Below are 72,089 nucleotides of genomic sequence, written 5' to 3'. Positions count from 1 at the left end.
GCGGTGGTGGTGGTGGTGGGGGCGGTTAAGTGGTGAGAAACCCTGCTACCTATGTGCTGATGACATGTCTCCGTAATACAAACCCCGTTCAGCCCCTCTGTTTTATTACTGCCGCTCCATGCCAACTTATCTGATGACATCACCGCGTAATGCAACTCTGCAGCTTGTTTTTGCCGGGTATAACAATTGAATTCTCATGTGATGCAATTCAGGGCAATGAGTTTAATACTATTGAAAAAATAAAGTAATTACAAGAACCCCCCCCCCTCTCAAACAAAAAATAAATAAATAATGTCAGCTGTATACTACTTTCGGGAATAAAAGTAGATTTAAATTCTCTTCAAAGCAAAGCAAAGTCAGCTGAGATTTATTTATTTCACCTTTTTTGCAAGAAACTTGCTTTGGTTTTTACTGTATGGGGATGTTCAGTTTAACAGGTTGCTGTGATTTAAAGCATATGAAAACATTTGCATTAGCAATTCTATTGAGTTTAATAAATGTGATTTGCTCTTCAGAATCAAACTGCTATAAGAAAAATGATCATGAGTTCAGCAGCCATATACAGCTCAATTTCATCTTGAGTGGGCCGGTTCAGTAAAATAGTGCAACAATAACTTTTGTTGACATTTAAAAAAAAGAAATTATCCTATATTTGTTGCAAGAAGATTGTGTTTACGAACTTAACCTGACAGCATGGCTTTGAGGCTAGTTTGATAGCAATTATGCTTTCATAAAAGCATCACTAAGCTCGGGTCTCAGTGTTGTGTTTGCTGAATTAGTTATGAAAAAAAATGGATTTCTTTGAATTTTTTTCCAATTTCGTTGGTGATTTGTCTGTTTAAATGGAGTCTCTTGCAGGCTGGTTTTGGCCCACAAGTCTTATGTTTGACACCCCTGATTAAAGACATTTAGAGGAAAATATGTAAGGTTAAAAATCACATTTCCTGCTTGTGTTGTTAAAAACCTGGTAAAGCTGAGGCTGCGTTCTGGCAATTTCAGTTTAAATAATCCTTTCAATATTATTATATATTATTATGTGCATCCCACATGCACAAGTCCGACTGGTAATGATTTAAAATACACTAATCTCATGATAAACCCTCATCTGTATACCATTCTATAAAAACCAATAATATTATACATATAAGGTTAAAAAAATATATATTATTATCATTGTGCTATGCAAATCTCAAAAAGGCTCTTTTTCTCACATTTGGATTTCATAAAACTGCTCAATTCTGTGTTAGGAGTTTCTAGTTCCGTGGATTACGGCAATCCAAAGACTTGCGGCTTAATCTGTAGCGGTGTAAGGCATTAGTTAGTCCGAACATGCAGCACATAACTTCTTTTCCTAGTGTGATACTGCTGTCTCACTTCCCAGCTCTTAGGTTTTGTCTATTTTAGTACTTTAGATGTATGTGTGATGTATGTGTTGACAGATTAACTGTGCTTTCTGTTATTTATGTTTTTCGTGCATGACCCTGCATCCAGTTAGGGCCCCACATTCCTGTGGTCTTTCTGTGTGTCACATGGTGCATGTTAAAGTAAAGGTTGAAGGAGATAATATTTTAACCGGCACAGTCTCGACACCACAAAATGAAGTGGCCGTGCTATGTCTTAAATTTGGCCTCGGGGCAGTAAGTGAACCAGCTAAATGTATCTGACTTTCATGGTGAAAATTGCACCGCAGAAGCCATTTATAGTGACAGAGTGGCGATGATTTATGTTTTCTTTGGAAGCCTCAGGAAATGGACTCTAATGTCATCTATTTACAGGTGAATTACCTTTTTTTCGCCACGCTTGAGCATTCAATTCAATGCAGGATGTAAAAAGCCTCTGCGATGTGAAGGATACCTAATGTTGGATTTGTTCTCCCTGGAGACAAAGTTGGGACAATTACACAAGGACAATATTGTTGACAATCAGTAATTACAACATAAAGTATTGAACTCCAAGGGAGTGTTTGCCAGCGAGGCAATTTGGTCCCGCAGAACATGAAAATGAATGATTCAATTAATGACTTCCTAAATTTACAACTTGACTGGAATTTCAGAGACCATTTACCCTCCAAGTATTTTATGCAGATGTTTCATGTTGGGTTTTTTTCCCAGCTCGACAAAATATGCACGATGACAAGTGGGGCAAATGTGTTTTCCAGCATTATCATTATAGATTAGATAGATAAGATTTACCACCCTCTTACAGACCTCATTGGCTTTAACATAATTGTGCCTTCCTGCCAGCATGATATAACTGTATGTGAGTTGACAGCCGTGACCACACTATATTAATGCATTTCCCATAAGACTCAACTGGGACATAGATTTATCCATAATCAAAGTATACCTTGTACCAGAATTTGTTTTTCAGGACAGAAAAAAAAATGGTGAGGATGATCAGATAATGAGCACATTTTTACATCAACCCATTCATTTTCTATACTGTTTTAGTGGTTTAGTGGTGATGGTGTTGAGGGTGAAGGTTGGGTGGGGGTGGGGGGTGGGAAATCCCTGCTAAATATAGGCAAATACAGGATACATCCTGTCCATACATGTCACCAGTCCATTACATGATAAGTACAGTTGGACCTACAGACACCCTCAATTGAAATTTGAAATCCTCACCAGCAGCATTTCAGAAGAAAGGTTTGTTGATTCAGTTCATTATATCTGCAAACTATCAAATATTTTGGGCTGTCAACGCATTCAAATAATCTTTATTTAGTTGTACTAATTCACAACAAAAGGCAATTCTTCCCACTTTCCTCTCATGTTGAAGTCTATATCGTGTTTATAATTTATGCTGAGCACAATAACACGCAACCAGTTCCTGGAAAAAGTCCACACATGCACAGGGAGAACATGCAAACTCTGCCCAGAAAAGCCCAGTGTTCAGACTCCAACCGTGACAACCTCTGTATGAAGTAAAAGTGCCACCCACCACCACAATATGATGCACTGCAATAACTAATGCAGCTCATTTCAGCTTTGTTGAGATAACAGGCTTTGATTTGAGGTGCTCATATATTGCTTTAGAGTTTGATTTAATGCCCGGCGCTGCGTAAAAAGCTCACTGAGGTAATTAGCCAATATGAGTCAATACACGGACTGGAATCTTAAATATTACCAATAATTTTAGTAAATAAAGGTCACTGGAATTAATCATCCTCATATTAATTATTGGAAAATAGCCAAGTCAGTGATGAAATGAAAGCCATTCATTGCACTTGAAAGCAGGATAGATGCAGCGGGATTGATTAATTTACTTCTTAAACTGTCAAAGCAGAGGACCCAGTGATGGGGAGAGCCATTTCAAATATTCAAAGGGGGCGAATGCTCTTGTGAAGCATCTATTAATCATGGAGATTTTGGCCGGGCAGATGAATTGTGGTGTCGGCTCTCCACGCATGCTGCCACAGAATCATTAGCTACAACATTCGCTCAGGCCAGAACAGACATGGAGGCTAATCAGCAGCTGTAATGGACACACTTCATAATTGTCAGTCTTTGGCAGTATGGTAAAGAGACCTAAGCCTCAGAGACTGGGAGCATGCTACGAAACGCAGCTTTGATCGTATGAGCTAAGAAAGCAATGTGCCTATAGACTCATTATTTTACCTCAAGACTTGTGTCTAAAGAATATAGAGGATTTCGAACATTTAATACCAAAGTATATTCAACGTACAAATGTCGTCCTATTCTTACAGTTATTGAAGCGAAGTGAGTTCTCTATAATTAAGGCAACTTTATAGGCACTGTTCCCAGGCGAGTGTATGTACGAGTACCTGTGTTAGATGTTTCATCTTTATTAGCCAGAGCATAGTAAGCCTAGCTCTTCATGCACTAATCCCCAGCTAAAGAAACAGCTTTCAAGGAATTAACATCAAAAGTAAAGCTTTGCGTGCCGGCGGGGGAGCTTTCAACAGAGCCTGCCTCAACTATCTCCTAAGTATTTTCAGAGCCTCGGGGATGAAGTGGAAGTTAAGTTTAACTTGCTCTGTGTTCTTCTGCAAGTCTTTGACCTTGTTCTCAGGTCTCTTAATAATCCCTGATACGTTTGAATCCGTACAGCGTTCGCAGCGTTTCTATGAGGCGCTGCCAGAGGCAGGGGATATTTATCAAATAGGACCCCATTGCCCATTCTTTTTCTTAACCAGGATTTCTGTGATCAGCTGGTTAGGGTACAAGCAGTTGAGGTTTGTGATTAGCATCTAAACTACATACAGTATTTGGTATCGATGCATGTATTGAGCCAATACAGTCCGGGTTAATCCGTAGGAAATGGACTTACCAAAGCAAATGGTTCGGGACATTCAATAAATAAAAATGATGGTCACCGTATTTTGTGTTTTTATTTGCTTATTGATCTTGCACAATCTATACAGACAAATATTGACTCGGATAAGTCACAGACCTATAATCCATTCATTTCAGTTACATTGCATGAACCACAGCTCTTTTTATGTTACTTCATCTCTTCAGATTTACAGATGAATTACACCAACAGGTGTATAGAGGTTATTTAATTTTTTTATTTATTTGAATCTCTATAAATCTAAGATGGCAAAGCAAAGGCACACTTCACATATCTGCCTCCTATAGCATCTTTGGAGAGATAGGTCTTTGGCCAGTAATGATTGTTTTTACAATACTTGCTCTTGCTTATGTTCCCATAACTCATTTATTCTTTCATAGACTGTGACAGCTTGGATTGAGCTAAGGGACAATGATAGCTGATTCATCGTGTCTTTCCAAAGTACAGTTGGAGAAAATGACATTGGCAGCTTTACTTTGTAGCTCAAAGCAATAACAAAACAGTGCATCTCCCATCTTGTGAGGTCCGCAGCGAATTCTCTGTGGGACAATAAATCGCTTGTCTACCTGATGTTAACATCCCATCAGGCAATCATCGGGCAATCTTCTTCCTCCTCTCTAAATCTGTTCATATGGCTTCCTTGAAAGAAGTGCTGAGGGATTTATTTTGTCACACGTCATAGAAGCTGTGGGAATGAAACAGACTGGACTGAGGGTCACTTCACAATGCCTCCTTTACACACTTCCAAGTATTTGGACCGGGAGTCAGAATTCTTTGATAACATTTAAAACCAATGATGTAAAAAGAAACCTTTTCTGATGGACACAATCATGTGTATTTTTTTTTTTACTGCTCATATCTCCCACAAAGTACAATAATGCGTTGCAAGACAAACTGATATGGACCCATTTATGTCATACATGCCATTGTCCTTTTATATCCCCAGTTACATGCACATGGTTGTTTTAAAGAAACAACACAGTTTTATAGAGGTTGCAGTTTGCCAGGGAAGATAAATTGTAATGGTGATACAATCTGATAAAGCTGGACACAGAACACAATATACATTTATTTTCGAAGCAGGGCTGCCATTTCTCTCATCCACAAGTAATATTATTATTAATTTTTTTTTGGAATGACAGAGTACCTTACCTGTTTAATGTTAAAATGTTGTTGAGAATGGTTGTTGGGCTCTCGAGGCAATTAGAAGCAGTCAAAGGCTCCTTCTTGGTTCATTCCAATTACCACAGAGATCCAGATCACATGAAGTGGAGGCAGTTAAAAATCTGTGCAAATTAGGTCAGTATCATGAGGGTAAACTAGGGGCAGCTTCAAGAAACACACGTTCATTTTTCAGTATGGTTGTGTGACATGCTAGCGCAAACTGGATTTTTTAATGGTGTTCAGCAAATGAAAGAATATTTTTTTTAAACTGTTTCAACTCGTATATACAGCTTTTGAGTATAAAGTTGAGTTGAGTAGAAAGCTAATACTAAGAACAATCTTTCATGCATGTATTCATACTATGTCATGACTTAAAGCTACAGCAGTGTTTCTGTTATCCTGAGCTCTGAAGCATTTTAATGTATATTAAATATATATCAATATACTTATTATAATAATAATAATAATAGCATTGTCATTTCACATAATTAAACTGGCTTTATATTCAGTCATAAAAATTCCTATTTTAATAAAGTAAATTAGTTTGACACTCCACTGATTCTGTTTTTATTCTGATTTTGACTCAATATTATAATATAATATATACAAATACGACAAAAAAGACCCCCAACATTCCACCCCTAGTAGATAGACCACCCCTTTTGGTTAATTTACATAACCTGTGGTGTTACATATAGAATGGTTTGAGCTTTTGGCCCAAAAGAAAATATTTCTTGAGGGTTTCTGTGCTGTAGGTCCTGCAGCTCGTAGGAGAGTTTGAGTCTTAGATTGCAGTTCATACCCAACATTTGCTCGAATTTCTGGAGAGTGGACTTAAGGTCAACATGGCTTTTGTTTTTCTTGGGTAAACAACAAATTCTGCCCTGAATGAAGGCACAATATGCCTTCATGTGAGATTGATTAGCAAAACCTGTGAACTGTGCCATTACGAGTCAATAACAATTGTTGGATGAGTTGCTTCTGGGTTTTTTGTTATTTTTTTGTAATTGCAGGAGCTATTGTAAAACCAAAATCATAGATTGTTCCCTGCAATTATGTTCTGTCATGTGTTTTGGTTCTATGCTGTACAATAGAAAACAATATTGCTGGATTATAGAGATTTGTGTTTTTATTACTATTCTTTTCAGTTCCAACCAGTAAGTTTTGTACCCATACTTCAGTTGAAACTGATGATTATCTGCAGGACTGGATATCAAAATTCTCTGTATCTTAAATCCCGCCAAGTCATGGCAGGAAGAAAAAAAAGGAGCATTAGCAACAAGGCCCTGAGCTGCAAACTGTTTCTATTACAGATGCAGTGGATAAGTGCAAATGTCGATGATGACTGACAGCGATTTTAAGGTTCAAGAGCTGAAATGTAGAAAACTATATTCTGATCTTAGTTAATATTTTCCTTGACTCTGTTGAGGGGCTGATGGGACTCAGAAAAAGAAGCCATTCTGGGTTGATGTGCTTGGGGTTGACAAGAGGAGCATCAATATCCTTGGTAACTTCAAAACAAATATCACAAGCTCTGTTTTGAAGGTAAAAAGCATACCCAAACTGAAAATCTCTGTTCGACTGCTGGTTCAATGATCATCCCAGTGCCACTAATTGCGACACCACTATAAAGCCTCCCTTGATGATTGTTGGAGTCCTACAAAGCAGATGAAAAGTAGTTATATCAGTGCTGCATTGCAACAAAAACACGTTATTTTTCTGTGAGCCATTTTGTGAGTGGAGAGGAGGCAAATATGTTTTTGAGTTCAGCTTTTTGATAAGTTGCTGTGTGGTATAGGAGAGAAGGGCATGGACTTGGCTGTTATTGACTTCTGTGTGGTTTCATCAATATATTGTTTCTCACAAAAGATAACAGGGGCACTGCCGTTGTGAAATGTCTTCTTCCTATGATCATCATTATTTTTGTAACCACTGTTTGGCTTCCATCTTGCCTGAGGACATATTGGAGGCTGACTTTTTCTTTCCTTCATGGAACAGCTTGTCAATACTGTACAATATAAAATATATTACTTCCCAAGTCGAAGCTTTGAGTCAGACATGGCTATACATTGCAAAGCAGTTGGATTTAGTGATTTAAAGAGTGTGTGCCGTTTCATATACACACAGTATGTGAGGGTCTTCCCACTCTATTAAGAAAAAGTTAACATTTCTTTAGGTCAGTGTCAGTTTGTATTTTACAGCATGGGGGTACAAAGAAACGCTCCTTATCAGTCAAGACATACAGTCCTCCAACAGCTGGGTACTGGCACCACATCCTCATTTTGAAGCTCAGGGTTCCTGTTTTTTTTCTTTCTTTTTTTTTTTCTGGTGTTTTCGTGCGAGTAGCCTGTGTTCACTGCATTGTGAGAAGCAGATGGAAGTGTATCCTTGCTTTCACAGGTTGGAGTACTCCTGGGGATGCTAAAAGAGGCAGAGCATGCACACACACAACACATGCATTATGTGGAAGGAATTAGAAAAAAAGCACCAGTGCTGATAATTAGTACAAGATGGATACAAACCTAAAGTGTCAGTTTTAGGGACAAATGACTATAAATTCAACAATCTCCCTAAGCCTTTTTCCCATATTCTTTACTGCAATATACTGCTATACTGCGCCGATGTGCCATTATTTCCTTCAGTACTGAATTGTGCCATTAAATGTAAACTGCTAATGCAGCATAGTTGCAAATGAATGTAATACATAGAGTACTCGGTTGTAATGATGTGACAGAATGATTGTGCTATAAAATATACATTTCAACATCATTTATAGTTCTTTGAATTTATGCTGAGTAGGGATTACATAAATATCCCAAGTATACATTTGTCAGCCTAACCTCCATTCTCTTATTGCTTTCTAGTTTTCAGAAGTGTCTGAGTGTTATGCATCTGAAGCTATTCTCTCTTCAACACTAGAGTTATAAACAAAACTACATGCAGTGTCTCACATTAAAGCTATTCCGCCACCAGTGCAAGATTTTCTGCAAAACTGAATATTTTAGCCACTTCTTTTTTTCCCCTCTCGTCATTCATAACAAGGCCATATTTTCACCAACTTGCTTGTGCTGCCTATTTGTTGGGAAATTCAGGTAGAACAATGCAATCTGTTGTCACGCTTATTGCTCGATTTGAGGCAGTTGAAATAGCAAAAACCCCTTACAGACACAGTAGGCTGTATTTCCCATGCAAAACTCTCAAGGGGGAATCATTCCTAAATGCTCTGCAAAAAAAAGGAGAGTAGTACTACTTAAATGATTAGGCTTCAATTTGATTCTGTAGCAAAGATAAAACTGTTGATAGGATAATAAATGGTCCCAGTGAAAGGATTTAAACTGATATTTTACAGTGGTTACTGCACCTGAGAAAGTGATATATGAATGTATATGAGAAGACCAATTCTCTGAGGGTTGCCTGACCAAATCATTTGTCAGAATCATAACACACGAGACATCATACCGTTTCAGCACTATTTCAACAAAAGTCAGAATAACTAACAAATTGAGCCTTGGATGAAAAGAAACACTTGATGCCCCAACAACTGCACGCAGTACAAAAAGGCACATACTATCTCATGAACTATTGTTGATGTTTCTTGAACGTGGCAAAGAAGTTACACAAGATTCTTTACCACTTCTTTACCTTCTTTACCACTTCAGGTGCAGGAGTCAAACCCAGCTCAATATGGGCAAAGGCCCATCAGACTGTGAACAGGTCATCATGGCAACAGTCACACCCAATGACATTTTTGGGAGTTTTCCGAGTCAACCATGAGTCTTTTTTTTTTATTTTTTATTTAAGGTAGTGCAGATAAACAATACAAAACAGTAAGCAATTCCCTAGATGTGTGATGATGAACAATGCATTCTATATACAAAAGTAATACAAACAAGTGCTATCTCATACTATTTACATAGTGTGTGCGTGCGTGCGTGTGTGTGTGGGTATGTGTGCTTGTATATGAAACACTAAGTGTGACTTGGTTATGTTTATGGAGGAAACAGAGGAGAAAGGAAATAGTTTGGTAGCATAGAAAGGAACAAAAAAAAAAAGAATTGTAAAATCATTAAAAAATATATTAGACATTTCTCTCCAAGAGTAGGAATATTATTGGGTGAGAGGGAGAGGAGAATATGAGAAAGTGTAGGTGTGTGAATGCGTATTTACATTTGTATATGTGTGTATGTATAAATTGTCTGATAAACATTGCTAACCATGAGTCTATAAGGCAAATTGTTAGGCAGTGTAGGGCAAATGGAGTACCTGAAGGAAATTTAGGCATACAATGAATAACATGCACACTCTTCAAGTCACTGGTTATCCACCACTGGTTAAACTACTTGTACTCAGTAAACAGTTACTCATACTTTAGTAACTGGTGGCCTCTGTAGCGTGATCTTTCACCTGGGCGTCTCCATTCAGTCCTTCATTCACAAACAATGCTGCATTTGTCGCAGCCAAATATAATCCTACCTGCCCGAAGAACTGCAGAGCTGTTATAATGTTACTGACTGCAGAATTTTTCACCCGGTACAATATCGTCTGCAGCCCAGAGTATTGGCATGGATCGAAAGTTGCTGAAGAAGCCTCCAAGCAGCATAGCTTGTGGTGATTATCCACCCTGAAAAAAAAAAAGAAAAAACACTTTTCCTGTTCTCACGACTAACTCAGAATAGCTAAACTGTGATTCTTTAAGGCACCAAGCTTTACACATGAAATTCTAATGTTAAGGACATGATAGTTTCAGTCATTCGACCAGGAAGCATAAATAGGATTGAGTTAATTTTTTGAGAGAAAAGTGTGTCCAGCGTAGCAGCTTCAAAATAAAAAAAAGACAAATATGTGTAGCGATATCAGAATACAAACACACAGACTTCTTTAGTAAAGCCACAACACACCTTCACATACACACCAGCAGTCTTAACAATAAGCCATCAATGCAGTTCAGGTCTCTTTGAAAATCATTCCACCGCCACTATACATTATATAACAAAGAAATCAAAACTTTAAAAAGCAACCACTTGGAACAGTGTATCAAGTAGCTCACAGCTTAAATGAATTATGCTACTGAGGTAATTTCAGAGTTTGCATAGTATAGCTTTGTAGATGAAAATATACCAGCTGTAGTCCCTGCGCACTCAATGAAGTCTGAGTCAGTACATCATAAAGAATACATTTATGTTTGGGAGACTTTTTGCAATAGTGTTGAGAATATAACATTATTAGGCAATGCATCATCTTCTATTGCATTATCATTAACTACAGCTGGGCAGCTTCACAACTATTGCAGTTTACTGAAGGAGGAGCGCCTCAATATTCAAGACCTAACCCATTACCCCCTGACAAACATGAAAGCTGCAATTAACAATAACATTTTCTAATACTTAGAGTACCTGTTGTGTGTTGGTAGCCTAAATAAAAACTCTACATTTTGGTGGATTTTTTTCTGCTGTTTACATCTCCTCTGAAACCAAGTAGCGTCCAGATAATGGAGGATGTTTGTGCATCTAACTGATGTAATTTCAGCTGACGTTAATGATTGAATCACTCATCAGACTGACCCACACAGCACTGACAGCTCAGCTAATGGGTCACAGCAAAACTACAATAATATAGCTTTGTGCATATTAATAGGCCAGGCATAATTGCCAGAAACAATAAAAAGTTGGACAATAATATTTTCCCCAACTAACTACTTACTTCTGATTGACACTAATTATTAGAGTAACTGCACAACTTTAAGAAGAAGTACCTTGCAACTGTAATTAATAACTCACTCTCAGTAATTTGCACAATAATAAGAATTGTACACAGTGTAATCATCATGTCACTAGATTTATTCCGAGGCAGAAATCTAATTTTTACTAGTTATTTTTTCTTGCTAATATAATTTTGAGATTTTTAAGGAGCAGTTTCATGTGTAAGTTTATGGAAGGTGTGTTGTCTGAATTGTGTGTTGTCAAATGCCTGTATGATAATCCGTTTTCAACAAGTTTATCATTAGATGCAATACTATGAAACACCAAAAGCAATAACTTAAAATAGCTTTTAGCAAAAGGAGATTGTGTGAATCCAATGTGTTATAGCTGTATCTAAGTAAAAAATCAGAAAAGCTCGCCCTCTTATAAAGTCATTAGACATAATGTGTGATCTACTGCTCTTGCCATACCTGCTATTAGATTAATAAGTTAGTTTCTTTGTAAATAAACAGATCAATTGTTTGTTTTTGTTTTACCGATGCATCTTCTCATTTGTCCTTATCCGCAGTCCAGAGATGTTTCAGACAATTAAAGGCATGTTTTCAACAAAATGTTTTATCCAGCAAAGTCTCTAACTAAATATACTCTTGGAACAAAGCCTGGTAATCCATAACAGATGCTCCATTGGAGTTGTATCCCATTTAGTACATGAGTCATTGGGCTTTATTAAACCCAATCTAGGCCGAAAACCATGCTGTGTGATTGACAAGCATATTGCTGTGAACCTCTGGCCTCTGTTGTTGTCTAGAGGCACAGCGAGGCCCTTTGTTTATGCTGTGGTTTGTGTTGACCATAATTGTAGAGGGATGAGGGTAGATGCTGGCTGAGTCTGGCTTCAGATCCTTTGATTATGGATTTTGTTTTCAGGAATCAAATGAGCCCTCCCCAGATTTTTTTTTTTTTTTTCATAGATACTTGTTGGATCCTAATCTACAAATGTGTTTGAATAAATTCTGTGTGCTGAATGCCTTTCTCAGTTTTCTTCGGAATTTACTAAAGAGTGAGAAGAGATAACTTTCCCTTGCACATTCTGCTTAAACAGGTTGAGACCATACATTTATTCGATAGTAATCTTGTACCACTCGTTTGAGCAACCGCGAGATGATCGCCAGGGAGGAAAAACTGTTTTTACGTGATGAAACCTCAGAGGGAACGAGGCTCAGGGTGGGCAGCCATCTGCCTCGATCGGTTGGGGTGAGAAGAGAGCAGAAAGAGAAAAAGAACAGCATAGAGAAACAACAAACAGTAAACACTGAGCTGGTTGGTGGGGCCAGTAAAGACAGATCACAGACCGGCTCCAGAGCCGCAGATACCTGCAGAAAGGTACAGGGGAAGGGAGGATAGTGAGGAAATAACACGTAGTACCATAGAGAAAAGACCCAGAGGTAATGGAATTCAATTGTGGCACAAAAAAGGCAAAAGGAAGAGATGTACTAGAGCATCACGGGAGGTCCCTCAGCACTCTAGACCCAGATCAGCTTAACTAAAGGGATGGTTCATACTCCCCTGAGGCAGTGCCAACTATAACCTCTGTTAAAAAACAAAGTTTTGATCCTAATTTTGAAGGGAATGAATCTACCTCTAAAACCCAAACTAGGAGTTAATTCCACGGGAAAAGAAACTGAAAACCTAAGAGTCTCTCCCTTTATGCATTTTAAAGTTTAAGACAAGTAAGACAGAATTCTGACTGAGGGTTTCTGCAGGGACGTTGTTCTACTTTGAAGTCTTTAAGTTACAATAGATATTGGCCATTAAGGGCTTTGTATGTAAGGAGAAATATTTAATTCTACACCATAGTTTACAGGAAACAAAACAATAGAAGTTAATGTAAGTGGAATTTGATCTGTTACTAGTTCGAGTCTGAGTTACTAGTTCTAAGCAATTTGAATCAGCTTTTAAGAGAGTTCCTGAGACACAGTGATGCCATCAACTTAGAAAATCAAGAAGTAACAGACGCATAGGCTTCTGTTTTTTTTTTTTTTTTTTTTTTAATCATATAAAGACTGAAGGATCTGACTGTATTGGGAAGTTAAAAGAATTAAGTTGCTGAAACATTCAATGTTCCTTACCACAGAGAAATCCCCCCCCCCCCCCCCCCAAAAAAAAAAAAAAGAATTTGGTGTGTCTGAATCTAACTGTGCAAATTAAAAACACTAATGACCTTGTTTCTTTAAGACATGCTTGGAGTTTGATGGAATTGTTTAATTTGGTTGCAAAGACAAATACAACTGGGTGTCATCTACATAGAAATGTGAATTTATGTAGTGTTTCTTTGTAATGGCTCCTCAGGGAAGCATGAACAAAGTGGAAATCAGTTGTTGCACCCAATGGAGCTTTACGACTTTTCGTGCATTGAAAAAGTCACTGTTAACACACTGAAATCTATCTTATACTGTAAATTATTTAAATCAACACTGTGCCATTCTTTAAAACCAAACGGCATATTCTCGTTTCAACAATTTTTTAACCCTCATCAAAAATATTTGTAATCTAAAAGTCACAGTATGATTAAAGAACATTTCACAATTTTAAACAATTTCCAACGGTAATATGTGTCCCCATGCTTGGAATTACACCCCTAGAAGTAAAGAAAGTCTGCCCTCTCTCTACTTGGCTTTTTAAATTTTTTTTAAAGTGTGTGCTCCAATGAGCGAATCAGTAATCAGACCCTATGTAGTGCCATTGAGGGTTTAGCCAATCCCAATCAAGCTTCGCCCTCCCTTTGACCCTTCCACAGTTTTTCTCTGGCACATGGCACCATGAGAGGATGTACTTCCTCATTTTCCTAAGATGGGCACGTGTGGGCGGAGACAGTCCAGCTCACCAAAACACAGCAGATTCTGAATAATAATACAATTAAAAATTGTACGTTCTTTCTTTCTCTTTATATATTTAGATAAATTCATCGAACAGATGCATAGACCAGTAGGAAGTCATGCTTTACCAAACATTTGATTAGCAGCACTCTTTTCTCTTCCTTTTTATGATCGTTGCAATTATCGTAACAATTATTGATTCAGAAGAAATCCAGGAAATGTCTCATCTGCTTGATAAAATGGATATTTCACAAGGTGTTGCACATTAGAACTGGACAAACTTTGAGCTAGTGGTAATTACAGCTCTGATATGTGATGCTTGTTGTTTACCTGCTGATAGGTTGGTAAAACTGTTCTGCATCAGGAAGTATGAACCTTCCAACAATTTGACGTTGGTGTATTATTTATGTCAACAGCATGTGCCCCTCCTGCTGTGGCCTTTAAGCCAAACGCAAAGTTGTTGTAAGCTGCTGAATCCGCCGCTGCTGAAAATAATCAGCAGGGTTTTGCGATTGCTGATGGTTCACTGGTGCATGCATGACAGCAGCGGAGGCAGAGCGGTGTCGTTCCAGTAGCTCCGGAGCAAAGTTACCACTGATAAAACCTGTAGTCCTTAATGAGCCACTTTCAGATTATCAAACGTCTCCACGGCTTTTCTGTTTCGTACGAGTCCTATTTTGGGAAAGGAGATAGCAAAAGGTCCAGCCGACAGTGACTGCAACATGTCACATCATAGTAGATCCAATCTCCAGCGCGGCAGCCACATTTGCAGAAGAGCACGGCTGCTTTGCCAGTTTGATTTCCTGTCAGACATGCCAGAGGATGTGTGAAATCAAGCACACACAATTAATTCTGGCATCATAATGGTGCAATGTGCCTTACAGCACAAGAGCAACAGAATATAGGCTTTAAATTATGTTTTTTTCTTTTCCCGCACATGACTTCATTAACACTGCTAATTATTATTTTTTTATTGTTTCCTTTTGTGATTATCTTTTCAATTTTCCATGAAGAGCGTGCTCTGTCTTCATTACCACTGCTTAAAGAGTGGGAGGCAGCAGCAGAGAAGAATATCTCTTCATCTCCACATCTGTCAGATCTATGTGTTTGATAAGTGCACTTGCAGTGTTTGTGTCACTGAGTTCTGATGGGAAGATGAAAATATTGTACTTTAAAATGATAACAGCCACCACTTTTAGTCTACTTTATCGTATGGATCATTTTTGTAACAGCAACATTTAAATTTTTTAAAGCCTCTATCATACACGCTTGTCTGAGTGTTTGCACTTAATATGGATTTTTGGGGGTTTGTAGTGATATACTTTTGAATATTTAACCATTCAATTTGCAACATGTTTGACTGTTTGTCCTTGAATAGGCCTTTTTCCCATTCTCCATATGCCAAATTTCCATGGTAATTGCTCATTCACCCCTTCTGGGTTGCAGTCGTTTGGTGCTTTAGCGCATCTACACAGGTGGCGCAGAGAAAGCAGCACATTAGAAGCACAACGGGGGCTTCAGTGTTCCCGTCAGTATCCACACTGAACGTTTCTATGGCACAGTATTAATGCACTCAGAGACTAACACAGAATGTCTGCATGTCAGAATTGAACAACAAGAAGCGCCCTTTGTGTAAAAATATATTTAATGTGGTGGCAAAATGAGCCATACATACATGTCTCCATTAGACTGCTGCACCAATTACACTAATTATCTCTTGAGAGAATCATATATTCAGCTATTGGGATTCCAATGAAAATGGTTAGTTCATTGTGGCAGAACTGAAAACATTTGGCTCTGCTTCAAACTGTCTAAATTGGTTTCAAACTATACAAATAGTCCAATAGCCCCTTGTGCTCCTCTCTCATGAATGTTGTAACCACTAAATATGATGTTAGCCTTCAGCATGAGTATATCTCTTATTGACTGGACTTTGTTTTCGGTGGCACCTTGTAAAAAAATTAATCTTGGGAAGGGCAGAGCTGTATTGAACTCTAACGAATTCACTGTGATTTAATACCAAGCATCTAATCAGCAAAAGTGCCTTGTGGATTTGATTAATTGATGTAAACAATGGTAATTTCTGCACAAAAAAAAAGTACACACATGACTTTTATCAAATGAAACCAGTATAGGATTACCTTATGGTTGAAATTATCTACATTTTCACTTGGAGTTCAATGTGCATCCATATACACATTTTTCAACTTAATGCAAACTTCCTGCAAGTTGAATTAATTTCTGTACTTGGTGAACTCCTGCAGTCAGAATGATCGCTGTTAAAGCTCACATAAAGAGTAAAACATACAAGGCAGCTCTCAAATGATTTACAATACCAGGCTGATCTATGCCAAGCTCTTGCACCTCTAGTTTCTGTACAAAAGGTCATCTTAAATTGAAAAGGTTAATATCAGCACACAATGGGGCTTTTTTTTAGTTAGCCTTGTGCAAGAATTGAACTGGCTGTCAGTTGTGGAAACTGAATGCTAACAGCTAATCTGTATGGTAAACTTTTTTTCAAATGAATACAGTGATTTACATTGTATTACATAACAATTTAATATTCTAATCGCTTGTTTTTTTATGTACTTTGATATTACTTGATATAATCTTGCTGTACTGACAGTGTCATTGCAAGTTAGCATGTGGCTAGTCTTTCTGCTGAGAAACTGTTGAGGTGCTGCTTGAAGAAGAAGTGTTGCTAATGGTGCAGTAAAACTGAGGTTATGTAATGTTCTTTGGAAGAATGCCACTGAAAACAGAACTTTATGAAAATGCTCGGGCTCCGTGTCGACAGTGGAACCGCTTCAATACCAATATGTGAAAGGTGCCACTCTGTATGAGAAGGGACAACTCGGTTGTCTGCCCTTACCAATGTCTGTGTACTCACCATTGTTAATGATTAAATAGTATTATTCTCTGCGGGCATGTGCGTGGTTTCATTACAAAAGCAACCAACAGCACCCATCCGTGGCCAGACATGAAATCTACATAGTTTCTGCCTCTATTGTGTAAATGAACGTTGTTTTCAAAACGTTGCTGTGCAAATCCAAGACTTTTCTGAAATGAATGGAAACGTGTTTATTTTAAACTTTAAATGTTGTGTAAACAAAGTCAGAGACCTACAATGACAAAAGTAGATGATGTATCAAAGCATGCTTTACCTACAAACACTGTCAGATAGTTGTGTTTATTGATCACAAAGATTTGAAGTGTAACCACTGCCTCTTTAGACAAGCAGCTAGTATTCTGAACAATTGATATGACCAATAATCAAAGCTTTGTTTACCAAGAAATAGCCAATGATTGCTAGTTAGTGATTTCTCTTCCCATATACATTTGTTTTAGTTGGTTGGTAGTAGCCCCTCCTGCAAAAAGTTAGAAAATTGAATCACACAAAAGGAAAACTTGACAATGAGAACAGCGACGACGGCATCAAAACCCTTCTGGTGTTGGAGGTACAATTATGAGTGCAGACGAGGAAGAGGTGGTTCAGGAATTAAAAAAAACAAACTGCGCTGGCAGCGTGGGCACACTTTGGCTTCAGTAAACACAATGCAGAGCAGAACAAAGCGACATAAATACTGCAAGAAGAAAGTTGCCACTCCAAAGAGAAACGCAACCCAGTTGCTTCATTATCTTTGACACAGCCATGTCTTCGAATGTGCCGAGTGCACGTCTAATGAAAAGATAACGGCAGAAAATCGCATATCTAACCTTGAGACATTTCAGACACAGTGGTTCATTGAATCGACAGGAGATGTGAAGGAGTCTTTTTCATAATTCAAGTCAATGGTTAACAGCAGTGAATTGGAAACGTTTCTTCCTTTCCTGGTTTGATACAGTCTAGAGTGCCTGATTGCTGGAATACAGATTTAGCATAAAGAAAGGCTTTAAAAGCTCTTTAAAAAAAAAAATTGAAGCTACGTCTTCTTGCTATCGATTGTTAAACAAAGAGTTATTGTGGCCTAAATCCACCAATTTTTTATTTTCACTATGCAGTCTTAAAGTAAACAACTGCTTTGGAATTTTATTGTTAAAACAATAGTTACAGAGTAAATATGACTATTGTTGTGTTTATTTGAAGTCATTGTCCAGACATAATGTAAAGCCTGATGTGGTAAGTGTAATTTCAGTTGCAGTCTCTGTAAGCCCCAACACTTTATCGAAATTGTAACCCACATAATCCAAAACCCCTTGCTGTGTTTGTGTTTTAGCCGTGTTGCCTTTTGTAGCCACCCACATTGTGCTGCAACACAGTGTCAACAGCAATTTGGAATATAAACACCGTACTGTTTATTATGGGAATATTAGATTAGATTGCATTTGAATGGAAAAGGGATTGCTATTGTTGTGTTACTCTGTGTTAAATTACTTGGTCCTGTTCAGCGTAGGCCGATCTGGGAATTGATCACCTGGGTTCTGCTCGATGGGGACGGCGTATCAGGCTACCAATGAAAAAGATCATGGTCGTCTCTACTTTTGATTTGCATTTATCTTTGATCAGCAAAACCACAGGAATACTATCTTGCATAAATCTACAAGCTTTACCTTTAAGTGGAACATTATTGTTTGGTTACCTGAGCTGTCTTATTGTGTTGCAGCCTGGAGGAAATTGTGCTTAGTAACCACAAGCCACCAACGGAGGAGATTTACTCTGGGCTGCCAGTCTACATCGGCCACATTATGACTCTGCAGATGCAGTGGAGGAGACAATGAATTCTCCCGGAGAATGGTGAGAACAAACAGAAGCACACGGAGGGAGAGGAAAGTGCGTGGCGTGGTGCGAGAAGCACGCATCTCTCGGCGTACGGCAGGATAAAGCCGGCCTGAGGAGCGGTGATTTATTGAGTGTGTTGAAGGGCCCGACAGGCACGGCTCTCATTAGACAGACAGAGTTTTAATTAGTGGGAGCACAGCAGTGATGCAGGTGTTTACATTTGTGAAGAAAACTATGCCAAGAGCGCCGGGGCTCACACAGCGCTCTCAAATATAGAACAGCATGAGTGAAATGCTCCCGTGACCTCAGCGGGCTTTAACCAGCCCATTTAAGTAAAAATTAAAGAAACATACCTCACTTTCTTCACTATTTATCCTAGTTTTATACTTGAAGTCATGGCGAGCGATCAAAATGTGATTTTCTTTTTTCTTTTTCTTTTTTTCCCCCCTTCTCACATGGGAATAAAGTGTCCTTGGCACTTTTTGTGTTGCACAGTTAGTCCTTTCATCAAAGTCCGAGTTTGGCCTTGATTTAACTCATTCACTTTTACTGTAAGAAAATGGACAAATTGTCTCATCCTCGCCGGCGATAGAGCCTCACAAAAACTATGAAATATTAAGAAAATATATAGACTGGCATGAAATATTGATCCCTAGTAGATGTATCAGACCTGATATGTGCTGTTTAATTTATGTTCCCCCAGACCAGTGCATTCACGTACTATAATACACCACCAGGTAAACCCAACGCTTGTTCCAACACAGAACTTTGGCTCTGTAAATTGTGATAATCAAGTGTAACTGTCGCTGCATTTCTCACTTTTGCGGGGAGCAGTAACACGGTGTGAATGTGTGTGCTCAGTGTAAGCTGCATTGAGCTGTAAAGCAAACCTACGCCACAGAAGCCTTAGACACGTTACAAAAACTCCCCAAGGATGCCTCTCACTCACAGCAGCTGAAGACTATACGATTATATCTATTTTTGTTTGTTGGGGTTTTTTTATGTCTGTGCTTTTGCTTGTCAGTGCTGTCGATTTAGAAAATGCTTCATTACCTCGCATCACATCAGGAGACGCTAATTCGATTTGTCAAAATTGTCTGCATCTTCACAAGGAGTTAATAGAGAGCGACAACGCGTATGCGCCGTCTGTTTTGTAAGCAAACTAGCTTTTCCTAAACAATTATCAGGTAAATGGTGTGTTGTGCTCTTCCTTTCCCCCATGGCACAGAAGGGGGCTGCACAGTGGTATTATGGTTAATGTTCAAGGTTTGATATCTGTGTGGAAATTACATGTCTCCATGTGCACACACTGATTTAATGTTGCTTTCAAAATTAAAAAAGATATGACCCCACATTTGCAGCTACAAAGGTTGGAACTTTATCAAGGTTTTTCCTCAAGACAGTTTCTATGCGATATATCCTAAAATAAAATTCAGGTAAAAATCAATGTAGGGTCATCTAATCATGCTCTTTAACCTTTCATACTTTCACAGGATAGTGCCAATAGAAGTAAAATATAGCTTTCGAATGTATAAACAACCTGTCAAATATTATAGACTTCACAATTGACTTTGGTAAAGGAAATGATTGGTTTTACACTTATTTTTGTTCAAAAACATCAGTGACCACACAATAACATGTCTCATTTTAAAAATATCAGACAGGAAAACTACAAATTGTCCAATTTAAGCTTTGCTGAAGTATAATTCTCCTTGATTTGGCCCTCACTGAATAATCTAAAAGTCAAATTTGATCTGCGGTAACCTCAGTGCAAAAGAATGTATGGCCTTTGCACAAAAGCGTGAACATTTTAAATATTGAACCACAGTGACTCATCTCTGTATTGTTTACATAAGGCTGGGGTTCAACTGTAGAGGTGTGAGACATACGTTTTTTGATATTTTGCCCAATATAAGCAAGGTATATCTTTTGGTTAAAAGTAATGTCTTCCTGTTCTTAATCTTTACAGTCAAGTTGTGCAATAATGATGAGATTCAAATAGAAACCTTTTTAACACAGTGATGGGGAAAAGATACACAAACAAGTGCAAACAAGATGCAATGGAAAATGATTCAGTTTTTAAAATGAAAGCAAAGTATTTTTATTGCATGATTCATGTATCTCTCATTTGATGTGTGGTTGTTTGTCTCTGTTTGCCTGATGAGCTGTCTGCAAGTTCCCTACATCGAATGTTGGCTCTGAAATTATCGGATAGTATGTGAGAGATGGATGCTATATCCAAGGAGTCTTTGAAAGGTCCTCAAGGCCTTATATTTGTTGAAGTACTTGGACTTTTTTTCATATAAATTTGACTTCTACAGTTCTAACAGGAAAAAAAAATTTGAGTCCACATCGTGACTGTATTTTGATTTGAATCAAGCTGTTTGTGAAGGAATGTAACCACGTGCCATCTTTGACAGTGGGAGCAAAGGGGGAAAAAAAAAATTGCACTCGCACCACGAATGTGCAAGTTCAAAACTGAAGACATTCTACCACTGTGACTTACGAAAATCTCTGTAGTGTAAACGAATCCTGCATAAGCAGGTGGGAGGAATATGTCTTTCCCTTTATCATTTCATCGGTGTTCATTAGGCCATGGCTCACTGGATAATGTCAGTGCGGGGCTGTACAGCAAATGACACGATTGATGTTAAGATTAATGACTGATGTGTTGCGGGAAACTGAAATATATTGATCTCTGGTTAGATGCGATACCTGGTATCCATGGCAGCAGACCTGAATGCTGTGAAGCCGCATATCAATCCGAAAGGTCAGAAACTACATTTGTCATCACTAGTCGCTCCTCTGTCGCACACGGCTCTCCAACAATACCGGGAGCCAGCCGTCTTTCTGTGCTTAAAGAAGATATTTATTGAAGTTAGCAGCTTTCATTCCATCTATCTGATGTTAAATATCAAAGGATACACATGCCAAACAACGCCTTTTTGTTTAGAGAGCACTGTGACTGAGAACTCGCGTAGCATTGCGAGTGTGTTGGGTGGATCTGTACACATTTTGTGCTCTGACAGTATTGTGCTGGAGTGAGAAAGAATGATTAGAGCAGCAGTGGGCAAACGCATGTCATTTATCACAGTATATATGGCAACAATGAAGCGTCAGATAACTGTCTGTGATTGTAAATGATATAAGCCTCCATCAATCATGGCGAAAAATAGGAAATAAAAGAATAGAGTTGGATGTAATAGGGTATATTGTAATGAGAGACGAAAGCAGGTCAGCATGTTGGCTTGCTGCTGGTGCGCCTTTCTGGTCAGCATTAGCTGCATTACACAGTGCTGGAACTAAGAGCAGCTCCTAACGGCCATTAGTGCTTAATAATGACTACGTTATTACTCAGTTACTGTATTATTCATGACTTCCTCATTACACAAGCAATTCTTAACAGAGAGGATCACATTTCTGTCCGCGTGTGTGCTTAATTGTGAGCACGGTATCGGTGAGGAAGAATCGAGAGACAGCTGGTGGAACAACTGTTTACCCTAAATTGTATATTTCCTATGTGTGATAAGTACAACCCTGGAGAATATGAAATGTGGGATGTTGCAAAGGAGTTTAGGGAAGCAGCCCTCTCTTTGCAGTGCAGAGAGGAGAAAGAAAGAGCCAGTCTGCAAATATGCCCAAAGCATTCTGTATATCGGTACAGCAGAACGAAACGCATGAATACTTGTTGACTTCATTCCTGCAGATGGGACACATTGGTTTAACACGTCGTTATGCTGGCAAACAAGATTTAGGATATTTTATTGCGTTTTAACCCAATCGATGTTGCACCCAAACTACAGACTGTGATTTTGGTTCGGTTCGTACACTGGCCTGTCCTCTAGTTCCAAGTACAACTGCTTGATTCTGCATCTGACACTGTCAATGTGTCAAAGTGTTCATGGGCAACACACTGAATCCCAGATTGATCCCAAATGTGAGCAAACACTTTGCATGTCAGCCAGCACCTTTGCTGTGTGAGTGTGTGCATAAATTGACGAATCACTTTGGGAATGCTGAACTACTGAAAATCCGCTGTATAAGTGAAGTCCATAAAAAATGCTCCGTTTTTCTGTCAGGATGTATTTCTCTGCAAGCAAAGAAGGAAGTCATCAAGTTAAGGTGAATGTCTGTTGTCCAAGGTCTTGTTTACATGACAACGTTTTCAAGTGAAAATGGAAAACTTTAATAACGTTTTTACTGTCAATTTACACAACAAGGGTGCTTGGAGCCACTGACAATTAAATTTTTTGAAAGCAGCTCTTAATGTTGAACTTTTGGAGGTAAAAAAAAATTAAAAAAAATAAATATTTGAAGTGAAAACAGATTTGCATTTCTGTTTCAGAAAAGTTTCAGGTTTAGACACCAACTTTTATGATAAATGATTTACATTTACAATGAAGCAAAATAATGGTGAAAATCATGTAGATTTCATGTTGTGTCACTAGTGGGTACTGTTTTATGTAATAAAAACACCGATGAATACATGCAGAGAACACCACACTATCAAAATTGAAGCTTCTTTAAACTGTCTTTCTTTGCTATCTTGGTCCCGGTGTCAGTTGTTTGTGAGACAAAAAGCTCATGTATGGGCAAAACCCTTACTGTGACTAAAGAAGACATATGCAGCAGCAGCATTTTAGAAAAGTTGTATTTTTGCCATTTACATGGAAATGGAGTTGGAGCTTTTTCAAAAAGTTATAAACCAACCCTCAAAATGCAAAAGAAATATTACATTTTCACTTGAAAACATTTGGAAACTGCAAAAAGTGGTACATGATGATGTTCATTTAAATAATCTTTGTTATACAAATTAGTGAAAAACATTAACACACCTTTTTCCACATAGCTCTAGTCCTACATCAACATTTTATACATTTCACCATTAGAATTCCAAATATTTTCTCAGGAAACAACGAGGCTTTTTTTTCTCTCTGTATGCTTTTCATGTGATCCAAAGCAATGTTTTATGAGGATGTTTCATGCACAAGGACACAACCTGTAACCAATAGTTAAATGGCATTTAGCAGCTAAAGAGCCACATATTTCCAACAGTTATTCAGTATAAACCACTTTGGAAATGCAACTGAGATAAAATAAAGCAAATGTTTGATTCATGTGGCAAGAAGACCCGATATTGTTTAACTTGTCGCTATGTTACTGCTGTACAAACAAGCACCTGCTTAACCACAGCAACCTAAAATGGCAACAGCCACCAAAAGATCTTTAATGAACGAAACATATTGTTGACATTTGTAGACATGTAGCCCAATTTATGATTTAACAAATATACAAATAAGATGCTCCTGAACAGCAGCGTTTTAGTTCATTACCCAGACTAGAAAAAGCTTCATACAGGGATGAAACTGTGAATACTGCAAAGTATAAATGTTTAAAGGGACAGTTTGATCTTGCACGGTGAGAGGGAATGTGTCAACCAGACAAGCTGATCTTCCTTTATCAGCGAGGTCTCTCACCAGCGGGAATTTTGTAGCAGACAGGTGTTCTCCAGATGTGAAATCCGAGCTGTTTTGCACAAACACAAAAGGACCGGGCAAGGTTGAGGACCGGAAACGCAGTGGTCGGCCAAGGGAGCTGAGTGCATCAGAAGAAAGTCACATCAAGCTGACTTTCCTTTGAAATGGGAAGGTGTCCAGCAGGGCCATTACCTTAGAACTGGCAGAAATCAGTGGGGCACTGGTACACCCTACGGTCTGTAATCCAGAGTAGCCTTGTCAGAAGTGGTCTTTATAGAACACTTGCTGCAAAAAAAACGCCAATCCTCCAATGTGGAAACAAAGGCAAGCACTTCACCTATGCATGAAAACACGGGAACTGAATAGCAGGGAAATGTCAGAGGGGGTCTTTTGACTGATGAATCAAAATTTCAAGTAGGTGGGACTATCACAAGGTAGTTTGTCCATCAAATACCTGTAGAGCTGTCATGACCAGGGAGCTAAAATCTGCTCTGAAGACCAGTTCTGTTTTAATTTTAATAAACATCATTTTTTTTAGTACTTTCTGACATAAAAGGGGTTTAAATATGTAGAACAAGAATCACATGTTAGCAAATTAATATTAATGTTCACAAATGAAATGAATAACAATTAATAACTTGGGAGAAGTAACAGTGAGGCACCAACTGCATCAGAATTGTTCACCTGCTGCACAATCCCAATTCTGAAAAATGTAAATGCTAAAGGTAAACAAAATGTTGGGAAATTGCAAATGCAAATTGCATAAACCCATATTTCTTCCCACAAAGACAACAAACCAGATTTGGAATCTGAGACGTTGTACCATTTCATAGAAAGTACTTAATCATTTTTAATTTGATTACGGCAACACATCCAAAAAAAAAAAAAAGATGAAACAGGGAAAACAAAAGTATTGAGAAGTACTAAGAATAAATCGAGCACAACGTGAGAAAACTTCACAAGTGATTAGGTTGATTATCACCAGGTCGACATGTCTGAGTCCAAAAGAGGGTGGCAAAGCTACTTACAGTACGTAAACATGGGCTAAAGGGCCTTATCTAGAATAGTTTCTTGTGAAGGGTTTAATGATCCAAACGTTCTACAACTCAAATGGCATTGCATTAAAACAGCTGTGATTCTCATTTGCTTTCCAAAAACAACTCCGGCAACAACCAGGACCATGTGTCTGACTGATGACCTTAATGACGTGTGAGAAGCTCCGCCACATTTCCTTTGTCCCATCACTTCTGTCACTTCTCCAGCAATTAGTTTCTCTGTTCCAAATTTGTATCGATATGATGCTGCGTTAATATTGTAAATGAGTAACTGCATCAATTTACATTTAACATAGTTGACCTTGGAGCCACCAATAATAATAATGGCCAATAGCATAATAATCACAATACAATTTTGGTCATTTTTAATGTAATATAGTGGATAACACAATAACCTAAATATTAAGTACCATCAAAGAACGAGCTGAAGCCCCCCCCCCCCCCCCCCCATTTAACCCAGGGATGTAACATATTGCCTGTGGGTCAAAGCTGGCCTGCAAGAGGCTCCAATCTGGCGAAACCAGCAGCAAATTGTAAAATTTCAAAGAAAACATATCAGTGATGCTGCCACGAAAGCTTGTAAACCCAGCTGTCAGGAAGAGATTGGGAAAAACACCCATAATGCCGTAGCTGTATGAGAAGTTTTTGGAACATTTCACTGTTTCTTTTTTTTCACCAGAAGGTTTTATTAAAATTGGCTTTATGTTGAGATTGTAGCAATTGTCAGCAATCATTGTTTAGTCTTGTGAAACTATAGACATTTCCATCATGTATGCTCACAGCAAAGTAAAACATTAACGTTTTAATGTAACAGTTATTATGACATTATTTTACTGGTGCGGCCCAACCGAGATTGGAATTGGGCTATTTGTGGCCTGATATGACCCATTCCATTCAAGTATACAAGCAATGAGTGGGTTGTATGTGTGATCAATAAAGTACTCTTCTTATCATTACATTATTAGCTGGAATTATTAAAATGTTATATTGGCTGAAATATTTAGTTAGAATATTGGCAAGTTGGTTTTATTCTGTATAACATAGCCAGAATTATTACATTGATTAGCTGCTATTTTCCCCCTTTGTTGAAATCAGGTGTTGGATGTATAACACTTGATTGACCTGTGCTCAGTGGGGTGCCTGATGTCTACTTTCCAGAGGCACAGTGTACATGCTGTTGTTGCTCCTGTTCTGCTAAACACATTGCTCACATCAAAGCAAATGACACTTCAAACACAGTCGTGTCTTGACATTATATTTTCATGCAGTGGATACGCTGTGAGGAAAATACCTTTATTTATAACGTTTTTGCAGATTTCCACAGTAGACCCTTTGCCTGCAGACACTCCACTCTGAGTGAGTGTCTATGTGCAACAGTAAAACTTAGCGAAGTAGGAGCATCTTTCCAGAAAAGACCCAATCAATAAAATATAGTATTCTACTGTCTTGCAGTAATATTAGAGAAATGTCTGCGTGCTCTCAAATGATCTGTGCCTTATGGAAAGGCCCCTGGAATTCAGTGATTAGCATCTACGAAGTTTTTTATAACGTGAGGTATGATTCCCTCAACATATTGACGTTTGCTGCAGGGTGTCTCAGATGTTGTGAACCAGGCGTATCAGTGTTGTTTTACATCATGTTGAGGTCACACCGAGAACTAGTGATTCATTAAAAAGTTTATCGATAATTGACATTGTTGCATTATTTGGAAACATTTTCTTAATTTAAAACATTTTGCACATCATTGTGTATTTTATATATCACTGTGTAATCATTATATACTTAAAAAAAATAATAAAGACAGCAGAAACGAATATCAATATTTAGCGGCTGTGGAATAAAAAAAAAAAAAGTGAAAGACCAAATAGTGGATCAATAAGCGGAGCTTTATTTGCGTAGAACTTTTCAGACAGTAAAATGTATTCTTTATATTTCACATAGGATCACAAGTCAAATTAAAGCTTATTTTCACACCTACTGACATTTTTACACATCTCCCACATATACACTATATGTTTACAGTAATAGCGTGCTCATACATGGACACAGCTACCTATATAGATACATATAGATACGCAATTTTTACATGGTATACTGTTTCACTATACACACTACTGTTTCCAGCAGTGTGTTTAAAAAAAAAAAAATCTATTTAACTTGCTTCAGTTTTCGCATAGCATATATTCATTTATGTTGAACGTTCGCCTGCATCATGCGAGGTGATTTCGTCAGAGGACAAAAAATATGTAGTGTTCTCCAAACGCAGGGCTTTGAAGTGTTTCTCGTTTCTCCAGCCCTGTTGATTACTAGACTGATTGCCTCTACTCTACTCTACCTAAAAACACTCTGCTTACACCATCTATTAAAATTGAAGTTGATTACAGCAGCATTTGTTTGCTTCTGTTTTCGCCATTCCAAATGCAGCTTTCCACAGCAAAATTTACAGCACCCCTGTTCATTTTCTCACAACCTGAGAACACACATCGCACTTCATCGATGCACATAAAAAAAAAGACAGGAGCAGTATGCCTGTGAGTTTTCCAGTATCACTAAGTATTTTACCTATTTTTCAGTCTGAAAGGTTTAAACTATCAGTAAGACTTACGTTGGCTTTGGAAGAATTCATTTGTGCCTTGATACTTCAGAGCAACTCCAAGGTTGCAACCTTGCTGAAAAATGGACAAATAGATTTTGGGGGGAAAGAATCTCTGCAATACAGTAACATTTAGAATGATTTTTATAACGTAGAGCTGTTCTCACTCCATAAAACAAAACTTGGTCGTGGCAAAAGCAGGTCGAGTTTAACATTAACAAATATGAATTATCACACTAGTTTCAACACTGATATCCTGAAATATTTAATAGTGTGTCAAAGTGGTGTAATTGGAGCCTTCTGGGATTCGGAGAAACAATAAAGAAACTCATGTTAAGACAAATAACAGCCATGAGCCAGATTGTATTTAGAAAAATTTGCAACAGTCTTGGTAAGTGATATTCTATCATGACATTTTGTTCACATCACACTTTTTGTAAAGTTTGCTGTTGAACATCAAGATGTAATATATTTTAAAAAATATATTTTTCAAGCGTATAATTCACAACATTTTAAACATATGTACATATACACATAGTCATACACAGCCCATTTATTAAGTATGCACATCCCTAAAGCTATGGTGTGTATAAAGTCACTCAAAACACATGCATACAAACAAGTAATTGTGTCTGAAAAGGAAGAAACGAAGCTTATTTGATTCTACACCTTACTCTATATCTCCGTTACAAATGAAGTTATTCTTAACTCTATAAAATAAATAGATAGGGGTTATATTAGAATGCAACCTATAACAAATGACATTATTCTTCATGTATTTTTAAAATCATATTCACCAGTTCTAAATTCAGAATGTATGTTTGTTCATGTTTATATGTATACATGCATACATACATATTCTCATCATATACTGTATGTCGGCATGTGAAGTTATCTAATTGTATATAACTTCATATCTAGACACACACATGCAGTTTGAAATCATCCATATTTAACAGTAGGTGGTTTTCATGCCTCGACATGTGAGGTAACAATCACCATTTCACGCCATCGAGGAAGACTCACAATTAACATTTGTTAAGTTGAGAATCACTGCTTTAAATTACAGGGGAACATGCCAACTTTCCAGAGATTCACATTTAGTCCCTTTTGCAGTGAGTTTAACATGTTTACTACAATGAATTCATAAAAATGCAATATACATTGGGTTACATATATGTACGTGAATGAACTGGCCAGAATACTAAAGCACTTTGTTGGTTTAATATAAGTTGAGTTAACTTGATTTTGTGAGGCAAAGTGTTTTTGGAAAATATGTTTGGCATACCATTTATTAATGGCAGGAGTAAAACATTTCATTGAATGCTTTCGGTTTTTAGTTTGAGATTGAAGAATAAAAAATAAAAAAATTGTGATTTATAAAACACTTGAAACTGGGGGTTCATTAAAAACAGACTGAGCTTTATTTTGGTCGAGCAAAGAGAAAAGCAGCATGCACACACAGTCATCCATTTACCCTTTAGGGAGAAATATGTGGAACTAGCAGACTCGAACATAAAATTCCCTCAACACCTAGTAAGCATCCGGTGGGCATAAACATACAGCTAAGTATCTTACAATGATGTGCTCATTTGCAAATCCCATGTGTGAGTAATAGGAGAAAAAGCAGAAAGCATTACCCTGAAATAAATCATCCCAAGCTTCATTTTGAAAACAATAGGAAGGGATGAGTTTGTATAAGTCTGTCATTTATTAGAAGGACCCAGCTCTGAATCAGAGGTGAGCATTAAATGACAGAAAGTGCCCATGTCTGCTGTGAATGAGTCTCTGCCAACCCAACAGCACCTCCACAGCACACTTCTGCCTTTCTTAGATTAACACATTTTGTGTCCTTCTATCAAGGTGTGTGAGAGGGATTAAAAGCAGTCTTTACACAGCAGATGGTGCACCTGATTTATTCTAAAAGTAAATTGAATTCCTTACACCGACATGTGAATGAATGTCTTCAGGATGTGCGGATCTATGAACGGATGAACTGAAAAGCTGCTGAAGGGTGAGCATAAGAATGCTGGCAGAACTCTACTTGCACACACCTGCACGTGCACACACACATACATTGCTCGTGTTCAAGTTATCTCTCAGAATGTCCAAATAAGTAAAGAGTTCTGGTTAGTGGAGCTTTCCCTCCACTGATAATACACATGGACACAGTGTGTGACAATATTCTATCCCATTATATTTTGAGGTTGTCTATTTCTTTGTCCTGTAGTTTGTGTTGGAAAAAAAAAAAACCTTGATCCAGACTTTTCACATGCATTCAAACATTAAATTTGTTTCTATGGAGAAAGACCACTGTGAGATTATGTTGTCTTGTTTATCATAATAAAACCTCACTGGAATTTCATTTAGCATATTTCAGGACTTTCAGTGAAATAGTCTCTGATTTATGATTTCAACTTTGCAAACTGCACCTCTCCAGAGTGTAGATCTCCTTACGATCCCATGTACCCAGGAGCAATGTTGGGATCTATCTACCCTCTGCTTAACATATTCCTCCTTCTGCTCATATTATTACTTTTTTTTTTTTTATCACAGAAGTGGCTACAATCCATTTCACACTCACAGTAATTCAAACCATTTGACCAGAAGACCTAACAGAACACGTCTAGTAATATAATCTTATAAAATCCAAAGAGTTCCTAAGTTGATCATTTTAAAATCAAAAGTCTTTATAATGTTTACAATAAGTGTTATTAAAAACTTCACTTTATACTGCATTATTTTTTTATCAAGATGTTACAAAACATTGTCTTCATAAGTTGTAGTTCTTTTATAGAATCAAGGGCTTCAAATGCACAGTTCATTAAGTTGAGCAAAATCAATACGCCATAAATACTTAATACTTGTCTAATTGAAATACTCCAGTTTAGTAATATACTCTGTAAAAGTTTTAGCTGTTATAAGTACATTTAGTTTGTCCACTGTGTCTTAGGCTTCTGAAAGTTACATGTACAATGGATACAAGAGAAGATTCTAAACTTAAATTTACTAATCAACTGGAAGATTGTGCTCAGACTCCCTGTTATCTATTGCACATCCCATTTCAATCGCATGTAAGTAAAAAAAAAAAAAAACATTAGCAGGTACACATTAAAATTGTATAATTTGATTAATATTGCTATCAGTAGTAGTCACCAGACAAACATGGCGGTTGGATTATTTTAAAACTAGTAAACTGAAAACCTCGACAAGTCCCAGTAAAACTTGGAAACCTAAAAATGTGGAAATGGTATTTAGGCACGAGGCAGAGTTCGATGCCACCACTGGCAGACACTGCAGGGATTTAACGGTGAGTTTAAGAAAGTGTGACATCTCCTGGGAACAAACTGTTGAGGTGATATGTGACCTCAGTCCCAGAGGAGAGTCTTTGGTACAGATAAAATCTGGGGTGGACGGGAATGGTGACAGCTCTTCCTGACCCTTTTTCTCACTCTGGCATCATTCCTTCCTGCTCGCTGATCGAGGGGAGCGTGGAGGAAGCCTTCTGCTGAGCAGTGGAGGTGACACATTGGAGACACGGTACTCAGCACAGGAGAAGCCAATGCTGTGCGTTTACAAATGTGATCGTGGGCTTCTTGTCAGATGGTTAACAGTTGTCTCATAGGGAATATCCTCTATTAACTCTCTGGAATAGAACACATTCCAAACTCCAGACATATATATATATATTTCTGATTCTACTGTTTGAATTTTCTCCATCAGTAACATTTATGGTCACAGGAACACTCGTCTATTCTTACCCTTGCTTCTATTGTGAAAGACTTGTCCTCTCCTGATGATACTGAATCGGCACTCGCCATTAATTCTGCTCCACAAAGTCCTTGCTCAAAGATCAGGAAGCCAAGTCGAATCAAAATCCCTTCTTAGCTCCCTCCTGCATTAGTAATCTCTCCAAATCTCACAGCGTTCTGTTTTTGTCCTCATTTTAGCAAGACACACCATTTACCTGTGCACATGCAATCCTTCTTCTTACCCATTCGTAGCTCTTTTCTCTTGTGTGTCCCTCAGAGCCAAATGACTTCTTTGGCCTAATCTCACACTTGTTTTAAATCACTGCCAACCATCCTTTCCCATTGGCAGCTGGACAAATTCTGGGTCATTAAATCACATTAGAGCATTTTAACCATGTCCTGCGCCCCCTCTGCTCCCAGTGAACTCAGCAGCACTCCATAGTTTTACCCAGTGCAGCAGAAGAGACAGTTATTTTTACAACTTACCAAGTCATGTTTGGCTTCCAGCACTTCATATATATCTGTTCTCTCCCTTTTGGTCAAAATGTATAAACAAAAATAGAATTGGCTTGAAATGTGTTTGACTCAATTTTAAGATGGTTTTGTTCTTCCACACCAGTCTCAAGCGGCTTCTTGTCCTCTTTCTGCAAAAATGTTAAGTGACATCCCTCAGCACCATCTCTGGGGGTCACAGGGAGGTTTTTGGTTGGTGACCAAAAAAACAACAACAATTGTCATTGGTAAGCCAGCCAGTCAATGTCCTCCAGAGCGTAGCTGGCAATGTTTCAGGCATACTTGTGATTGTGGCAGAGTATTAGAGGGATGGACAGGTTGCACGTACATTGCAACTGTGGCATTGCCACTCTGGTTTCTGTGTTGCCAAGGCAGCATAAGCAAAGTCCACCCAGTTTCCCCACTTTGCCTTTGAGAGATGTTGTAGCCTCTCATTTGCCAACAGGTGAACCCAAATTCTGGCAAACACATGTTGTATATGGATAAGGGGATTATTCGTGGCACTGCCAGTGAAAATTGTGAATTCAACTTGAATCCGCATTAGGACATGAGCATGCTTTTTTTTTTTTTTTTTTACACGTCAACTGTTTACATGACAATGTTTCACTTAAAAATTATGTGTTTCAGAAATGTTTTGCGCAGAGAACAATACAATGTAAACATTAACAATGGTGACCACATGGATATTCGTATGGACAGATGACAGTGTTGAATTATTCCCGGTGACTCGCAACTATAAAACTACCAAGTCCAAGGAGAATATGGACTGGAAGTCATGTCACTATGGAGGCTGCCATTGTTGTTGTTGTCCATCTACTCGCACATGTGCGAGTAGTAATGATCACTCACAGACTGAATAGTTAGAATCCTGGTGATGATATTTGTGATCTTCTGCAAACACGATGTGCCTAACAAATACTGAAGTTTACTGGTCGATAAGTCATTATCAGCCATTGTTGCAATTATGTTTAGATGTTCTCTACTGGGTTTGCGAAAGGATCAATTATAAAAAATATGCTCATATATAAAAGCATTGTATACAGCATCCAGTGTGTTGGTGCAGTTATAAAACCATGTGAGGAACTTATTCTTTTGTGGCAACATAGTGACCAAAAGAAAATATTTTGACCCCCCTGTCCTGACCTGAAGTTGGCACCAGTGGTGACATTCCAGACTGCATCAAATGGTTTCATCACAACACAATTTAATTTGCCTCTGCCTCCCTTTGTAGTACCCTCTTGTACAACGGGGTCAGAGAAGGACAGAAAGTAATTAATGTGTCCATTATTGTGTCTCCATGGCGCTCAGTGCTTTTAACCCTTTGATTTGGTCAAGCCATTGTTTAAGTGATACACTATATATGATGATATATGTCTGAATATTCCCCTTTTACACTATTAATGGGGAATACTATTCATGCTCACAGCTGTGGTGTGAGGAATAACAATGGGTTGGATACACATTATATCAGACTGTATTGCACTTTATGTCTTCTGCGCTTGGAAAATGATGTGCTTTTGCATGCCTGCAGCACACAGTCAAGTCGATTACACGAGATGGACAAAAAAATTGCTTAAACAAAAACATTTTGTCATTTCAATCAGTTTTTATGAATGTGATCTCATTTTAAAATGTTTCCCTCCTACAGTGAGGCTCCGTCTCAATCCATATTTCTCCTCTTGTGCTGAGCCGTGCTCTGGGCTGTCTATATCAGTATGTGCACCAAACCGGCAATCAGTCGCTGCTTGTTGACACCACAGTTAGTGCCTACCAGGGGGATTCCAGTTGCTAGGGGATGTATGAGCAAGGCACTTTGAGCCTCTGAAGCAACTATCATCTTTGTATCCTCACCACTGTACAAGGTCATGAATATGCATGACTAGACTCTAAACACGAATCCGGATAGCCTTTTTTGTCCGTAACATTGCCCATTCTTTTTCTCAGCTTTCGCTCAGAAGGTAATGCAAATGCAAGTATTTAAAAGTGGAGGATATAAAAATACGCCGTCGATGAAATGCAGTTTCAATACCTTGTGGCAAACTTGGTGAAGTGCCATGTGACTGCTGAGAGACTGCAAAGCCGTCGCGTTAGTCACATCCTATTTGCCGTGGTGATAGAATGCACCCCGCAACACACTTCATCTGTATAGATCCTTTCGTTTAAAAAAAGAAGTGCGGAAAGATTGAAGACAGACATCGGGAATCAAACTGGCAGCCTCTCAGCGTAAAGTACATTTGCGTCATCTGTATATTGAGTGGCGCAGTTGCCTTCTTTTCTCCTTCATTTCCTTTGCGGTACCTAAGCTCCTTAATCGTCTACATGAGTCATCCATTCTGTGCCATCATGTCCTAACGGAGAGAGTAAGTGGTTGGGAAGACATCATTTAATGACGAGAATGAATAGTGGGTACAAAGTTTTTTGTTGTTGTTTTTTTTTTTTTTTTTAATCTACAATAAAAGCACAAAAAAAGAAAAAAAAACTGTTTCCAGTAAATATTATTTACAGTACCAGATTGCAGTTATTTCCACATATGCCAAGATGGACATTTATAGTATAGTCTCCTTTTCTGCTTCGATTTCACACACAGTCTCTTGCAATTATTTGTTGCATCGCTAGTGTTGTATCCACTGCTTCCTCAAGTTGAGGCTTCACAAGAAAATACGGGAATGAATAGAAACATCATTGGGAAAAAAAAGAAGAAAAAAGATCATAATCTCACCATCAAAATGCCTCCCAATCACTCTATGACGTGTCTCTCTGGGGATTTTGAATGACAAAACTATTGTTTTCTGACTTTAATGAGCAGGAAGGTTGGCAAAAATGTATAAGTATGAAAGTGCTTCTAAGATCTTGTTAAATCTGCAATGTTACTAACAAGACTAGTAAAATAAACATGTTTTTGAACATCAGAGGACAAACACACAGAGACAGACAACCACCCACACTCACAGTCACACCTGGGGCAATTTTAGAGTCACCAATTAACCTCACATGCATGTTTTTTTGGACTGTGGGAGGAAACCGGAGTACCCGTCTCCTAGATTGCAGCATTTATTTGACATGAACAAGCAACATGACCACATCCAGCAGTGCTTCTTTATGGTAAGAGACCATTTTGTTTGGCATCACATACTTAAACCAGGCAAAATATGAAATTAAAGTGAGGACGTACAATTTAGTTTGACTGAATATCTATGTATCTAATAATAAAGTTTTATAGTTATTTACAGTAAGTGCAGTTCACTAAAATGTGTTTAGCATCAAAATAGTCGATTTAGTTTTCAATGGATGCTTGTTCTCTTGGATATTCTGTGCTTTTACTTCAAGTTTTAGTCCTTGCAGCAGCGGCATCACAGATGCGACTTGACTCTTGATTTTAAACTTACTGTTGCATATTTTTTGATGTTCACCAATCAGATCTGTAACTTAAAACTAAGGTTTATAGAGGTTTAACATTCTCTTTATAATTAAAAGGTACTGACTAGAACCTGTGTGACTTTTGGGCTGGTCTGTTCATTACAAGTGTGATGGTGACTGAGGATTAAAATTTTAATCTGCCTTTGTATTTCACATTACTTGCATTCTATCAGTGTAAATGCACCAAATAAAATATGAGTGTAAAAGCTATAAACCCAATTCCAAAGAGTCATACCCAATTTTTAAAATGTCATTATTTGATAATGTTGTTAAAGGGAATCTTAATAATCGATACTCTGATCATGTAATACTGTTAACATTTTACATTCTTTTTTAGTTCTATTTAATTTTCCATTCTATTTCATCCTCTAACTTCTGACATGTACTTAATCTGACAACTTTTTTGTGTTTTTTACTCATGTAGTGTTTTACTCTTTCCTCAGTTTTTTTTAATATTAATATTAATATGATCTGTAGCCTATAATTTTCTCTCACTTTTATCAGTTTGAGTTTGGTTTTCTTTTTTCTGCTCTGTTTTTTCCATTTCCCCACCTTTTCTTGGTTGCCGGTTTCAGGTGAGCATTGATCTCACGCTTTAATTTGATCTGAATTTATTACTCTGTGTGTGTGTGTGTGTGTGTGTGTGTGTGTGTGTGTGTGTGCGTGTGTGTGTGTGTGCGTGCGTGCGTGCGTGCGTGCGTGCGTGCGTGCGTGCGTGCGTGCGTGCGCGCGCGTCTAAACATGAAAAGAAAGTCTGTGAAAACATATAAATCTGCACATACTGAATGTATGCGCGATTGCAGATGAATGCACATTCAATTGCATTTATAAACAAATCTTTATTGATGGGGACCTGCATATACGCCTGGTTCAGTGCTACTATGCGAAACCTTTAGGGGGCAGTGTAACGAGAAGCATGAAGCCATGAAAGTTGGTAAATCTTATGTTAATTCACTGAGATTTTCTGAATGATGTCTAATTTTTAGGAATATATTCAATAATGTCCCCTTTTTGTGCTGAAAGGCTTGGTAATAAATCTGTGTGGGAGTTACTCTGGCACAACAACAGAAAACATGCCATTGAGTCACAAGGCGGTGTCTTATGACTCCAATTTTTTATTTGGCTTCTGAGACTGAGCTCACTATTAACTTTAAAATAGAATTTTTGTTTGTTTGTGTTTTGTTGTTGTTGTTTTTCTTCTTTTTGTTTTTAAATGAGTAGCAGCCAGAACTATGCACCATGAGGCTTAACAAATATGGGACTGAGTGAAGAAACAGCTGCCAACACTGAGGAAATCACTGAAAGGTCACACCGCAGCCCCTCCCTCCACTACTCACTCTTTCCGCCTTGAAAAAAGCATGCAACTGCACACAAAAAAGCCACTGGTCTTATATTAGGGTAGGCTACATCTAATCTATCTGCAGATAGAGCAGCAGCTCAGGCTGTGGAAAGGAGTCAGCACCCTGCTCATTGACATTTCAGGGGAGTGGATATTGGACGACAGAGGGGCTTCAATCTGGGGGGCCCCGGGCTGCTGGTCCGTCTTTCTAATGACTCCCTCCCTCCTCTGGACGTCTGCTTGATGGTTGTGGTTGAAGCATTTGCAATAAGATTAACAAGGGAATTGCTTGCCAACTTGCCCCGACTTTAGATGAATGTTCATCTTCTTGCACCATACATGACCCACTTATTTTATTCACTAAAGGTCATTTTACTCACTTAAAGCACTGGTAAACATGGTTACAGAAAGTCACTTGTCATGTACATTATTGTGGAGACTATTTTAGTGGTTATTAAATGGAAAGAATGCATAAAGAAGCACATTTCAATACTTTAATTTTGAGTTCAAATATACTGTTGTACAGATTCCATAATAGTGAGCTGTACAGGAGCAAACCTTGTTGTTTTTGTTGGTAATCCCAGTGATGTTTTAATAAACATTTTTTACAGTAAATTTACTTCATGTTAACTGCCTTCTCAGGAGATGTCAAATAAAATAGTCAGAAAAACAGCAATTATTGTATAATACAATATATTAAAATCCAATGTGAAAAACATAATGATCTAAACTTGTTTATGTATATATATATATATATATATATATATATATATATATATATATATATATATATATATATATATATATATATATATATATATATATATATATATATATATATATATATATTATTGAAGACTACAGAAAATAAACCTTTTTTGTTAATCAACTGCCTCTTTGACTGCACAGACACAAGGAATGTATCAAACTTACATTTATGTTGCTCTTCCACATTTCCCAGATCTCCGTAGCTGTCTTCACTAATAGAACAATGCGAATATTGTACAATATGTTAAAATCAGATATTCATCAAACAACTATTTATTACAATGTTGTCTACGGTAGCATATAATTAACAGACTTTATCATTTTAGTGGCGTATCAAAATCCTCCTCGAGCAGCAATGTAATAATTACTCTGCATTTTACAGAAATATATCGTTTTAGACTGATTTAATGTACAAAACATGAGAAGAATAAAAATGTATTTGAGTTTGATAGATTGTTACAATTCATTTATTGAAGAGACAAACAGTGCGGTATTCTCTCAATCATAAGTGTTACAATAAAGGCTGTATTTTATTATATTGGCATATTTATTACATTCAGAACATGACCATAGGTGATGAGCCTATGGTCATGTTCTGAATGCAATAAATTAGCTATGGGTCACCGAAAGAACGAGACCCCGGATATAAGCGGTTGAAATGAGCTTCCTCCGTAAGGGTGGCTGGGCACACCTTTTAGAGATAGGGTGAGGAGCTCAGTCACCAGGCAGGAGGTCGGAGTAGAGCCGCTGCTCCTCCACATCGAGAGGAGCCAGCTGAGGTGGCTCGAGCGTCGGTTTGGGATGCCCCCTGGACGCCTTCCCACGGAGATGTTCCGGGCATGTCCCTCCGGTAGGAGGCCTCAGGGCAGACCAAGGACACGCTGGAGGGAATATGTCCCACCGGAAGAGCTGGAGGAAGTATCTGGGGCGAGGGAAGTCTGGGCAACCCTGCTTAGACTGCTGCCTCCGCAACCCGGCCCCGGATAAGCCGCAGATAATGGATAGATGAATGGATGGATTGGACAGCAAACATTATTATTATTGGTTGTTATACAACCATATGCAAATTAGTAGTTTTTCTGTGGTTTTTATTTTTTTTTAAGTTTCTGTAATTATCTGAGCAGAAACTCCGTCAGTTCTGGTGACAAGATGACTAAAAAAGGGACTGTCTTGGTATGATGCAAACTTAAATTTCATATTTATGGAGCACTTTAAGTGAAAAAAGTGTGTATTTTTGGGTCTCTGAGACAGATTAATCTCACAGGCAGTTGGTGGGCTGAAGACCTTTAAATCCATTTGGATGCAACAGCAGGTTGTGCTCTTTGTTTTTTTAGAGTATAGTGACAGGATTAATCTTTTGTTTTTCTTTAGATCGTGGAGATTAGGCTGAAGAAATTCTAAATTGACACAGCATTTTGCAATCCCCTCCAGGCATGAGACGACCCACAGATTGCCTCTCTCGGCCCCGCCAAGGCAACGCTAACGTGGTAAACATGATGTGTTTATTTCCTAATGTGACCCATTTTAACTGCATAACTGAACTGTCTTATGGGAGGGGATTGCAGAGGGCACGCCATCTATTTATAATTCTTTTTTTTTTCTTTTTTTTTTTTTAAGAAATACTAGCTTTAAATGGTTTCCGCAGTCTTGTATTAGTATATAGAGTGGGTCATTAAAAGTTCAACTGGCAGCTTGAAATTGAAAAGCCATGGGTGACTGCGGTCAATTATGACAGTGTTACAGCCTCTAATGAATGGCTTTTGACATTTCTTTTGTCACTGTACCAAACCATGGCCTATGCCCAAATGTTGCTTTTATCCAATTACCTTGTTTCACAAGCTATATTCAGGTGATAAAAATAAAATTTTAAGTGGCTAACTCATCATTTTCTATTTTTTTTTACTATTAAGGAACTAAATGCCCTTGCTTTCAAAAAAGTGGCCAGGGGCATGGGATGAAAATTAGACAAGTAGAATTATTCATACCTATTTACAGTCGTCCTTCTGTTAATCAATGTGCACTGTCCCTGTCAAATACATAATGAGAATAAATGATATAATAAAACTGCATGATGATGCAAAGCTAGCGGGATTCTCACAGGAACAATGGTTTATAGTTTATTTAATGCAGCATGTATTTAGAGAGAGGGGAACAGAACAACAGTGTTTTCCCTCTTTACTACAGCAGTAATGTCTGTTTTACAGGAATAGCTTGTTATTTTACTTTGAGGCAGACAGACTTGAAATATTGATGTCAGTCTCGTATCTGCTTCTTAAATCCACTGCACGGGAGATGCCCAAGGACCTCTGAAACAAGCTGACATTACAGCCGGTGGCTCACATTGCAATCCAGATGTTCATTGACGACAAGAGTCAGCTGATAAATGACCTTTACAAAAGACGTTATCTTGATGTTCATATAGTGCAGTAGTAGCACGATATGACATATATTTATAGACCAACCCAGAAGTTACTGGCAACCTCATTTACTTTATGAAAAGCTATTGATTTTTTTTTTTTTTTTTTTTTTTTTAACTGGTGCAGGAATTAAACTTATACATAAATTATAAATTAAACCTTGTGTTATATTTATATTACACCATTTTAATACTGAAGTAGGCTACAAGTGGCAGAAGTAAAGCAATAAGTTTAGTGACGAATTACAGCCTGCTTGCAGAATGTTAACATCACTGGGCTGAACCTATAAAGTGTTACTCTCTATTTTTTGCACATTTGCAGTTGTCCTTCAATGGACACACTTAAATTTACAAAAAGTGAAGTAATGGAAAACAAATATTATTATACACAAATATGCAAATGCTATAACTTTGCAATAACTTGTGATTAATTTTATGTTTGCACTTCCTTAAATACATAAATGCTGACAGTAATTTGTTGTACATATTTAGATTGAAACATTTTTGATTGCGTGTTTGCAAATATGAATTTATCAGCATTATGAACAAAGCATTGCAGTAGTAATACATTTGTGTTGGGATTGTTTTTTAGGTTGTTTTTTTTTTTTACAGGTGTATCTTATAGTCCGGAGCAGCCTCATTCACCTTGAAGGCTCTATTTTCACAACCTAAACTGCAAAGACCAGAGTACAATACGACTATATTGCGATCCTTCCAGTGCACTCGACAAAAAAATGTGGCTGACTTGATTTTTTATAAAAACATTTATTCCTTAACTCAGATTAAGCAGTCTCATTGCTATCCCATTCTTGTGGGTGAGTCTTTTCTTTCTGCTGTGACTCGAGCTTGTTGATAATCTCTATTTAGTCGTCACTATGCTGTTGTGACAGTGACAGCCGGAGTTCAGGCCTGAGGAAATGTCATGTTTTGCTACAGTTTCTTTGTCTCTGACTGGTCTCCTATTTGAAATAAAGTTTATGATATCACTCAGCGATGTTGGTGCGCAGATACATAAAGCTGCAGGTATTTATTATACTTTGAGAAAATACTTCCACACACAGCTGCAAGCAACTCAACCAAGGCTCTTGAAAACTTTGTAAAAACCTTGTTTTTGGAGGAGCTGAGTATGGATTTATGAGCCACGCATTTCTATATTGACAGTATCAAATCTCTTATGGCAGCATGAAAAGACATGACTTAAGATTGATCTGTGATTTTGCATCAAACTAGCAATGCACTGCTGATGAACCTGATTGCATCATCTTATAAGACAACACACAACTATGTGTGAAGGAAATACATTTTTTGATCAGGGTGCCTGCTGGACAGGAAAATGACAACCGCATTGGTCTGAAACCAGCTCAGACACTTGTGCTAAGTGTAAGATTGAGTCTTACGCAGTGTAAAATTGGCTGTAAAGGTGAGAAGTTGGAATATACATTGTGCCACGGTTACATTAGAGAAAATCTATCTTATTTTGACTTAGATTTCCTCTCTTTGAGCATATAGATATATTTTCCAACCAATTTTTGACAATTATTTTATAGTTCATTGAAATTATAACGGCAGCAGTTACATTGTGGCTCTATAATAACATTTTATTGTCTGACTCCTATAGGGCCAAATATTGATGGATTACTTAACCCTGTGTCTATCTGAAGTCTGGTGAAGTCCGTCATTTTCCTGCAGCAAGTCAACCATGACATGGTGTCATTATCTTTATATTGTTAAGCATGGTGGCGGCATGACTCTATGAATACTAATGGGGGTGGTGTCTCCTTGTTCTATTGGTTTCCACCAAGCAAGAAAATGGGGCTATTATAGCAACAAAGTGACTTATGTGTGTGTGCATGTGTGCAGGTCTGTGTGTGTTTGGAGAGTTGTGTGCACATATTGATATCTGTGTGTCAGTAATGAGGGTTATGAGTGCATACCGAGATTTGTGTGCAAATGAACATTTGTATTTGAATAGTGAAATTTATGCTTGTGTAATTAGATTTGTACATACGTAATCCAATTTGTTTGTGTGCTTATTGTGATGTTTTCATATCCAGACGGACCTGTAAATGTTTCCTGTCGGCTGAGGGTTTTTGTTGCTTCTTAAATAGACTGCCAGACTCACTCTTCTCAGTCTCCTTGGCCATACAGCTTTTATAACGCAAGTACCACTATCAAGTTCTCAGTGATTTCAAACATAACTTCACAGGCACTACATCGGGATTGACTTGACAAAAATGAGCCTCCAAGTTTTCCACTACGGCAAAGAAAAGCTGGAGTTACGTAGAAATCTAATTCTTGGAAAAGTCGCCAAAAAGCACTTGTGGAAATCCAACTGAGAGCTCCAAATTGGGTCAAGACAGAGATTTACAGGTGTCACGCACGCACGCACGCACACACACGCACACACGCACACACAAAACAACAGTCGGATGAACAGTATGGAAAATATAATTACACATGCTGCAAATCAAAGTACACAATTAAAAAATGTAGATGGACGCAAACAACAACCACCCATTGAGATAGTCATTTTGACACTATTACACTATTATAGCCTCAGCTGATGATAAGGGATAATAAGGATACCATCTGTTTAAGTATTGTAATGCTTTCTAAAGAATATATTTTAGGTTGCATCCAGTTTGGTTAAATGGTGGGGGGGTTTTTGTGTGTTTTTTTTTACTGTTTTTGCCATCTAAAAGATCAAACAACCAAATAAACCATCAATAAATAATAAGAACACTTTAATTAATAAATGATTTAGTTGCAGGCAGATGGTTTTGAAACCGTGGGCTCTTTGAAGCCATTGGATTGTCAGTTGTTTTCTTCACAGTAAACCTCAGTTTAAAATCATGTGTGGGGCAGTGTGGATTTTATGTTGTAAAGCCCTCGTCAAACTGGCAGCTTTTCCCTGGCTCTTTTGTGACTACCGGTACTCGTTGCTTTGATACACCATTTTTTTTCTCTCTTCCCTCTAAGCTAGAAGTGACCAAGTTCAGAAGACATTCGGTATAAGAGCTCCATCTTTTTCACCTTAGCCTCGTGGTCAGCTCTTTCAATAGATGAACTGCGTGACATGCAGCCAGCAGTATTGTTTCGGTACAGCATGGTACTGAGTTGTGCTGCCCAGGGGAGGGGTCTTTTTCATTCCAGGTACTAAACCCTGGTGGGCTTGAGTTTGTTCTCACAGCATAAAGAAAATGGAGAGATGCTAAGTTTACTCTGAAACTGTTTCTGTGGTAACAGCATTGTTTATTTCAGACTTAAGCAAAATTGGAAAAAAAAACCTCATGTCCGAACATGTAAACCACCATAGTTTACGGAGGGTTTTGTTCAGCTGTCAGTGAAATAATTTAATTATAACTTTAGGCTCATGGAATTTAGATGAGAAACCAAGAAAAAAATGACTTTATCTGATTAATGCAGGGAGAAAAACTCTTTCCACTCACCATGTGAGGGTTCTACTCCAAGTGTCCTTAATGCCTGCCACCTACTGCCACTAAGTGATTGTGTCTTTTATTGAGTAATATAATACACAAGCACTGTGAGAGTAGCCATGTCTGTGCCAGAGAGCAAGTGTTAAAGCCACTTCAGTTGAATATCAACTGCAATGCCTCTTTTATTCTGGGGAACAAGAAGATTTATACACACACTAATTTTGTGTTTAAAAGGATCAACTTGGTGTTATCTCACACCTCGAGAGCCGTGCGGACGTAATAATGTTGAATGACGCCACCAGGGTCGGACAGAACGGGTGGTGGGACAAATTAATCTACAATCGGGATCGTTCTCAAATGAATTGGCGGTGAATGGTGATTGAATTGTCACAGACTTTTGGCAAGATTTTCAAGTGCGTGTGCTCTTCGTAGTGAGTGGCTCGAAAGAGATCAAGAGGCAGATGACCATGATGGTGAGGGACAGCTTGGTTTATGCAAACACATCAAGGCTGCTGAATCACTGGGAGGGTTTGCGGATCACAAACAAACTCTTGGCGCTCAAAAACCTTTCCACTGAGATCTGTGGCCACCATTAAACTTGCAGCGGTGCTGTGATCTGTGCAACAGCGTTTTAAGCACTCCTTTGCACGCTCCCCTCGCCACGGCCATGTCGTGTCCTCTCACTGCTTGTCAGCTTGTTAGTGAATTTATAATCTCATCCAAGCTGTGACCAGTGTTGTGGAATTTATTGACAATTAATGACTCCATCTTCATGTTGAAAAAGTAGAGGTGTTACTCTACTTATAAATAAGGGAGTGAAATAATTGACAAATTTAACTACCAATTAATCACAACTAATTGCATTAAATCACCAATTTAAAGCAGAAAAAAACATGTTTATTCTGAATTATTCCACTTAAGTGGACAGCAGCCCTCCTGTGTTTGCCTCAATAAATATGTAAATGATGAATTACTTAGGTGATAATTAAATTTAAATTAAATTCAACTTGCAAAGTGTTCATATAGCAAAGTAGAATTGTCCATTTGATACAATCTTTCCCAAACATTTTCAACCCCTTTCAGAATTACCACCATATTCAGGGCCCCTCATCTGAACATACATTTTTACAAGATTTTTTATGAAAAATAGTAACCATTAAAATAGCTTTAGATACAGTGAAGCTAATATTTAGCATGACAGACAGAGCAGTTCTACAGCTCGATACATTTTAATTCAAGGCAAAAGTTGCACAGCATTGGCAAATGTAATGCCATTACATTCATGGCCTACTTTAAGATAAATTACTCACATTGAATGTGACCTATGACTGAGGATTAGTCATGTTGACTGACTTGGTTTAATTAGGCGGATAAATTGCTGAAAAGGTATGAAGCCCGATCACTGGTTGGAAAGTAGCACAAGTAATCCTCCAGCATGTGAGGTTCCATTGACCAGAAAAAAAAGACATCAAATGTTCTTTAATTGACATTATACCATTAGCTTTTTGGCTTTTAATGTAATTGAAATGTCACATGTCATGAAATTAGTATTTAATTTTTAATTAAATATTCCTCTGCAGTGAATTAATAAAGGCGGGCCTATCAACAAGTTAGACTGCAGGGGCAAATTAGTGGTCATTTTATTTCAAAGTTCAGGCACACCACTTGATAAATTGGCCAGAGGCAGAGGCCAAACAGTCGACCTAATCTCACATAACCGTGCCTAAGGGTACTTAAAATTCAATTGAACATCTCTGTTTATTAGGACTCTAAATATGGATGGTTTTAAAGGCAAGTCAGAATTCATTCAGACCACTGTAAGACTTTATTGTGTTCTTGATTTAATTATAATCTGCACTTTGTCCTGGGCTCAAGACCTTTTATTGTGCCTGAACTAGAGATCAAGGAGACTTTTTTCCCCCCTTTGGCCTCCCTTTGTGAGGTTTGTTGGGAAAAAAAAAAAAAAACAGCAGACAAAATTGAACACTCTTGCAATAGCTTCTCTTTCACTCTGTTTGTAGGAGCTTCCTGGCGTGCGCTGTCCTGTTGCTTTCGTCAAACTGACTCATGCTTCAATGAAACCGACATTAGACATCACTCTCTCACATGAATATTCCTCCTACATGACTAGTTTTCATTGTCCTCACTTGTGATAATTTACCGGTAATACCAGTGTTTTGAGATGAGCGTGGAGCAGGAAAAATGACTGGCCTTTCTATATTACGACAGGTGTCTAAAGCCAATTTGTTGCCCGTCACATATTTTATTGAAGGGATGCCCATGGGAACCTCTTATCTGATGGACCCTTTCCAACAGCTTTGTGGAGACTAAAAGGCTTGGAAAAGTCAACCATTTACCTCAGCCCAGAGGTTTGGGATGGTTCTTTGTTTGTGAGAGCTCAAAGGCTTAGAAAGGCCAAATGCTTATCATAGACCAAAAGACCTTTAAGGCTTTAAGGCCACCTGCTCACAAAATAAAATCTGTTTTGTGACTCTGCTGCTGGTGATTAATACTGCTGTGAACTGACAAGAAAAGGCATCCACTCAATCTTTAACTTATTCTGGAGGCATTGTGTTACCTGCTCCTTGTAGCTTTTAAACTGCTTGTTATTGAGCTCATATTCAAAAGAAAATATGCTGAAAAACATTTGTCTGTTAGCTTTCATTCATGTTATTTTTTTTCCATGAGGAATCTTAGTTGCTCAAATATCTCTCATTGAATTAAACTGTTTTACGCTGGATAATTACGCTTGTACCATTTCTGATTTTACGCGAGTGATATGGCATGAGCTTATTACATCTCCACGAAGAGCTGGATATCTGCATCCCCTCCTTGATTTCAAGGTTGCTCGCTGGCATGTGTTTTTTTTTTTTTTTTTCCCTTGATCAAAGAGATATCCAGACTGCCCTCCAACCTGGTTGTCATGGGAACAGATGTCACATGACCTAAAGTGAGACAAACTTTGGATGAGAGAGGATTGGCTCTCTGGAGGGCGTCAGTCCCCCCTCTCAATTCATCTGACATGGTTACCTTGGAAACAGGGCTGTGAGACAGGAAGCTGAGAAGAGATGTAAGCTCTTGTTTGTTTGGATAACTGCAAAAGAAGCTGCCTGTACTCCAGGCATCTCGAGGATGTGCTATTAGCTTGAAGATCTTAAACATGCAGTGAAATACTGATCTATCTGCGTATTTGTCAATCGTCTGTTGGCCTTTAGATCCATGGCAGTCAACGGGCAGGGGAAATGAAAGCAAATCCCCGAACCATGTCAGCAAAGTGCAACAACTGAAGGTCTCCTGTTTGGATCAAAGACCATAATTTTTTATTATTATTATTTTTTACATCAAACAACAAGGTTAACGGGTTAATAAGAGAGGATGTTTGGTGCTCCCAGCAGCCTTACATGACTGATACTCACATTTGATTTGGATGCCACGGAGAATGAGGCTGACAGTCTCTCAATAACACTGACAGCCCATATACTGATGGGGGCGGTAATCAGTTTGCCTTGGGATGTTTCACAGGTCCCACTGGCTGTCAGTCATCGGCAGCTCCAGTCACTGTTGGGGGTGGGGGGGGGGGGGGGGGGGGGTGGAGGCTCGTGTGTTATTTATTTCATGCTGACGTGATGTAGGTGCTCGTGGGTGAGATTATATGAGTAATCACTCATGCTGGTGTGGCATAGAAGGGGTACTCGTAAAATGTTTTTTGTCTGTTTATGTTTTTGGGCTTCACTTGCTTGTCATTTTGGATGAAATGGCTTTCATGTCAACTCTGTAGTGCCAATCAAATAAAAAACAAAATAAAACCCTCAACTTCAGCTTGACAAAACCATTCAACATGGTGACCCGAAATAAGCGTGTATTTGTGTTGCCTGCATAGTGTCACTATTTATGGGGCAGTGGGCCATTTACCTACGTAGAATACAATCCTCATTATGGGTGAGGAGGGAAAAATAAAGATAGACAGAAGATCACATGCTCTCACTGCCTTATCCATCTCTCTGCCTTTCATCAAGAAAAACAAACCTTCTCCATAGTGAGCCATCAAAAGAAAGATCCACTATTATATTATATCAATGTGGTGCTGTGTGCAAGCACAAGTTCAATAATCAGTGACCCAGTTATTTTAATTGCTTACCCACAAACATAAAGAAAAAAAAGAGATAAACAGAACAGTGGTGTTCCTGCACTAGCATCTTATTCCATAAATAAGGAGGGTCTCCCCATTAACCAGCATGTGATCAAGGCATTCTCTCACACAAAATCATGAAAGAGAATTTATAAGCAGCCTAATATTGAGAACTATGTTCTGTGTAAAAACAAAAGGGCAGAATCCAAGGAATAATTTAAACACTGTCTGACCTAATAAAAGAAAAGGAAAAAAAAGGCAAACTATCCAGGATTTTTCAGGTACTCAGTAATGATTAAAGTAATTTCCTGCTTCTCTCCAGCTATTTTGTGAGACAGCACTCTTCATGATGGCTTCATTGAAATCCAATCACTGCAACAACATTTAAATAAAGCAGCAGTGAATTATGGCTGGAGAAGCAGATATGCGAGTGCTGTTGTTTGGGTGCCAGTGTCACAACCTCACACATCCTGTGTCTAAATGTACCGCGCCACTCTAATATGTAATCCATCAAACAGAATGATGGTTTCACAAATAGCTTGGCATCAAAATGTTTTTAATAGTACACCCTCACCCAATCATGGTACAGTGTTTGTTTTTTTGTTGTTTTTTTTTTTTTTTTGGGGGGGGGGGTTCCACTGAGGCGTTCACTCATTCAATTTAGCCTTTACAAAGAGGAATTGCAATATGGATGCACATCAGTTGTAGGCAATTTGACCTCTGTCACTGCACTTCCTTTTTACTTCTCGTCATCTTTTTCAGCTTTGGCATGATTGCTTTATTATCCGAGGTTAATGCGGAAGAAAAACGGTTTATTAATTTTTCATTGAAAAGGTCCACAAAACCAACACGTCCCCAATCCTTCCAAAAAAATCTGAAGGAATCATGTTTAAATGTTGATTTAATCCATTAGATAAAATGTAGCCTGAGAATGAAAGAGAATTGGGTTGTCGCACAAGGCCTGGTTGGTAAGCAATTCCCCCTTTTTTTTTTTTGGAAGGGAGTCCCACTTCTGTTTTGTTTTCAAAGTCTTACTAGGCAGCACAAGCACTGGTATCATTCAATATTTCATGCACCCATGTATATTTTATGTATAATTTTGAGCGCTGGGATTTGTAGTGCTTGTTTTTCACTAAATGCTGGAAGTGAACAGTTTCAGGTAGAGTGGCGACAAAAAACTCGACACCGTGGTAGAAATTCAATGACATTCATACCAAGTCATTTCAAGTAATAAAGTATCCCCACATTTGGGTGAAAGAGATGCTATTATATTATTATTGCCTGAACTGGTTTGCTTTGTAAATAGCTGCTTTGCAAATGAAACGCATATGATTGCTGTAATATCAGAAATATTGGCAGTATTTGCTTATTATCTTGAAATAAGTAAACACCAAATCTTCAGTGGTTTTGCTGTTGGACAAGTAAGAGTCAAGTCTCTTACTTGTTTACAAGGCCTCTCATTATCCATCGCATTAGCATCATCCAAAGCTATTGTTTGTTGTTTACTGGTGGAGAACCGATCTTGGCCCTGTTCAAGTAACAATGACCAAAATGTAACAAGGATCCAAATTGTTATAAATATAATTTCATAAAAACCAAAATGTAATAACAAGTCGATAATGTGACAAAAGTGCTGACCCCGAAATGTAATAAACATTTTTTTTATAAAACCCAAAGTGTGATCTAAATATGTTTAATGATTATACATTATTTTGTACCGATGATTGGAAAAAGGATAACAGATTATAGCGAACTGAAGACTATAAATAACTTGGCCAACAGCAACCCATGAATACCATAAACTGTGTATAGCTATACAAACATATAAAAAATAAATAGTCCAAACTTTTAGAACTCATACTATCAGTGTTATTCAAATTGAAGCATTTCAAGTTCAAGTCAAAACCATAAATCATTGACTCACTTTATGATGTAATTAAGTTATTACAATACAAAAATATTTTGCCTGCCCCATAATGTAATACTTAAAGTTTTTACGTTTTGGGCTCAACATCTTGTTCCACTATTCACCACTTGTTAAATTTGGGGTTTTATTAAATGCTTTTATAATGACATTTTGGGCTCAGCACTTTTGTTACATTACGTTACATACAGTTATTACATTTCAGGTTTTATTTAATCACATTATATAATCATTCGGGTCATGGTTACATTTTGGGTGGTTGTTACATATGGGGCTTTAACAGGCCCTGCTTACACAACGTTTCCAAGTAAAAACTTAAACCTTCCGTTGCGTTATATGTGTCTGTTTACACAACGATGGTGCCGTGAAGATTTCTTTTGAAATATCCAGAATCCAACTCATTCCTTTATGACAGTAACAGCAGCAGGTCACACTAACATTAGTTGGTACATGGCGACAATTGCCAGGCTTCAATAAACATGATCATGTCTACTGTGGTCTGCATGTTGTTGTCTTATCTCAGTTGTGTTTTCCTTTGAGAAGTGACATCATTCAAACAAGCACTGCATGGTATTAGTTAGACATGTGATTATATGACTTCAATAAATACACACCCCAGTAGATGATGTCTTTGTACTTTGTACTTCAAATAACAGGGCTCTCTCTTCTTCGACCCAATTTTAACCAGGTTTGTTTGTCTTTGTTATTTTGATCACCGGTGTCCTCAGTTTCCAGAAGTTTTACAATGCAGCAGTTTAACTTTGTTGTTTTAAGTAATTTCTGTGCTTTTGACTTTGGGTGTGTTGTCACCAGATACGATGCAATGTTGGAATAATGACAAGAGGTGACATGCAGAGCACACATAGAGCAAGCGTAGCAACATGATTTATTACAGTTTATTTATTAGGCTTACTAACTGCGTGACACAATCCTGAATAATGCAAATTGTTTAAAAAATTGCCATCAGCCACAACTTTGTTCATACAACACACTGAAAACACTTTATGCCAGTGTGTATTGTTGTTTTTGTTACAATTAAACTAAAGAGACCAATCTATCGTGGTCACACCGGAATTAATTATGGCTGATGTCTGAAGCCAGCTTACAATAATGCAATAGATTTTTGCAAACCCAGCAGTCTGCTGAGCATAGAGCAACCCCCTATCGAGCCAAAGCATATTTCGTTACTTTATTTTCAATCCTAGAAAAAGTAGTGTTATCATATTTGGACCACAAGCAGTTCAATATCTGGGCTGCAGAAATGCTCCTTTCCTGGCTATGCTATTGCGCTTGAATGAATCACCTGTTGTCAACAAAAGCGGCGAACCCTCTTCCATTACTTCTCCTGCTATTCATTCCTGTCTGTTTGAAAAATGTGAAACATGTTGATGGCAATGAGAGCATTCAGTCTTCACAACCATCTTTTTGTGAATGCACAAAAAATGTACAAGAATAATACAAAAAAAACATGATATTTAAAAAAAGAAAGAAAAAAAATCCAACAATCTCCCAGCAGCTGTCGCTCAGATGCAGGAGAAGACTGCCTTCTAATCCAAAGGTTGATGATTCAGTACAAGAGTCCTTGAGTTTCAGTAGTTTGCAGAGCAGCCATTAGTGTTGCTGTGTTGAGACTGGTGAAACTGTAAAATGTATTGTAGATGCTCCTACCATCTACAATACATGGTAACACCTGTATTGTGTTACCATGTACTGAGGCTACACAGTATATCACAAATGCATCATTATCGATCTTTTGAGATGTGTGTACCACTGTTAAATTTGTGGAACTCATGTTTCCATGCACATTGCATTCATGTTTGAGAATTTATAAATCAATAAGTGTATCTAATGGCAATGAAATCATATGATTTATGAGATTAGGCCCCATTCACACAAAAACATTTTCAAGTGAAAACTGAAAACTTCCATTGCCTTTTGGATATCTGTCTATGCAACAAAGGCGGTCTGAGCCACTGAAAATGCAATGGCTACTATAGTGGAACTTTATGAAAACTCTCTGATGCTGTGTAAACTGGGGAAAACACAACTTTCCTGAAATGCTGCTACTGAGCGTGTTCATCGCAGCCATAGTAAATAATTCTTCTTCACATGCGTGAGTAGATAATGACTGACGGCCTCCAAAGTGTCATGACTCCTTGTCAATATTCTCCTGGGACTTGGTAGTTTTACAGTTGATAGTCATCCTAATAGCAATCCAACTTACTCGACTGTCCATGTGGATTCCTGTGTACTTGCCATTGTTCATGTTAATAGCTTATATTAAATAATATTGCTAAAAATAGATGTCTGTTCGGATGTGTATGTGGTTTCATTACAAAAGTAAACATCAGCCAAACTTGCTGACCTCATAGTTTTTATCGTTTCTGTCGAAACAGACATCGGTTTTAAAACATTGCAGTGTAGATTGCAATACTTTTCTGAAGTGTCAATGGCATATAACCAATAAATAAATAAGGAAGCATGTCATTGACAGATCTAATCAGCCATGGTGGCCACAGTCCCATATCTATAAAAGTCTGAAAACCAAGAACATTCTAAAAAGCTACAAAGTCAACATACCGTACTGCTGAAATCTCGGGGGCAATCAAAAAGCCTTGTTATTTGAAGAAACACATCACAATGACAAGAGTTCTTAAGTGGTCATTGCCATCATTATCACAAAACTCAATGTTATTAACATTGTCTTTATGTCTTTATGTGATACGAGTCCAACAAGGTCACCAACAACAACCCAAGGATATGTGACAAACCAACTGGACCAACACCATTTACGAGAATTGGACTGTTGTGGTACAGATTTCAGTTAATTCTCGTATCACTTGTTCTTTGTTCAGTGATACTGTGAGAGATGCCTCTGTGCAACTTTGATTGAGACCGTTATGTGATTATAAGCAGTCGAGACGTCCTCAAAAAATGAAATTCTACTCAATTTAATCATCCTTCAACATTTCATCTCATGACACAACTGACTTTTGAATGAAGCAGTACAGCAGTTGGCTGTTGAGTATCCATTTATTTGATGTTGACTTAACGTTTCTCAGTTTGCCTTTATTGGATGTTTATCCACAAACATTTCCAAAAGTTGTACTTTAAGTTGAGTTTTGATTTTCTGATTAATCCATGTTAGCATACTGACATTTTCTTGAAAAAGCTGGTGCAACACCTGTTTTTCATGTTCACTTCAAAGTTTTTGAGGTGGTGTGAAAGCTGCCAGGTGGCGTAGTGGTTAGCACTCTCGGCTCACAGCAAGAAGGCTTAGTTTGATTTTAGAGTTGGGACATTTCTGGGCAGAATTTGCATATTCTCCCTGTGCATAGCATTTTTCTTTTTTTGGGGGGGGGGGTACTCCAGCTTCCTCCCACTATCACAAGACATGTTTATCAAGTTAAATAGGGATTCTCAGTCACCTGTCGGTGTGAATTTGTGCTGTACAGATGGATAGATGAAATAAAGCTGCCAGGTGGGCTCAGGTAGACAAACAAAAACACTCGACCGAGGCTGAATGAGGACCTGTGAGAAGACAGGTTTCCAGATGCTACCTCTCAGAGTCTGCTGTAGCTTGTGGTGTGAAAGCAAAGCAACCCGACAACATTTTATTTATTTTGTATACATGTGATTTAAGCATAAGTGTAATTGCTAAACTGTCATTAAATTCCATCTGCTGGATGCAGACTGTTGGAAAAAGCAATGCTCTAATAAGCACTTTGTTCAAGTGGTCATATATTTATGTAAGATTACCTGTTAACCATATATTTATGCACGTCAACTCACAAGGGTGTTATTTTTCTCTTTTGTTGATGAATGAATCGGGGGAGGAAAGCAGTTGCACCATGCATATGTTGTTTCTGTGTCCTATTTCTATCAATTTATTCATATTCCTTCATCTCCTGCACTTATCCCCCTGTGGAACTTTGTTAAAAGCAGCCTGGGTCTTAATTCCTTTTCGACATCTTTGTAATGAGACATGACATGTGATTATTAACAATTCAATATAATGAAAGAAAAAACCCTGATGCAGTTCATAAAGCCACCCAAGTTACTCAATATGCAGCCCTGTTTTCTGATCTTTAGTCTGTTTGTAAAAGAGCCGTGTGAAAACAAAGCAGTGCAGAATGAAAGAGCAGCAATGTGCGTGTTTTTTTTTCTCCATTCTGCCTCCACCAAATGACCTGTAATACAGGTGTGAAAGCAGCGGAGACGATAGGCAGGAAGAAGTTCAGAGAGATAACACAGGATTCTCGTGGCGATCTCACACGCATCAAGCCAGTCGGCATGTGTGAGAAGTTCAACCTGGCCAAGAACAACCGCTCATTTGTAAGACGGGCCTATCTGCTCCCACGTCGCGGAACGGAGGGATACCGTGACAAGGTAATAAATCCCTGTGTTAAACTACGTGCCAAATATTCCACAGAGTAGATGATTTACTTTCTTTTGTGAAATAATGTCCATTGATTGAGTGTATTGATTTCAGTAAAACATGAATTCATAAGCGAAGCCCAACAGAGTATTCAAAGTTGTCTACTGCAGACCAGATATTTATTGCTTTGGGTTGAACATACAAAAGGAATGTTGGGGCGTACAGTTGTCTTTACTCCTATACTGTAATTATGGAAACATTGCGTTTGGCATTGCTAGATAGCAAAGGTACTTTGATTCTTGGACACAATCCTGTGCTCTATTGAAAAAAAAGCTGTATTATTACATCAAGGGTCACCTATTTAATTTGCTTTATTATTTTGTTTTCTACTCCCCAATTAAATTCACCATTTGTTATGCAATTCAATTGATGAAAAACTATTTATAAAAAAAAAAAAAGAAGCTTACCATGTCCAAAAAAAATATATGCAGCTGTAGAGGCAGAAGGACAGAAAATTGTTGCAGAAGAAGCAAAATATGTTAAAAATGTATTTGTGCCAGCTGTCATAGAGTAATGTTTTGTATTTATTTAATATTTAAAACATATGATCATAAATGCCTTCATCTGTCTTTCCGGTATATAGTAAAAATAGTCAGTTTATGGAAATATGTCAATTAAATATTTTAGAATAAAGGAAATATATGTGCCAACTATTTGAATTCTTGTTTTTTTTGTGTTTTTTTTTTTAGAATATTTGCAATGAAATAATACATGTTTGTACTACTGCAGCACTGCTCATTTTATTGGTATCTATTAGTGCAAATGGCTCTCCATACACATTATACACATTATATAGATGCATCATCATCGGCTACAAGTGGCTAAATCAGTGCATTTGTATTAGCTCTGCACATGAGCGTTCCTTCACAACATTTTATAGATTTTAAGTAATCCTTAAACTGAGATCTCCAATATCGTGACAGGCTATCCCAACATAAATTAATGCAGCATACTCCTAAGTAGTCTAAAGTAACACGTTTCATTAGCTATTAAACACATGGGTATTGCAAAGTTTAACTTCGAATTAACGTTGTGCACAATTGACACTCATATTGGCTTTCTTTAAAACCACAATAGGCTCATTAAATAAACTCATAAGACAGATGCTTCTAATTTATAATTTCAAGTTTTACACACCTGTAAATCCAGCAACAATGGTGTTGTTTGTCAAAACACCAGATCAAGTAAACAACCTGGGTGTCATTTTCAACTCTGAGCTTCATTTTATTCCACAAGTAAAGTATGTGGGTAAACAGGTTTTTGTCATCCGAGGAATATTTCCAGAGCTACTGATGTATGCCTTTCTCTCAAGTCAAAGGCCATACCGCCGATCTGATCCCATCAGATCTTGGAAGCGAAACAAGGTAGGGCCTGGTCAGTGCCTGGATGGGGGACGGTGATGGAACACTAGGAAGTCTAGGTGAATGCAGTGTGAGAGTGAGTGGTTGGTGGTGGTCAGAGGGGCCGATGGCACAGATTGGCAGGCTCGTCTCCGTCGGTCTGCCCTTGGGCAGCTGCGGCTACGTACGCAGCTTACCACCATCGAGTATGAAGTGAATGAATAATGCAATGTAAAGTACTCTGCGTCTCCAAGAAAATAATGCTATATAAGACCATGCATTATTATTATTATTATTAGTCAGATTGACGACTGTAATGTCCTGCTTTCTGGTCTTTAAAAGCTTTTCCAGAACTCAGCTATTCCTATGTTGACGAAGACCAGAAAGCAGGAGCACATTACACTGGTTTTAAAGGCATTGCAATCTTATCTTACACATTTACTTTTATCTTATGAACCATCGCAAATGCTCAGGTCCTCTGGCACCGGCCCTTTTAATCATCCCAACCGTCAATACTAGAACTATACAGTGAGGCTGCTTTCCTGCACTACGCACCACATTTATAGAACAGCCTGCCGGAGACCCTGACGGCTGCAGAGAATGTTTTTGAAAACAACAAGCACTTTAATAAGGCTTTTAAATAATGTGTCCCTTTTTACCTGTTGTAGGATCTTAGAATTGTCATTTATTGATTTATTTATCTTTGATATGTATGTATAAAGGCAGTGGGTGGATGGATGGGTAGGTAACATTGTGTTTTTATTTATATTTTACCCAGTAAAGCACTTTGTGCTGCATTTTATTGTCATAAATATGTCATATAAATAAAGTTTGATTAATTAAATATACTGTTACGAAATGGAGAATATACAATAGTTAGCTGTAGCAGAAGAATTGAGATGAGAGACATTGTGTTGAATGCTGATATTCAGGACAACAGCATTCGGACACTACAACTGCATGCATGGACCTCACTGCACTTTGTGTCCTTAACTACACCCATAACAGCAAAGGCTCAGCACAAACAATCTGGAAATTAGAAATGTGGAGGAGAACCCAAAAATGTGGAAATACATACAGTGAGGAAGAAACGATCACCTTTTGTGCTAGATTATTAGTGTTGGCCAAGATCAAAACAAATTAAAGAAATAAATCATAGGTTGCTTTTTTTTTTTGGTGTGTTTTTTAATACTGACTTCATTCAACACATAAAGTTACAGTTGTAAAAAAGCAATATAATTCTCAAGGTCGAGCTCTAATACAGAACATCGGCATGTCTGCCATAAACTTAAATATTACACTGTCATATTAAAAAGTGTCAGTGATAAATCAAAAAGTGTGTTTATAGAGAGTACATTAGTGTTCGTACCAAATTAACATTAGAGATTCTTGAAAGCCTATATAAAAAAATTCAAAAAAATGGACTGCATTAAAGTAAATTCATCTTTATTAGTTTGGAAAAGTGAATAGCCGCATCTGAATAATACAAATAGACAAAACCCACGTATGGATTAGACTGCAGTTGCTGTGCAGTCCAAGCGATGAGAATTTCTAGTTTGGCTAAAAAAAAACAAAAAAACAAGGAAAACTCAAACTAATTTTAGAGTTGATCTGTCATGGCTGTCTAGTTTCTCATGCCCTCTCTTGTCCGTTTGTACTTTTATCTTTGACTGGTGGAGCCAGACTATTTTTTTCCCTCTTTCTCTTCTATGTGTTTGTTTCAATGGGAGCAGCAATGGTGCAAAGACAACAGAAATCTCCCCTCCCAAACTCTATCAGATATAACTGACATTTGCGACCTTTACCACGCTCCCACCAGGCCGTGCGTGCATGAGTTGGCATCTGGATTGTAACCCGTGACATTTAGACAACAGTTGCAGCAATTTGAGTTGCCATTAAAGCTTTCTGTGACTCGCAATAAATCTATTGTTTGTTTGAGTGAGAAATCTGTCAAAAAATCCGTGCATATTTCACATTGAAAAAAAGCATCAATAACATGGCAGATAAGTCACATGCGTAACCACTGAAACCCTCATGAACCCTCCCGCTTTTTAAAATGCCGCTCATGTGAACAGGTTTGTTGATTAAGGTCGGCCTGTTGGGACAATTTAGCAAACAGCTGCTTGTTGGTGTAAAGATTTGACGAGCAGTTGCAGTGCCAGCTGTGGAGACTTGTTTACAGTGACGCTGCTTTTCTTTTTTTTTTTTTCTTTTTTTTTTTCTTTTAAACCAAAACTAATTCCGAAGATTGAGTGTAATCAAATACTGCTTCACCGTCATGCTTGGTTGCCCTTCACGAGACTCAAGCTACACGAGATTCAAAATTGAAATGGGAAAAAAAAATGAAATATATAAAAAAAAAAAGATATGTATATACTTTTTTCCATTGATGTCAATTACGGCGCATTTAGTTGTGATATTGACACAGCCGATGTATATCAGGGTGTGCTGACATGCCATTGATGGGGCTGTATAATCAATTTCACCAGTACATGCCATTGTAATAATAACATCATCAAGTTCAAGGTAATTGTAGCTGCAGGCTCTTCATTGATCTCCAGGCAAAAAGGGCGATCCCCTTTCAGCTGCAGAATAATAGCAAAACCTTTAACCTGCTCTGGAATCAATAAACCTGAAGGATTCTGCCGTCATCGTGGATGAGCACCGCCACTGGACACCCATTACGCACCACAGCCGTGAAATTCTATCACCGCCTTCCTCCTCGGAAACTTTATGCATTGAGAAGGGGGGGTGTTGCAGTGTTTGATTTGTGATGAGCTGATTGTTCTTAATATTAATTACATTCAGGGAAACCAAGAAAATCTGGGTATGGATGAATAATTCATGTTTGTTTTTGAACCAGCCTTGTGAAACTGGCATTCACTAAATAATGTATGACTGTGTGTCTTTGATAATAGGGTTTGCATTAGAAGTAATATGCAGTTCCTTCATTCCACGGGGCAGATTCTTGCCTGGGCGAGTTATTGTACAAAAATTGATTTCCCTAAAACCCCGCACGCCAGAAGACATTAGTCAGCGTTGTCTGGGAGCCGGTGCTGTAACATAAGAACGGACGCCACGTGTTACGGCGGAAGGTGAGGGATACTTTTTAATCTCATATATGCGGCCTTGGTAAATCAAATTATTCCCATAATGAAGAGAAATTGCTGAACAAAGAGATCAATAAGTTTTAAAGTATACAACGATCTGCAATCATGAGGAATGTTCAGATCGAATTTGAATTACGACCCCCATTGCGTGGGGTTTATAAATCACATATTAACATCCAAATGAGATTTCCTGGTAAGAAGTGGCACGGCCATGAACACTTAACAATTAGTGTTTAAGATGGCCCCTGTTCACTGAAGCTTGAAGGCAAAGTGTGAAGCACACATGATTCAGTATAGCATGTAATTTCAGCAAGAGCTGAAAAAAAAATCACTTTAATTAGTGTTTTTTATCCACTTTTCTATTGACATTTTAATGAGCGTTAGAATGTAATCAGGTAGTTAATATGTTGGGTATGCATTTAGATTGACTGTCTGAATGGAAAGCAAAAGTGGGGAAAAAAAAGAATCAATGAACTGAGATCAATTTTGATGCCTATCTGATAATTAGCACCAGTGTTGTGAAAGTTAATGACTAGTTACTTATTTAAAAAAAAACAAAAAAAAAACGGATTAAAGCTAGTAGCCAGTCTCTGAAAATATGATAAAATGCCACTCAGAATTTGGAAAAGTATTGTTCAATATTTTTCATTGTCTCCCTCAATTAGGAGGTTTGCCTGCAGTTTTATAATTGTTGTGTTGCTGTAGCACATTAGCTCTGTGTGTGTGTGTGTGTGTGTGTGTGTGTGTGTGTGTGTGTGTGTGTGTGTGTGTGTGTGTGTGTGTGTGTGTGTGTGTGTGTGTGTGTGTGTGTGTGTGTGTGTGTGTGTGTGTGTGTGTGTGTGTGTGTGTGTGTGTGTGTGCGCGTGCGATGACTGGTTCACTCATCAAGTTCACATGAAGCCACATCACACCATTGGAAGTCAATTGGTAGTGCACACAAGTTATTTTGGTCCATTTGAGTCAATCAGTCGTTATCAAAGTTTTATTTCCACGTCAAGCGCTCCCCTGCATGCTTTCTCATGATCAAGATGCAGTTTTTGGCAGTCAAGCAAAATTGGGCATACCACCGCCTCCTAAAATAAACAGATTTACGATATAATGACAGGAAGCGGCAACAAAACAGCTGAGATTCATGCAGACAGCAGCAGGCGGGCCTTAATAAGGGAAGGTAGCATTTATTTATGGCTACAATTATATCACAGGTACTTAGTTTTCAGCGAACAGGACTTGTAGCTGAAGCGAAGACCAAGTTCAAATGACATTACAATTGAAGACGCATTGTTTTTGCATTTTCATTTCAAAAATATTGTGCATTTACACAGAAACGGCAAAAATGTAGTAGTTTTCATGTTGGGTCACTCATGGGTGCTGTTGGTTACTTTTTAATGAAACCACATACATGCATGCAGAGATGTTGTTATATGCTGTAATCGTTAACAACAGCAAGTATGTTTTAAAAAAAGTTGTGTTGCGTAAACAACAGTTCGTTGCAAACGGAAACTAAAAATTTGCATATCCAGTAGTAGGTGGAGACATCAGCTCCACACTTGTTTTTATTAAAAGTAACAAGCTCACAAATGCTTCAGTAGTTGTGATAATGTAGTAATGGCAATCAGTTACTGCAATACTTTTGGAACAAGTGTCACGTTACACAGATTCAATCATCAAATCATCAAATTCAATGTTAACATGAGAACAGCAAGGGTACATTTTGGAATTCATCACAAATCTTGTTTTTCCCCCTTATTGTGACATCTGGTAGAAAGATTTTAAACACTTCTGACTGAACTGAGGCGCTGCAAACAGTTGCATTTTCACTTTGACATTTGTAGGTTTCTTGGTATTTTTAGATGCTGGGATACAAACAACAACATGACAAAGCATTGATTGTTGTGTTTGTCACCGAGAGAAAAGGGGGGAAGACGCGGGAGGAGACTGACAGAAACAGATTTCTGTCAAAATCTGGCCTAATGATATGTCATGCTCAAATTCACAATTACAAACGCACTGACACAGAACTGGTTCATTTTTCCCATTTATTATTTCAAAGCTGAGATTAATCACTTGGAGGGAAATAATGACTAAACCTAATCATAGAGTCTAGCTTCTTGCTCAGCAATAATTACAGTCGGACCAGGCTGCTCGACTATATGATTTATGACAGAACATGATGGATATTAATGGATTTCATAATTGGTGCATATGTTTATGAAAACGACTGTCTCTGAATGGCTCTGACAACTACATTAAAAAAAAAAGATGTCAGGTAAAGCAATACATGTCCCAAGAGTGTTGGAGTGAGGATAGTGTACAGACTGTTGTAGCTCCAAAAGATCAACTTCCACTTCCACTACATGCCCTTTTAATGTAAATCAAACACTCAAGAGTGAAGATATATATGTCATTGTTAGGAAGTACAATAAATAGCTTTTCAAAAGGGTCCACCACCTCCTCACCATGAAGGGAAGCAGTTTATGGCAATACGAATGCATCATTTTATGTATATTATTGCCAAAGGTGCTTTTTGTTTTTATTATGATATAGCCAGGGTGCAATTTGTGATGAAAGGTAGGGGGGGGGGGGGGGGTTTGCCAGAATTTATTAATGTAATAAAGGTAATGATGTAGTGCTCACTAATCAAAATATAGAACCATCGTAAATGTCACAGATGCACCAGTTGCGGAGACTCACAATAAAAAGCTTTATCTGTCACTTCTCAACAAAAGTAATTTATTATTGAAGAGTCAGCTGTCGAGAATGATACCTGGAACACCATTGGACCATTATTTACTGAGTTTGAATTTAGAACTAATTGTTTCACTTCTCATGTGTGAAAGGGTAAATCTCATTCTCTTTTTTTCAGACTTCAAATTTCCTCAAATTTTAAACGAGGGTATAGTGTAGAGGCACACAGTTATCTGTTGTTCTTGAAGGAAGTAGGAGGTCTCCTGACCAGGGGTGTCAAACATATTTTATATGGCCATATAGAGCCCAATTGTATCTTGACTGAGCTGGACCAGTGATATAGTGCCATGAAAACCTTTACATTTTAATGTTAAAAGTTGTTTTTAAGGTCCCATATCCTATGGTTTTGAACTGTTTAATATAGGTATCAGAGGTCCGACAGCATTGTATTCAAAGTGTATTTCTCTAAATCCGACCTTGTTTCTGAATTTCAGCCAGTCTAAAAGTCCCTCTAGTGAGCTATACTGAGAACATGCCGTTTCTGTGTCTGTACTTTTAAATGCCAATTAGGCATGTCTGCTTTCTGGTAGCATTTGCGGAGGAGAAACATATAGCGCCCACTTGTAATCTTACAAGGCAAAACTCATCTACCTGTGGGAGGGTCAAAGGGAGTGTACCAGAGAGAATAGTTATTTCCCCAGTTGTCATCATTAACAGAAAATCTATTATTTGCCGGTACGAGGACATGTTTGCTAAAAGGTGGAGCATGCAAGTGAAGGAGATGACTGACTTCCTTCACTCCTGGGGCCTCATACACAGGCTATGGAGACATATATTAGGGTTAGAAAACCATTATGAATGTAATTTAGATAATATGTGACCATTAAAGTTTTTCTTTGTTGAGGCACAGTGCGTACGAGATGGAAATGTTTATATTTTCACAAAACCACACAATTACTACAGAAACTGACTACAATCTCAAAATAAAGCCAATTTGAGTCATACCTACTGGTGCGAAATACAGTGACATGTAAATTAAAAACAAAAAACAAAAAAAAAGGCTTTTGTGGCTGTTTCATTATGCATATTTGTACAAACTCATTTTGCAATGATGTGGCTAATTTTCATACAAGCATCACTGGTATCTAGACTAGGAAAGAAATATTTTATTAAACCCAGATGGGCATTCGTTTAAAGCATTGCTCCATCCAGATAAGAACACACAGACTAAATAGAAAAAAATGGTTAATATTGAATAAGACGGGCTAGAAATTAAATAAGCAATATTAAATATTAATACATACAGGCTTTACAATGACTAATATAGGCACAGAAAGGATTAAATTAACAGAAAACACTATTTACAGGGAGGAATTATAGAGTTTTATTTGCCACATGAAGGGATCTCCTGTGGCGCTCTGTTGTGAACTTTGGAGGTATTAATCTGCTGCTGAATGTACTCCTGCTGTTGACCGGGTCAACTGAGCTCCAGTCTGTGTTTTGTCTGCTACTCTTAGGAAATTTGTCAAGAGATCAATGTTTTCTTTGAAATTGTTAACATTTGCTAGGTGATTTGGTGGGCTGGATTGGAGCCTCTTGCAAGCCTGCCTTGATCTCTGGGCCTTATGTTTGACATTCCTGCACTGCACACTCTTGTGGTTTCATTTTATGACAAGAGATTAGCTGGTACTGCCACACTTGGAGGTTGTATTTTTAAATAATTGTGGCTATAGGTACAGAAAAGTAGCACACCTGCTTATGGAGAATGCCCCCCCACTGATATAGTGGCTCGACAGAAACTGAATTTTTTTGTTTTACTCACAGAATAAAGTGTTTTTAAGTTTACAATGATATACTTTCATTAATTATCTGTCTGATGAAGTAATATGAGGTCAGAAATGGAGAATTCTGCTGGTTGAAACAATAAAATCTTTCCTCTCTGACAAGTTAGCTGCAAACCAGTACAGATGTCACTTATCAGATGAATTCAGTGACCTAAATAAAGACAGAACAACACAGAGAGACCTTGGGTTGGTTACCAAACGCAGGCTCCTGTCTGATTTATGTCCTTTGTCCTAATTTGTGTCCGTCTTGTTCTGCATGCAGTTCAGAGCCCAACGCATTATTTCGAGGCTTCTGACAGGCAGGCAAAGGCAGCATAGTGCCAGGCATTTCAACATACAGTAGCGATCGATGATAAAGATTGACTGACTGGATCTCGCCCAAGTGCAGGGATAAACACACAGTATGTGCTCCAACGTGAGTCATGGGCCTTGTCAAAGCTCTGTTGTGACTACTTACTTTGAAAAAATAACAAATCTTCTGTAAGATGATTGAGGGAGAAAAAAATTGAAAACCTCCAGTAAAAAGTGGCAAATACACAAAAATCAAAGTTGTATGTGTTGGAGATTTGTAGTCTGCAGCTATTTTTAAAAGTTATGGCCACAATGCAAGAAAAAATTATGTCTGATATGTGACGGCAGAATGTATTTATGTGAAAATATTTTAAAGCTCATTATCTGCTAAAATATTAGAAACATTTCAAGTAATTCAACTGCATTAAAATAAGTTAATTTTGATGAACTGCCAGCAATATCCAAAAGAAAAAGACATGTTCGCCTTTCTTTATTAGTTACTTTATTAAGGGAAACGTTTCCACAATCTTTTCTTGTCAACTTTCATGGCTCAGCAATTGAAGTTGCCATTTTTTTTATTTCTTGATGTGTCAAATGCTATCACCAGTAGACTGCTGGCGGGTTAGTTTAGTTGTTCAACATCTTTTCTTATTTTCTGTTTCACTGTATTGTTTCACTGAAATAAGCATGGTCTGCTCTACATTTAACCATCATCTGCACAGCAGCATATGGTGCAGAGAAAGGTGTAAATATTGTTTGGCATTATTGAAGTCTTCCCAGATGTACCAGTCAATCATGCAGTGTGCACTAATGTCCCGCTACATATTTGAACCCATGTACTAATAACAAGCTGGATCTTATTCTGAGCTCTAAGAATATAGCTAATTTTAATTTATGGGAGCACAAGACACTTGAATAAGCCTGAACCCAGGCAAACAGGCAACACGTGCATATTGTGTATGTATAATCTCAACTTTGCACAAATGAGCGTAAACCAGGAGTGTTAAACATAAGGCCTATGGACCAAACCAGCCCCCAAGTTTCTCCAATCTGGCCCACAAAACCACTTTTGAAAAAATCTCAACAAAAATTGTGTTTAACACATATCTTAAACGCAACACTGAGACCTGACCTGAGATATCAGTGATGCTACCATGAAAGCTGGTTACCTCATTGCTCAAAGTCATGCTGTCAGGGTCTGTTTGTATAATCATGCATAATGCAGCAGCTTCTCCCAAGTTATGCTTTAAATACAAGTTGTTGGTATAAAATGGAAAAACAAAACCACAATTTCTAAGTTTAAACTTTTTAGGTATGGTACTTTGGAAATGCTGAAGCAGTAAAATCCATTACTATAGGTTTGTGTACTTGTATTACTTTTTCTTAATTATATAAGGATGTTTCTTATTAGATATGTATATATAATATAGATGTTCTTTAATTAAACCCGACTGACTGTTTAGCTCATCTTTATTTTTGTTGTAGCTATTTTGGAAAAAAATAGCTGAATTTGCAATGATTTCTTGATTTTTTTTTTTCTTATAGATTTATAGTTTTTTAATTTAAAAAAAATAGGCTTATATTCTTTTAATACTCCATTCCTCAACTGTTGTGGAATTAGGGTTGAAAAACCCCCCAATAATGATCAAACACATCCAACTGCTTGACTGAGACTCCAGAAAACAGACCACACACTATACAGCTATACTTTAAATCACTGAAATAACTGGATGAAATCCTCACCAACTCATATAGCAGGTTGTCCAGTCATTGACAGGTTTTCCAGGCATGTGGCTGACTTCTTCCTAATTAAATTCAGCGTAGGCACACAACAGACTGAATTGGGGAAAAAAAAAACTAAAACTAAATAGAAGAAAACAAACACACACAAAAAAATGATTGAATTATCTTCATCGCCCGCTATCTGCTGACTAGAGTATTCTAATACTGTATACTAAAACGACTCCTCAGGCCTTGATAGAGGGAGTTCTTGATAGGGAGAACTGGAGTGATAGGTAGTTAATGAGTGATAGAGGGTGAGTGGCTTTGAATGACTTGGGATCTTTTCCTGTGTGGTGTGTGGCTGTGTGACAGGTAGAGGAGACAGACGCTCGCAACGGCAGGCTGAGACAGACATGCTGAGAAAGGAGGGTCTAGAAGCAAATAAGAGGTAAAGGTAAGAAGTGGTGGGGTCTGTCAGGTTGTTCGCACTGCTAAAATGGATTGCTGGAATAGTGTGAGAAGGGCTTGATTAGTAAGCCGGTAACTAGTGTCCTGAGGTTTAAAACAGCCAGGAAAGATTTGAAATGAAGAAAACAGTCAAGGTCAAACAGTGTACAGATTCTCTAATTCGGTGCCACAATTACACTCTGAATGTTGCAATTTACTGGCGCCAACCTCAGGTCAGCGCTGGGGGATTTGGTAACAAGCAACAATTTCAACTTATATACTGTATATGGATCCCAAAAGCATGCACTTTGAAACTGACATTTCTCAGGTCATACTGCTGCATGTTCCAGACCATAAGTCACTTTTTAATGTTCATTAAAAAGTGAGTTGTATATCAAATATCTGTGATAACTACATGCTGTTACAGTACCAAAGGAAAAAAAAAACCTTGATTACTGTATTTTGACTGAAGAACCCCAAAAAAAGAACTGCACTGTAGAATATAAACTAAAAACTTACAAAATATGAAGCAGAAAAATACCTTGAGTGTTGAAGTGTTTGGAGTGTCTGAGAATCTTGTGAGAAATTGTTAACATGATGAGGAACAAAACAAAAAACAAACGGGGCTAATTTGTGGTTTTAAAAGTACAATGACCAGAGTTGGAGAAAGAAATTCACAGATGGTACTAAAACAGCAGTTGCTTGACAAGGATTATTGACAGTCTAGTTATGTCTGGGCATGAGCAAGTATGTTGTTTTCCTCTTTATGATGCAGTTTTAGACGGATGCGACTAAGGCCTTGTTTACACAATGTTTCAATTGAAACTGCTGGTGTCGTGTGAACCGATAGCCAAAACGCAACGAAGATTTTGCATTGTCACTCACAAAATAATGTTGTTGTATAAACATGACCTAATACTCAGGTACCAGGTGTAACGTATAGCCCAAGAAGTACAGGAGGATTGGCATTCAACCAAAATTAACTGAACTTTATTGGCACTGTAGACAAGAAGCTTGCATCAATATACAACATGAGACAAAAAGCATCTGTGGGTTCACTGCTTTTATTGCTGGCAAATAAGTAATATTCCACCTCCGAAGGCCTCTGGAGATGTAACATCTCATTTCCAAGAGACATGACTTCATAAGACACAGCAGTCAAGCACACATTACGAATAAACTAATACAAAGAGACATCATTTTGCCAACCAACTACCAAGATATCGAGGAGTTAAAGATGACATGTTTTAAGGTAAGGAATTAAAGATGGCCTGAAGCAGTGGAATGATCTAATAGATCTCGGAGAGGTGGGGAGATTATCCCAGGCAGACGGTGCTTTAAATCGGAAAGCTAAACATCCAGTATTTTTTTTTTTTTTAAATCCTTCATGAGAAAAAAGGGACACTGCAGGTTTCTGAGAGGAAATGAGGATAGGGATGCTGTGAAGAGACACTTATGACATGCAACCTGTCAGTCAATTGAAACTCTGGCAATATCCTATGTGTGCAAGTGGCTGCATCAATTTTCTGTCAATCTGATTGAATGATTTCCTATTAAGTGATCAGATTGAACCGTTCACAAACTTGATTGACATGTACGTTTATATGTACTATGAATACCATTCATATCAATCAGTAGATCGATCCCAAAATGCTTTGCACTGCAACATTGGGTGTTCGTAAAACTACCCCAACCCTATCTTTACCTGGAAGCTCGCCAATGTTGTCAACGTGTTTCTCTAAAAACTAAAAAACTAGTTGGAAGACAGATAACCATGGTGCATTATTTTCATCTTGAGTCTCTCCTGTATTCACCAGCTGCTTTTTTTTTTTTTATAACCACGCCATACATGCAGCTTCACACGGTGAATTATTTAGTGTATGTTCACACAAAGTTCAGACAATGGGAAGCAACAAGATGTCCAATTTACGTGGATCATCAGACCATAAACTGCAATACACCTCCTCCTCTGATCCAGTTGCATTTTCAATCAGATATGGCCAATGTGATCTGATAGGAGTGTTTTTAACGGCACAATTTTAATCAGATCTGATTGCTTCCAGCCTATTCCACATAACTACAGCCACTGATTTGAAGCAGCGTTTTGGTGGGAGAGAAGATCAGACCCAGCGCCCAAGTTCACCTTAGGATTGCAGCCATATTTTGTTAAAGATTAAAGATACTGACCTGGTGTTTCTTTATGCAGTTATTTGCAAAACCACAAACATGTCTGCGGGCCAATCAAAAGCAGAAATGGGAAATCAGTTTAAGGTTGAGTCTGAATGTGTTTTCAAAGTAAAACACAAGGAAAAAAAGTTTGACTGTAGCTATTTTCAGGGATATTTTGAAGGGACCCACAGTGGAATCGCCGCCTCTACAGTTGGACTGCTGTGGGAGCTGGCATTCACACGTGGATGAGTTAGTATCTTCAAAGTAATGAGGCGGAATACTTCACATTCAGTAATAATTCACTACTGTATCCTTGGGCAATGTAATATGTTTTTTTTGTTGTTGTTGCAAATGTCAGATGGCTCTTCAATTATCACACAATAAAGAGAATCAACAGATTTTCTTCTCAGATGATTGTTGATAAGCTCAAAAGCATATATTGTGTTTGCTAGGACAATAGTGATTTTCTTCTGTCAATGTTTCCAATGATTAACTTTTACGGTAGGACTAAAACAACTGTCGATATTTTTAATAAAAGGAGAATATTATTGAATAGAGATAAGAGAAATGAAGAGACATTGTATGAGCTGTCAGCCAATTTTAATCAAAGAAGGTGGCTTGATACCTAGAGTATGTAACAAATATCTATGTCTCTTTAAAAGAAAAAGAAAAAACACTTGCATCTTTCAGCCTGCAAACTCATCAAGGGCTGGGTTTTTATAAGAAGGCTTGGTATAAAATGTATTGTCAATTTCTAGCGATTGCCGTGATGACTTTAAAGGTCGACTATGTTGTGTGTAACCTGCAGGCCACTGAACGGAGGCCGTGTTCCACTGATTCCCAGTGGTCATATTGAACCACTGAAAGGCGCAATCTCAAAGTATGCTTTTTGTTTCCCCAAAACGTTCCTTAACAGTCCTCAAATATTAATGCTGTATATTTTTTTTTAGTCACTAAATTGTGGCAGGAGTGGCAGCATCCACATTTCTTGCAAAGAGCTATACTGTACATATACCGTACATCCTTATTGTATTCATTTCCAGCCAAATTTCCTTTTTGTGACTTGTCACCATGTATGTTTTTGGAATTACACTTTTATAGCTGGATATTTGAGCTAGATAAGATACACTCCTTACCAGATTCCTCTAACAAGGTTATCTAATCCTGTTTGCACAGCACATTCAGGTTCATGTCAAAAGGTTTGAATGTGACTGAAAGTACATTTTTCTAATAGTTAAATTGTGTAATTCTTGATAGTTAGACTCGAGGCACCACTGTCATGTAAACGGGGCTCTAAAAGAGCACAAGTGTTTATGACATTAATAATGTATTTTGTATCCGTCATCAGTTCACCAATCATAGGTTTTGAAATACCAACAGGACAGGCAAAAGTTTCCCAAATATAGCCATTTTCCAGAGAAAGAATGAACAGTGAGTCCTCAAGATAAACTGCTCCACATTGTTTGGCCTGCAAGGACTAAAGAAATCAGATAATAAAACAGACTTCATATGACCTGCCATTTCTTTGGGGGGGAAAGGTATCAGTTGATGCTCATATCAATGATGAAATAACAGCATAAGCCTTTAAAACCTTTGTTGAAGGGTGGCTGCAGATAATCACAGACAATCGATGACATACTGCATAGAAAACATGGAGGAACAGTTAGGAGGTGACTGGAAGCATATCCCAAATTACATTGGAAAACAAGTGGTGTGTATTCATACACAGTGAACATCTCATTGCGACACACACACGCACGCACGCACGCACACACACACACACACACACACACACACACACACACACGTTTTAATGATGAAAGCATCTCATTTTGAAGTCTCAAAGTAACTTACTCTGCAGTGAGGAACATAAAAAAGGCAACACGGCAGCTTATATTAAAGTTAGGAAAAATACAGCACCTTGATACTCCAGTGCACAAATAAATGCCAGAAGATAAAAGATTTTCTCAAACCTTAACACATCAGCCATCTCTAGCAACAGCACACAACATCCGTCATTTCCAAGACATCAAAATTATACTTTCAGCTCACAGATCAGAGTAAAGTTTCAAAGTGCACCTCGAACAACGAAATCATTTAAAGCCCAACACCTCAACTGTCTGACTTTGTATCAAATACTTGGTATTGACTTCTGCCCTTTTCCTTGACATTGTTGGAAAATTTAACACCTCTCTAGTAAAGTGATTTTGGCATTTCTTGGCCTTTAAAAAAATAAAAATAAATTACATTTCAGAAAGACGATCACTTGAGACAACATAGAGCAGAGGCTCAGTTGTAAGCTGAGACCAATTAAAATTAGAGAGGCCAGATGTTTGCTGCTGCTATTTACTAAGCATTTCCCTTTGGCAGTAAAAGCTTCCTGTCAACAGGAGAGGGTTTGAATTTTGAATTCAGGCCTCAGTTCATGACATTTGCCTCATAAATATGGGAGGAAGTTTAGCAGCATAAGGGGGGGGGGGGCACACATCACGCTGCTGACAGTGTTAGCCAACGGCAGCACTGAGCAAAGAAATTAAATTGTGTATATATTTAGGCTTCCTTATGTAAATATACAGAAAATGTTGTCAGCATCAGTGGTTAAGTTTTGTTTCTTCCTGTATTGTGTTTCCAAAGTTCGCGTTGTCTTGCCTGGGAGAAATCACTGCCTTAACGCCTGAAGTCAGGGAACAAAAGTTTCAGTGTTCCAGTTACTTGACAGTTTGTCATCCAATTAATTGCAAGATGTGCTCTGATTTGTGAACTGACTGCAGTCCATACTGCTGATAATTTAGCTGTATGGCCTGCAGTGTTCGCCTCGATGTGTAAGTGTCCTTTAAGTTGGTCCTGCCATGCAGTTTGACCCAACAAAGCTATCATGATAAATTGGACTGTGAGGAGCCTCGTTACCTCTGCCCATTCTTCCCTGGAGTTCTGGATACTTCTCTTGTACCATTTCACCACTCTTCAGACCAGTATAGCTCCTCATCAACTCAACCTATTATTCAGACCAAGTGGTTTCAAAGTTTGGGGAGATGAGCCACCCATCACAGAGCTTGAACCACATTGTGGTAGAAGTATTTATATATAGCATGCAACCGTTAACAAGGGCTCTACAAATGTGTAATTCTTCCCAAACCGACATACATGACTTCTACAACAAACTGACTGAACTATGATGAATTATGTTTTCTTTGAAAATGAAAGTACGATTAATCGTGATTAAGTCACCTAAATTGTGTGATAAAGTAACTCAAACATTTCAATCCATCAACGGCCTCGCCTTAATTATGACAAAACCAGTGGCAACAGGAGGGGAAGCATCAAAATCAAGCAAAATCTGTTCAAAGCAACAAAGTCAACAAACTGAATTGGAAACAACAGGTGTAGACATTTGTTGATTTAGTTACATTGGTAAAAATCCACCAATGTAGCAGACATCCGCATATCTTGGATTATTTGGCTTTAACACCATTGTAAAAACTGTTTCTTTAAAAAAGAATCCAGGTGAATATTGTCCAGCATCAGTGAATTTTCCATTGGTTTCCCTGACACGAATGCAACATGGGTTTGTTTTGGGTCAGTGGAAACACAGAGGAATGCAGAGCTCCAGAAATGTTTTTTGTTTACTGTCTTCTGTGAGGACAAAGGTTAAGAAGTGGTATTCTTTTTTTCTTTTTCTTTTAAAGAACACTGAGGTAAACTTGACTGACGATGGTTACCTATTTATAGAGTAGCGTAAAAAGGAAATCGGTACAGAGGTAGAAACCAGGGGGTGAAAGTGAATTTCCTCCCATTTCTTGTGACTGCCTCAAAATAATACTGTCTCAAAGCCCTCCAGTACAGGTCTTGGTCACATATTTATCTGAAAGTTTGTAGTACATACATTATATGACATAGGCTAATTGTAAATGACTTTGTAACAGTAATTTATAAAACACAAACTCCATGTAAATGGGGGGAAATGCTACTTTTCTGAAATGATGCTACTGCATTTGCTCACAACAGCCCTAGTAAATACTTATTCTTCACATGTGCAAGTAGATAACAGCAATGGCAGCTTTCAAACACAGAGAAATATCACTGTTTTTTCAGATACCCAGGTACGTGGCCAGAGTGTCATGGCTCCCAGTCCGTATTCTCCTTGGATTTTGAAGTTTGATAGTTGAGTCACCTGTAATAACAATTCAACTTTGTATTCTCTCCAAAACCAACTAACAGCACCAACTTGTTGCCTGGCTTGCTAGCTATGTTAGGCCTTTCTGTTTCTTCATCTGAACAATTTTCAAAACTTTGTCATGTCAATACGAAACATCTGAAATAATAATTTTTAATTATGATGTTGTCAACTAAATGGGGCCCGAGAATCAAAGTCATACTAATGTGTTTAAACTCATATACTTCATGTATGTTCTCATGGTAATTAACAGATTTCGGTTGCCAATTTGGTTTT

Source organism: Blennius ocellaris (genome assembly GCF_963422515.1).
Source record: "Blennius ocellaris genome assembly, chromosome: 14".
Taxonomy (NCBI): Eukaryota; Metazoa; Chordata; class Actinopteri; order Blenniiformes; family Blenniidae; genus Blennius; species Blennius ocellaris.
Note: the sequence above shows the minus strand (reverse complement) of the source record.